General features: G+C 38.5%; 1 protein-coding gene and 2 non-coding genes across 3 annotated transcripts; 1 reads left to right on the top strand and 2 right to left on the bottom strand.

Annotated features, from left to right (window-relative positions):
* Window positions 1-1996: 1996 nt before the first annotated feature.
* Window positions 1997-3637, top strand: LOC115863441 (thioredoxin-dependent peroxide reductase, mitochondrial). The gene has a single exon (XM_030876299.3). The coding sequence runs from the start codon at window positions 2013-2015 to the stop codon at window positions 2784-2786; it is 774 nt and encodes a 257-aa protein (XP_030732159.1). The 5' UTR covers window positions 1997-2012; the 3' UTR covers window positions 2787-3637.
* A 22465-nt stretch (window positions 3638-26102) lies between these two features.
* Window positions 26103-26204, bottom strand: LOC115863540 (U6 spliceosomal RNA). Its single transcript, XR_004043577.2, has one exon. It is a non-coding gene; the product is annotated as a U6 spliceosomal RNA (small nuclear RNA).
* A 34434-nt stretch (window positions 26205-60638) lies between these two features.
* LOC115863534 (small nucleolar RNA SNORA43) lies at window positions 60639-60772 on the bottom strand. The gene has a single exon (XR_004043571.1). It is a non-coding gene; the product is annotated as a small nucleolar RNA SNORA43 (small nucleolar RNA).
* Between the last annotated feature and the right edge of the window lie 11317 nt (window positions 60773-72089).

Here is a 72089-nt window from a genome sequence, read left to right on the forward strand (position 1 = left end):
AATAATTAAGCCAATGTGTATTCAAGATGAAAATTCACAATTAATTGGTCTCATTTTATATATTTCACTAAGTACTAGCTTGAAATATTTCCAAGTAACTTTGCATTGAAAGTCATCTATAGAGTCTCTGTTTTGGGTTTTGGTTTTGGGTATTTTTTTTTCAAATTGATGTAGCATACTCTCCTTATAAAAATCTGGACAGTAAATCTAATCACTGTTAATGAAGACACGGGTATGGTACATGTGTACATTTGGAATTGCATTCATGAGGAATCAGATTCTTCTGAAACTAAGAGACTCAGCTTTCAAGTTTTGTCATATGTCTTTTGCATCAGCAACCTTTAGGACAGTGGTCTCCAAAGCTCAGTGCCTAAGGCGATCCACTGGGGAGGGTACAGAAAAAATATCAAAGTCTCCGTTTTGATTTTTAATGCACCACTCTATATTTTATTCCTGTAGACTTTATATACTATAGAATAATTGTACAATTATATAGGTATAGAATTTATAAATGAGCATACATATATTAGCTGTGTATCATCAAAAAATTTACTGATGGGATGACATGATTAAAAATATTTGCAAACCACTGATTTAGAGATTTCTCCCTACTGTTGTTGGTCAACTATTAATAGTCCATGCGAGTAATTGTTTTATCAACCAGATTTTTATGTAAGCCTTGTGGTAGTAAAAATCTAGAGTAGATTCAGGAAAACATTCAAAAATGGGGAATAGAATACCACAGATTTACAAAAGTAAGCAGAAACAAAGGGAAAAAGAATCAATGGGAATTCAAACAACCAGAAAGCAATCACTGAGATGGCAGTGGTCAGTCCTTACATTTCAATAACCACTCTCAGTGCTAATGGAGTAAATTCAAACAGAAGACACGGGTTTGCTGGGATGGATAAAAAGAAGACCCGACTCTATGCTGCCTGCAAGAGATGCACTTCAGCTCTAAAGACACACAAAAGCTCAAAGTGAAGGGGTGGAAAAATATATTCAACAGGAGTGAAAATGAAAAGACAGTGGGGGTAGTAGTACTTATATCAGCCAAAATACACTTTAAGCGAAAAACAGTAGCAAGAATCAAGGGAGGTCATTATGGCAAAGGGGTAATTACATCAGAAAGATACACCAATCGTAAGTCTGTATATACACACCCAACATCGGCACAGGTAAGCATTTTAAGCAAATATTAACAGATCTGACGGAGAAAATAGACAACATTACAAAAATGTAGGGGACGTCAACATCTATTATAGTAATGATCAGCAATGAATAGTAATATTATTATTAATTATTAATATCATATCAGTAATCATTAATAATATGGATGGTTGTTAATGATTATTAATAAAAGTAAGCAATGGACAGATCATCCAGGCAGAAAATCAATAAGGCAACGTTGTAATTGAACCATACTTTAGACCAAATTGAATTAAGAGACCCATACAGGACATTCCATCCAACAGAAGCAGAATACACATTCTTCTCAAGTGTACATGGAACATTCTCCATAGATAGATCATATGATAAGACACAAAACAAGTCTTAGCAAATTTAAGAAGATTGAAATCATACCCACTATATTTTCTGAACACAAGTGTATGGAACTAGTAATCAACAAGAGGAAAGCTAGAAAATTTACAAATATGTAGAAACTAAACAATACACTTTTGAACAACCAACATATCAAAAATAAATCAAAAGGGAAATTTAAAAAATATATTGAAACAAATGAAAATGGAAGTACAACATATCAAACCTATGGCATGCTGCAAAGGCAGTTCTGAGATGATGTTTTAGTGTTAGATGCATATGTTAAGATATTAAAATGGTCTCAAATAAAAAGACAAAATTTACACCTCAAGAACTTGAAAAAAAGTTAAGCCCAATGTTAGCAAAATGAATAATAAACATCAGAGTGGAAATAAATGAAACACACACCAGGAAAACAATAGAAAGGATCAACAAAACTAAAAGCTGGGTGGGTGCCGTGCACCCTGAAGATGGCGGCCGTGGCGGGAAGGTTGCTCCGGACTTCGCTTGTCCGACAAGTGAGTGCCATTCCTTGGGGCATTTCTGCCTCTGCAGCCCTTAGGCCTGCTGCTTCTCGAAGAACGTGCTTGACAAATGCACTGTGGTCTGGCTCTGCTCAAGCAAAGTTCGCCTTTAGCACCAGTTCCTCATGCCATGCCCCTGCCGTCACCCAGCATGCGCCCTATTTTAAGGGTACAGCTGTTGTCAATGGAGAGTTCAAAGAAATAAGCCTTGATGACTTTAAGGGGAAATATTTAGTGCTCTTCTTCTATCCTTTGGATTTCACCTTTGTGTGTCCTACAGAAATTATTGCTTTCAGTGACAAAGCCAATGAATTTCACGATGTGAACTGTGAAGTCGTTGCAGTGTCAGTGGATTCCCACTTCACCCACCTGGCCTGGATAAACACACCAAGGAAGAATGGCGGTTTGGGCCACATGCACATCACACTCTTGTCAGACTTGACTAAACAGATTTCCCGAGACTACGGTGTGCTGTTAGAAGGTCCCGGCCTTGCACTACGAGGTCTCTTCATAATTGACCCCAACGGAGTCATCAAGCATTTGAGCGTCAATGATCTCCCAGTGGGTCGAAGCGTGGAAGAGACCCTCCGCTTGGTGAAGGCATTCCAGTTTGTAGAAACCCATGGAGAAGTCTGCCCAGCCAACTGGACACCAGATTCTCCTACAATCAAGCCCCATCCGACTGCTTCCAAAGAATATTTTGAGAAGGTAAATCAGTAGACCATCCACGTGCACCTGCAGCTTCCCACACCAGAAAAGAACCACAGCTGGAACTCACTTTTAGCATTTCAAAGATTATTATTTATAGAAGGCAAAAAAACCAATTATGCTTGTATTCGTAAATATTACTCTAAATGTTTTGTTTTTGTAACATTGGCCAAGGCTTTTAAAATGTGGCTAGTTACTAATGTAAGGAGTCCTTTATTAGCAGTGTATGGATGGATGGCTAGTTGCTATAGAATGTGCAGTTCCCCTATTTCTTGGATCATGTCTTCAAAGGGAAAAGGAAACAACTCTTCTTTATCAGCCTTACTTGAACCTTTGTGTACACTAGCGTAGTGTGACAGGCATCAAAAGCTTCTGATCAAGGGTCCTGAAATTTTCTTCTTGAGTTTCTTTGTATTAAACTGAATTTTCTTTTAAGATCATAGTTTTAAGTTGTTAGCATCAATTGTCTAATTTAACACTTGCAGGACTTCCCTGGTGGTCCAGTGGTTAATACTCTGTGCTCGCAATGCAGGGGGCGTGGGTTCGATCCCTGGTCAGGGAACTAAGATCCCACATACCATGCAGTGTGGCCAGGAAAACAAAACAAAACAAAACACTTGCAATGAATGTGTATGTGATTGAAGCGGATGTGAATCATGTTTTTTAAAAAACCACCTACAGTGGCCAAGTGACTTAACTGACCATGCATGTTCCCCAGTCCTGAGATTTATACTTTATATAATTATTTTACTTATTTTGTTAGCTGACTTAGTGCCTACATACATTTCTAATATTTATTGGACATAATTGTAAAGGATATTTATTGAATCCAGGGATTGCATTTTGAATTTGAATCATTCATGCATTTGAATCATTGTAATTATTTTATTTCCTGAAGTGTTCAATGTAAAAAAATATAAAAATAAACATTTTAAAATACTAAAAAAACAAAAAAAACAAAAAAACCCTAAAAGCTGGTTCTTTGAGAACATAAGCAAAATTGACAAATTATTGTCTAGAATAACTAAAAGAGAGAAGAGAGAGAGAGGTTTCAAATAAATAAAATCAGAAACGAGACAGGAGACATTACAACTGATACTACAGAAGTGTATAGGATCATCAGAAGCTACTATGAACTATATGCCAACAAATTATATAATCTAAAAGAAATGGATACATTTCTAGAAACACACAACCTACTAAGGATGAATTATGAACAGAAAATCTGAACAAATAACAAATAAAGACATTAAGTCAGTAATCAAAAATCCTCCAAACACAGAAAACCACAGGACCAGATGGCTTCACTAGCAATTTCTACCAAACATTTAAAAAAGAATTAACACAAATCCTTCTCAAAGTCTTTCAAAAACTTGAAGAGGAGGGAACACATCCAAAATTATTCTACAAGGCCAGCATTACACTGATACCAAAGCCAGATAAGGACATTGCAAGGAGAGAAAATGATAGCCCAATATAGCTGATGAACATACATACAAAAATTCTCAACAAAATGCAAAACTTTAAAAAAAAAGCAGTGTCTCTCTGAAACAGGCAACTTTATATGTCTATTTAAAGTTGAACATAGAAATGGAACACACTTCTGTGTTTGCTGTGTGAAGGAAAACGTTATTCTTGTATGTTATCAAGTTGTAATTATTGGCAATATTTGTATGAAATACTTGGGAAATAGTTATACTGAAATAAGTATTCATTATTTATCTGAGTTCACATTTGACTGAGTGCCTTGTACTTTAGGTGTCAACCAAAATCTACAGGAAGTGTGGCTCAACTGTTCAGCCTCAGCAGCAATGACCTCTAGAATCTCACTGAAAAAGATGCCATTTGATAATCCAGCAGCTAATGCATTTTTCAGAATTATGTAATATTCATTTTTGAATCAGGGAGGGTAAGCTTTATATCTCATAGGGTAAGAGAAGACAATATTTAAATCCTTACCTGTTATTGTATCTATTTTATGATCTTTTTGGTAATGCTTTATAGTACATGCAGGATATTAATAAAAATTACATATATTATATATTTGTATATATATAAACACACACGTATGTATATTATATATGTAAATGTAAAACAGCATTGTGCATGGGCTACTATTATAGGTGTAATTACTTACATAGTAGTAGTCCATGTGCAGTGTTTCTTTACTGGTGCTTGGATGGTGATCCTTCATATGTGCAGATTAGTGTGTCTGTAAGTTTATATTTTCCTCTGGGTGCAACATGAAAGCAGAACCCAACATGCTGTGAGTAAAGATTTCTGTTGCTGGCGTGTTGTGTTGTTTGGTGTTGGCAGTTGAGATAAAAGTGTCCCTTTACTACCTTAAGCTTTTGAAGAAACAGAGACAACCATTTAATCAAATATGCAATTTATCTTTTATAAACTCATACATATCAGAGAGTTTTAGAGCAATGCTCTATCTCAGTCATGGATTTCTGAGTAAGAGTCAATAATACTAAATTATTTGCATCGCCTTACACATTTATATGAACTACTATAGTTAGAAGTGACCTTGAAAACATAATTTAACACTTCCAACTCAGAAGATTCTGAGTGGATATGGTGATTTTCCAATATTTTTTTTATTGTCACGTAAGTCCTAGGTTGAATCAAGTGTATAAAATAATTTTGCCTGTGTCAATGGCCCATAACACAAGACAGTAATTGCTAAATTATTCAGTGAAATTTTACGAAGGGTTCTGATATCTTGATTAAGACATGAGGGGAATTGTCTTCATTACTAGGGACTTAAGTGGTTTTTTTCTTTTTTCTTTTTAAGGCATGAGAGGATTTCCCTATGTTAAGCACAATCTCTAGAAAAAGATCACAATGTGATTACTTTGATGCAACTTCATGGACAAAATAAAGAAAAAAAATCTCTTGAAAATTGAGAGCTAGGTCTATTCCACTGTCAGTCCTCTTATGCTAATCAGTTCTGATCAATCCACATAAAATATATGACAGAATGCCATCATTTTTAATGTTAATTGTCTGAAAAATAGATTATTCTGTTATCAGTCAAATTATTTAAGATGCACAAGATTAGCGATCTGATTTAAGTAAGATGTATGGGATTACACTTTTGATATGTCCAAATACTTTTGAAACAGATGCTGTAGGGTTTTCCGTGTGCTTTTTTTAGTTCAATGCCCATGATGATCTAATATTCCCATATGTTTACAAGTTTCTTACTTTGATTTTTAGTTTCAAACCTTCATACAGGAAGGCTTTTCTTTCTTCTTGAATGTGGTCTTAAGAAGCTTCTGTTGGTAATCAAATCTCTTAGTGCTTTTTTTTTTCCTTATCCACTACAGATATTTTATCTAAGTATCCAATTCTGACAGTCTTAACCTGTATTTCTCTGTGTTTTGACTTCTAACACGTCTGTGGAGATTTTGTTCTCAACTTTGCAGTTTATCTCTATCAGTGCTTTTAAGTTTTTCCTTTCTTTTTGGTGTTGTGCAGCTTGGCTATAATTTCTAATGTATATTTCTTTATTTTTCTATTTTTGGAACAAGGCATATCTTAATTCAAGATTTGTGTCTGGTTTTTAAATGTAGAACTATTTACTATCTTGTGGCTCTTCATCCTGGAAGCATAGTTCCTTCTCTGTTCCATAATTTATAATGATTTAGTTCTTATATTTGGGAGCTCTCACATCTTGGATGTCTCAGATCAGTATATATGTTTATTCCAGTTGACTTGGGACAAGATGATCAGTCTTGCCTTGTGATCAGTCAGTGAGGGATCACTGGCTTCTCACTTTTATTGCTCCTCTGAATCTTTCTCTTGACTTGTTTCTGGTATTTTAATTTCAGCTCTATTGGCCCCTTTAAGGATACTTGTAAATTCTGAGGTTTTTACTTGTCTACATGAAAATAGTTATCAGAAAATATATTATTTTTCTCTAAAAACATAAACACCCATATTGTTTACAAGGGTAAATATTTCACCTAGATATTTTCTAGCAGACAACAGTGTCTCATGAGACATCCTTAGTTTCTTAATTTGAACACCACCTCCAATTTACCGTATATTAAAATTATTTATAGTGTCATTATTTTCTTAGTATTTGAAAGCATTTTTATGTTTTGAATGCATTTCTGATACTATTATCTTCTGCTTTAATGAATACAAATTGTCCATGGCCAGAATTGATGTTTTTCTGTAACATTAAGTTAATATTGGTAGAATTAGTTACGTGAAAGTCCTTTGACTCCTTCTCCTCGGCACTTCATTGACTCTATAAGATAACCTCAGTTTGATATTGATTTTTAATCCAATAGTGCTTTAAAATGATCTTAGGTACTTCCCTGGTGGTCCAGTGGTTAAAATTCTGCACTTCCACTGCAGCGGGCACAGGTTCAATCCCTGATCAGGGAATTAAGATCCGGCATGCCACATGGTGTGCCCCCCCAAAGAAAGATCTTAGATAAAATTTGTATATTGCTAGGTATTACTGCTTGGTTGCATTTTAATCAATATTTTCTATTTTCATTTCATAGTGCAAGAAAATATGACATGTAGAAGTTTTGTTTTCAAGAAGTTTATGACATTTTCAGGCCTAAAACTTTTCCATTTTAAGAATCTCTGATATTTGAAAATAATGTATATCCTGTACTTACTGGGCAAAAATAATTTCTATTTGACCATCTTCTTAACTAGTCAAACTAACCAAGTTATTTAACACTATGTTTATTTATCTGTTATATATCAACACAGTTGATTTCTACAATATTCTTAATGTCACTAAATATTCTTTTTTTTATGATAGGGGTGTGACGTAACTCAGTATAGGGAGAACACTGTTGTAGAAACAGCAAAGTTAGAGGGTACAAATTACGGTGTATTGTCAGTCCTGTTCAGGGTGAAGTGCATCGATTCTAATGACTGGTTCCAGGTGTCTAGACTGAAATACCACTGCAGGAAAGAAGAATAACACCTAAATATATGCTAATTTGATGTAAATCTCTTTTGTCACGCAGAATTTTCCTGTTAGGGCTCACTCGAGAGGATTTTGGTTTGTTATTTGGTCTCAGGAGTGCTCTGCCCTTCAACAAAGGAGTTGAGGCATAATTTACCTTCCATGATAAATTAAAAGCCATCATCTGATCTGCAAACCATTGTCCTATGTGCTTGGTTTGGGTAAATAATTTTCCACTCTCTAATTGTTGTAAAGTAATAAAACTGATGTCTGAGTCTGAGCCTAAAGAGAGTCCCTGCTAAAACTCAAATATTTAGGAAACCCCATGTAAGCATAATTTGTCAGTCAGTATGTGTCTTTTTATTCCATACCAGCTTGACCTAACCAAAGTTCAAGGATTCTTCTAGACATTATTGATGACAGTGTCATAAAAACTTACCTCTATGTGCAAAATCTTGTAAGCATTCTGAGCTATCTCATTTTACTGAGAACAAGGTTGACATCATTTGCATGCTCAGGCATACTATTCAACAAACACTGGACCAACTGACAGAAACAGAAGAAGCTTGGTCATTAAATTTTTTTTTTTTTACAATAAAAACTTTATTTTCAGAGAATTTTTAGGTTTTGCGAACAAAAAAAAAGAACAGTGTCACTCATCATTCAGATATACAAGGCTTAAGTAACAACCCACTGCAGTGGCCCAGCAACAGTGTGCCCTGAGGGGAATTCAGGATAAAATAAACAAGTTGAGGCATTCTCTGCTGTGGAGAGATGAGCCTCTAGATAGCCAAGATGCATATCTAAGAGAGAACATCAATGACCCCAGATTCTGTTTAGAAAAACACTAAAATTATTAACTTGAGATATCTGCTCTTTGTGATTAGCAGTAATCTCTCACCAAGATGTATACTTGACTACATGTATCTCCCAGACAAAAACTTCATGTATATATATGGCCCCTCCGCTACCTCTTCAGAGCAGTTTACTCAGAGCTCCTGAGTCACTGTCTCCTGGGCTATAGTCCTCAGTAAGACCCCGATAGAAAAAAATTAAAGCACAACTCTCATGGTGTGTGTTTTAAGGTTGACAGTTAACAAAGTAATTGGGAGAAAGGTACAGAGAGTTCCTGTGTACCCCCGTCCCCGCACATGCATGGAATCCCCTGTTATCAATATCCCCACCAAGTTGGTACATTTGATACAAGTGACACAACATTGAAACAACCCTAGTCCATAGTGTATATTAGGGTTCACTTTTGCTTCAAAAGTCCTCATTAAATGCTAGCAAACCAAATTCAACAACACATCACAAAAAGATTATAGGGCTTCCCTGGTGGCACAGTGGTTAATAATCCGCCTGCCAATGCAGGGGACACGGGTTCGAGCCCTGGTCCGGGAAGATCCCACATGCCGCAGGGCAACTAAGCCCGTGCACCACAGCTACTGAGCCTGTGCTCTAGAGCCCGCGAGCCACAACTACTGAAGCCTGGATGCCTAGAGCCCGTGCTCCGCAACAAGAGAAGCCACCGCAATGAGAAGCCACCGCAATGAGAAGCCTGCGCACCACAACGAAGAGTAGCCCCCGTTCGCCACAACTGGAGAAAGCCCGTACGCAGCAACGAAGACCCTATGCAGCCATAAATTAATTAATTAATTTTTAAAAAGATTATACACCATGATCAAGTGAGATTTTTACCTGGGATGCAAGATTTGTTTAACTTACACAAATCAATCAGTGTGATAAACCACATTAATAAAATGAAAGATTAAAAAATGATTGTCTCAGGGAATTCCCTGGCGGTCCCGTGGTTAGGACTTGGCGTTTTCATTGCCAAAGGCCCGGGTTCAATCCCTGGTCGGGAACTAAGATCCCACGAGCCACGTGGCATGGCCAAAAAAAAAACATTTCACAAAGTTCAAAATCCAGGCATGATAAAACTGAACAACAAAATAGGTGCAGGAGAAACTTCACAATATAATAAAGCACCTTTATGAAAAGCGCAACCTCATGTTATTAACAAGAAAGCGCAACCTCATGTTATTAACAAGGGGAAGCTGTGAGCTTTCCCTCTAAGTTCTCACTGAAGGCAAGGATGCCCACTCTCACTATTCCTATTCAATACAGTACTGCAAGTCCTAGCCTGAGGAATCAAGCACGCAAAAGAAATCAAACACCTGAATGTGTGCAAGGACCTAAAAGGCTGCAGGAAAGGGCTTGGAGCCGCAGTGAGAGCACGCTTGCCGAGTTTGCTCCCGCAGGCCACAAGGGATGGTCCTGGTCCAAGCGCTTTTCTGAAAGCTTTCCATTTCCCTGCCTGAGCTAACCCTCCTCTCCGGGCCTCCACTGCTTTTCTCTTGTTTCCTCACCTCTGTCTGTGCAGAACTTAAAACAGCTGGTGCGGGTGACACATCCCCTTTCTTAGCAGATGGCAGCCCAGCAACTCCTGCAAAAGGTCCAGCAGAGGCCCACACAAACCAGGCCCCTTACAGCTATGGCCCGTCACTCCCAACTGCCAGCCCAGCCTCGCAGCTGCTGACAGGGCCAGGAGCACAGCCTGAGGTGCCCCTGTAGGTGCTCCTACTGCCTGGAGGGGATATTTACAGACCTCCATCCAGGCACAGCTGGGAAGGGCTGGCCGGCCAGGTCAGGCTGCCCGGGTCAGCCAATCCACACCCATCAGGGGCTCACAGTGGCAGAAAATGGGTTTTGCTGTGCTGGCCCGGTACTAGGAACAGCTGTGGAGCTCTGAGTGTCAGGGTGAATATGGGGCTGCAGCTCTGGCTTGTTTTCTAATCATTTTATCTGGCCCATGAGTGGGAGAAAACTTCAAGAAGACCCTCTCCTAATGAGAGGAACCCAGGAGTCAGGGAGAGGAGGGGTGGTGGATGGAGACAGAGTCCTGGTGCCCCGGCTGCAGTGGAAGCCTCTGGAAGACCAGGCGGAGGGAGGCCGCACAGAGTGAAGCCCAGGGTCACAGACCTGTCGGAGCTGCTGTTTGTTAGTTCAAGTCTTGCTCTGAGGTGCTCTGTGTCAGCCCTGACAGACGGGTGAGCTGGGGGTGCTCTGCAATGAGGGCTATGTGCACGGTTCCTCTGTGCCCAGCCCTGCCGGGGTACCTGCCCAGGGGAGCTCCGTATCCAGGGAGGGGCCTGACCAAAAAAGTCCCGTGGGCTGCTGGGTACCTGCCCAGGTGAGTCCCATATCCTGGGAGGGGCCTGACCACGAGAGCCCCGTGGGCTGGGAGGGGCATATGAACAAGTGTCCTCTCTGTGCAGCTGGCACAGAGCTACTTAGTGACTCACCCATGGACAGCGGTGGGATGAAACGGGAACCAGAAGATGCTGCAGGCCTCTGAACACCACCCTGGCCCATCTAGAGCAACAAGGTCAGTAGGTGGGTGCTGGCTACTGTACTGGGTGAGGACGACCCCACGGGAGCTTCTCGTTTCTTCCATTTGAAAACATGGAGGCCTCCCCAGGACAGAGTGGACAGCCTACCCTGGAGTGGGTGGGAGCTCCTGGTGACCCTGCTGGGGACAGAGGAGGGAGGGACCAGGCAGGAGGGGAGTGGGAGCCCAGGCAGAGCCATGGGGCTCTGGGCGCGAGGGGCCTTTCTGGGTCTGAGCTGAGCAAGTATAGTGAGTGTGACCCAAGAAAGCTGCCCTGGTGACGTGGGCTGAACCCACTTCAGGATGACAAGCCTCCCGGGTGACCCCAAAAATAGGGTTGTAAGAAACCTTGTTTAAAGGCTTTGTAACATGAATCTCACTGAAGGGGAGGTTTTGCAACGCTAATCCCCACAAAGGGGTGACGTAGAGTCTGCCAGGAGCGGGCAGACACCCTGGGTGGGCAGTGGGTGCAGACCACACTCTGCAGCCCCGCGTCTCTGCTTCTGGGGACTTGGCTTCTCACAGCCTCAGCTTCCCAGTCTGCTCAAGGGGTGATGGCAACATGGATTGACTAGTAAGTTGCTCAGAACAAGGTATTCAGAAAGGGGTCTTGTGGAAATTTCACAGAACTTTGTCTTTAAGAGAATCCCAGATCCCATTTGCTGTGTGTCTGCCTATAGGATCAGGAGAGCGAATCCAAGCGGATTTGCAGCAGAGCCCAGGGATGGGCTTGGTTTGGTGGTCCTCCTGTTTCCTGAATCACATACGGGGAGGCTCCAGTGTTCATCCCACATCTGAAAGTGTCCGGACCTCAAGGCCCAGCAGCCCCCGAGCCCTGTGTCTGGGCCCCTGGGTGGTGGGCAGTACAGGCTCGCTTCCTCCCCAGCCTCTTTCTTTCCCAGCACATGCGAGGGCCAGGCTATTTTCAGGGAGAAGCAGGGATGGAGGGGCGTCCCATGTGGGAAGAGGACACAGGGCAGCTTGTGTACACGGATGTCCACACCAGGAATGTTGGGCAGTGGAGTGGAACTCGGACTTTGAGAGGTTTACGTGATGGGCCTGAGTAAGCAGATCGGGGCTGGAGGGGGTGTCCCGTGGAGGGGGTGGGTTGAGCTTCACCGATGCTGGGCCTCAGACTCTGCTGGCCTTTGCTCTCCTGGTCACTCAGGACCTGAGCGGTGTTCGTGGAGTGACCACTTTCATCCCAGGCCCTGCCAGCATTGGCCCCTCAGGTTATCGGGGAGCCCAGGGAGTGCGGGTCCAACCGTGCCCACCAGGGAGGCCTGGGTGGTCGGGCAGGAAGCACGGGTGTGGCCAGCACCTGTGCAGAGGCTTCTGAGCCCGTGTCCAGAGGGAGCTCTATCCCTGCGTGTGGGTTTCAAGTCCACACATGGAGATCAGCTTCTAGTGGGCTCGGTTTATTTTCTAGACACAACGTCCTGACACACTGTGTGTCCACATGCCCGGTGCTGCCTCTGGGTCCTCCTGACTGGGCCAGTGTCCCCGTGTCATGACTGTGCGTCAGGTGGTGTTGGGGCGGGGGAGATGAGAGCGAATGGTCCAGGCCCCCGAGGGGCGCACTCTCCCTGGAGCTGGTGCTGTGGCTGTAGGTGTGCCCCCCACTCGCCCCATGGGCAGAGACCACCATCCCTTTCCAGATGAGATGAGGCAGTCGGTCTGACACCTGCCTTGGGGCCTGTGGTCGCCATGTGGAGACAGTCCGCTGGGGACGTGAGGTCAGGGAACGCTTTCAGTGTGTCTGCAGGGCAGATGTGAAAATGGTGCAGATGCAGAGCTACCTGCAGAAGCTTCTGTGAACGCTCCTGAATTCTTTCCTGAGAATATCACGGGGGCATTCAGGCAGCAGGGAAAACAGCGTGTCTGGTGGCTCTTGTTGGGGAGTGGGGGGCATAGGCAGGGGCTCAGCCGGCAAAACCCCAGAACCGCTCCCAGGATGCGAGAAGTGATTCTTCCACCTACTAGACGTGGAGGGGAGGGGTGGGGTCTGCAGGGCCACCCTCACCTTCAGGGACCTGCCGGGAGGCTCATGGGGCTTAGCACACGCTCAGGTGCTCAAGGCTAAGATGGGTCACAATGCACAGTAGGGGTGCACGGTTGGGGGGATCCCTGGGCCGGCTTCCTCGTGCCCCCTCCTTCCCTCTAGGGTCTCCAGAACATCTCTTCCCACAGTGACAAAGGGTAAAACCATGACATTTCCCCCCCAGGGAAGTTCACTAGAGACTTGGCCCCTGGCTGGGGGCAGGTCATGTGGTGTTTTCTGCCCTCACCCTCCAAAATGCCAGTGCCCAGAAGGGGAGCCGGGGTTCAGCATGAACCACATGCTTTGTTCAAACAGTCTAGCTGCAGGGGGCGGCCCCTAATGGGAGGGGGGTTTAGATCAGGGCAGGGAGTTGTTCACCCGCTGTATCAGCTTCCTGGAGTTTACATGACAGATGACCACAGAGGCTCAGAACAGCAAAAACCCATCCTCCCTGTGCTGGAGACCAGAAGACTGAGATCAAGTGTCTCAGGGCTGAGCTCCCTCCAGAGGCTCCAAGAGAGGGTCTTATCTGCCTTTTCAAGTTTCTGGAGACTCCAGGCATCCCTGGGCTTGTGGCCGCACCCTTCCAGTATCTGTCTCCATCTTCAGGTGTCTTCTCCTCTGTCTGTCCTCTTCTGTCTCCTGTGAGGATACCTGTCACTGGGCCACCTTCATCTCTAGGTACTTAACTAATTATAACTGCCAAGACCTTATTTCCAAACAAGTTTCCATTCCCAGGTTCTAGGGGTCAGGACATGGACATAATTTTTAGGAGGGGGCATTCAACCCACTACAGCAGCCCAGTTCCCAGACACTGGCCTAGAGCCATCTGTGCTGACTTCCTTTTTTTAAAATTAATATTTATTGGAGTATAGTTGCTTTACAATGCTGTTAGTTTCTGCTGCACAGGAAAGTGAATCAGCTATATGTATACATACATCCTCTTTTTCAGATTTCCTTCCCATGTAGGTCACCACAGAGCATGAGTAGAGTTCCCTGTACTATACAGTCAGTTCTCATTAGTTATCTATTTTATACATAGTAGTGTGTATATGCTGACTGACTTCTTTAGGACATCAGCCTAGCGATGTTCTGTCTTTCTGCACAGAGGCATCTTTTGCTTCAGGCATTTGGGGGAGGAAGTGCTGTTGGCAGACCTTCCAGCCTTTCCAGGGACCATGCTGAGGTGTCATCTCTGGGAGTTGGGGAGCATGGCCAGGGCTCCAGGTACACACTCTACACTGATCTGACTGCTGGGTGGTCAGACACCTGCACAGGACTGGGCACCCTCAACAGGCTGCACTGTTCCCTGGACCACTGCACCTTCTACCACATAGACAGATGCACTGTGTGTGGACCTATGACCATGACGTGTGGACAGGCAGGTTGGGTGGGAGCCCTCCTGCCTGGAGTGTGGACTCCCACCCACCACAGAGTCTCCAGTCCTGCCATGGACACCACCATCCTGTCATGGACCCCGTTCCTGCTGTGGAGATCCCCAATCCATTAGCCCCCCAAAGAGGCCTTCTGGGAGGAGTGAGAACTCCACCTAAAAGAAGAGACAGGGTGGCCCTAACCACAGCAGTAGGGAATTACTGGGAGTACTTGGGTGCTTGTCTTCCAAAAAATCCAGGATGTCAGTGTCCAAGCCATGAGGGCTCCAACTTGAGTGGTCCAACTCAGCCTGCAGCTGGGGTCACCTGGGGCAGGGGTCGCTTCAGGGAAAGCATGTCCTTGGGTGATTTTCCAACTCTACCTCCCCTCCCCTGCCTTGGGCACCGCCCCCAACCCCTCATCCCCCAGGGCATTCCAAAGAGGCCAGAGACTGGGCCAAGGAGGGAGGGAGCTGGCCGCTTCCTGATCCACAGGGCTAGGATGCTCCTAACATAGGAGGGCCCTGGACTCAGCTTAAGTATAACTTGGGGTCTCCTATACCTTACCTGGTAGAGGGGTCCTGCAGATTCTAGGGCTCTGAGACCACCCCTACTTCTGACCCTGACTGCAGGGCTGGGGGTCCTGAGACTACCCTGGGTTCTTTTTTACTTGGAGGCTCCCAGAACTCACTGAAGCTTTATACTCAGGGTCAGTGCTGGTTATGGTGAAAGGACACAGATAAAAGTAGCTGAGGGCAGAGGTCAGGAGTAGAGTTGGAGGTCCGTCAAGTTTGGCCACCTAGGGAAGCTCACCTGAGTCCTGGGGTGCTGATTCACAACATACACAACCTCCTGGAGAAAATGGACCCAACTTTGCCATGTCCTGCCACTTAGCTGACCTGTAACTGAGTCACCAGAAGGTTTTGTTGTTTCCCTGATTCTTAATTCCTTTAGAATTCAATATTTTACTGTCATAAATGCTTAGTGTCCTTGTAATAAATCGTTAAAAAATAAATATGAACTAATGTACATTAATTACTCTATAAATAAGTGATGAATGGATTACACTTATATAATTTAATTATTTTTTAGAATTATTAAAGTAATACACATTATAGAAAATGGAAATATCACCTAAAGGAGAAGAGAAGAGGTTTGCAAATCCCACCCCCAGAGGTGACTGTCTTGAATGGTTTGGTACATCTCTCTCACACTCTGTCTCTCTTTCTATCCCTGTCTCTCTCTCACACACAAACGCACACACAAGCAGATTCATCTGCATCTATGTTGATTTCACATCCATGGGTTCTTAACAGATGGGATCCTGGATGCAGATAATTGGTCCTCCTGTGTCCCACATAGGGAACCCTGAGGTCTCCCCTGTCATCAGGTTGACACCCTGCCCCCACTTTCTCAGCTGCACAGCATTCATTCATTCAAGTGGACCAGAACTGTTGGATCCCATCCCCTCTCCATAAACATTCCTGTTGTTGCCAATTCCCTACTATTTCAACCAGTGCTGTGATGGATACTCTTGAAAAGACATCTTTAAAAAATTGTTGAAGAATTTTAGTGGGATCAGTTCTAAGGATCAGCACTTCTGGGAAAGGGATACCCCTGTGGGACTCTGAGGGATTCTGCACACTCTTCTCCCAGAGAGGAGTGTCGGTTCACTCTCCCCCCTAGGGGATCTGCTGGGGCCTCTGCTTCCTCACGTTGTCACCAGGGCTGGTGGTCACCAGAATGACAACCAGCCAGTGTAGTGGTGACCATAGTCTGTCTCCATAGTGTTTACATTTGCGTGTGTCCTCAGCTGAGAGGTCAAGCGTCTCTAACATTGACTGGCAGTATGCACTAGCTCTCCTTAGAAATGCCTGTGTTTGTTCTGTTTCTTGTTAAAACACTGGTTTTCAAAAAGTTTTTGGACCACAGCCATGTTAAATCTTTCTCTGGCCTTGGGTTATGAGGAATGCTTTTCCAGTTTATGGTTTGTCTTTCCAGTTGTCTCTGTTGGTTTTTTATTTGTTGTTTACTTGTGTTTGATTGTTTCTTTGTTGTTTTGTTTTTATCTTTGCCACTGAAGAGCTAAGCATTTCCATTCTGTATTCTAGCTCTGGTGTCACACTTAGAAAATCAGCATCTACTTCAAGATTATGTACACACTTACCAATAGGACTTCATTTTGTACATCTCTTTTTAAAATCCAGCTGGGTTTTCCTTTCAAATAATAAAACAAAAACAGAAATTTACAAGTCATCTCTTAAAATATGTGGACAGAAACAAAAAGCCACCTTTTGTATGGTTTTATTTACAGGAAACATCCAGAATAGGTACAGAAACAGAGAGAGAGAAATGGGATTAGGTACTGTCAGGGGCTGTGGGAGGGAAGAATGGGGACTGTATGATAATTGATAAGTGATGTTGACCATCCTTTCATGTGTCTGTTGGCCATAAGTATGTATTCTTTAAAAATATGTTCAGGGGCTTCCCTGGTGGTGCAGTGGTTGAGAGTCCGCCTGCCGATGCAGGGACACGGGTTCGTGCCCCGGTCCGGGAAGATCCCACATGCCGTGGAGCAGCTGGGCCCATGAGCCATGGCCACTGAGCCTGCGCATCCGGAGCCTGTGCTCCGCAACGGGAGAGGCCACAACAGTGAGAGGCCCGCGTACTGCAAAAAAAAAAAAAAAAAAATGTTCAGTCTTCTACCAATTTTTCTTACTTGGGTTTTTGTCTTTTGAAGGTTGACTTGGGTGAGTTCTTGGTCCATTTTGGGGATGAACCCCTTTTTAGATAAATAGTTTGCAAATATTTTCTCAGGCTCAGTAGGCTGCCTTTTTGTTTTGTGTATGATTTCCTTTGCCATTGGAAAGCTTTTCAGTGGGATGCGGTCCCATTGGTTTATTTGGCTTGGTTTCCCTTGCTTAAGGAGACAGGTCCAAAAAATATTGCTAAGAGCAAACTGCATACTCTGCAGTATGCTCTGCATTGTCAAAGAATATAGTGCCTATGTTTTCTCCTAGGAGTTCCGTGGCTTCAGGTCTTACATGGAAGTATTTGCTTCATCTTGACATTAGTTTTGTAGATGATATGAGAAAGTAGTCCAGTTTGATTCTTGGGCATGTAGCTGTCCAGTTTTCCCAACACCATTAATTGAAGAGGTTATCTTTTCCCTGTTGTATATTCTCACCTCCTTTGTCACAGATAAGTAGACCATAGAAGCCTGGGTTTATTTCTGGGCTCTCCGTTCTATTTCATGGATCTATGTGTATATTTTTGGTGTGTGCCAAAATCATACTGTCTTGATGATTCTAGATCTGTAGTATAGTTTGAAATCAGGGATGGTGATATATCCAGGTTTGTGCTTCTTTCTTAAGATTGTATTGACTATTCAGATTCTTCTGTGTTTCCATACACATTTTAGAATTCTTTGTTCTAGTTCTGCATATAATTTCATTGCTATCTTGATATAAAGAGCCTCAAATCTCTAGATTACCTTGGGGTGTGGAGAACCATTTGAGCAACACAAATTCTTCCAATCCACGAGCACAGCATATCTTGTTATTTATTCATGTGGTCTTCAACTTCTTTCATCAAGGTCTTCCAATTTTCTGAGTACAGGTCTTTTAACTCCTGGGTTAGGTGTATCCCTAGGTATTTTATTTTGGTTAATGTCATTTTCATTGGGCTTATTTTCTCTTTTTAATATTTATTTGGCTGCATCAGGTCTTAGTTGCAGCACGTGGGACTTTCATTTCAGCATGTGGGATTTTTTTTAGTTGTGCCATGTGGGGTCTTTAGTTGTGGCATATGGGATCTCATTCCCTGACCAGGAATTGAACCCGAGCCCCCTGCATTGGGAGCACAGAGTCTTAGCCACTGGACCACGAGGGAAGTCCCAGCATTTATTTTCTTAATTTCTCATTCTGATAATTTTTTGTGAGTGTATAGAAATGCAGCTGATCTCTAGAGATTAATTTTGTATACTTCAACTTATCTGAATTTTCTGATGAGGTCTATTTGATTTTGAGTGTCATTTTCAGGATTTTCTATGTACAGTATTGTGTCATTTACCGCCAGTGACAGTGTTACTTTTTCCTCTGCCATCAGATTTCTTTTAGTTCTTTTTTTCATTTAATTACTATGACTAGGGCTTCCTAGACCATGTCAAATGAAAGTGGCTAAAGTGGTCAAGGTTAGAGTTAAGTTTAAGCATAACTTTTCCTCTTCCCCTTTTTCAATCAAAATAAGCAATAAATAATCAATACTAAAAATAGAATAAAGTTTTCTTTGAGACAAACTGAAGACTAACCCAGAAGACTGCTTCCCAGATTACTCTAAGAAACTGCTCTAGAGAAGCACATTTTCAGCAATTTCATTTTGTCAGAACAAAGAACACTAAACAAGTCAGGGATACATTTCTATATGGTTTCAAAAAACAGACCAGCACATAGAAGTACACCACATACAGTATGGGCTTGGCATCTGGGAAGGGAGTCTTATCCTCAAAGGGGTACAGTCATTGGTGTCCCAGGAAGAGGGGCATTTAATCATGATTTTTAACATACACATTATTTGTTTCTGGTCAGTGTGCCCTTTTCTTTAAGAATTAAAGCAGATGTACACTGTATGTTTGATAGGCCAAAAGCAGGCTATTTTTATTAGCATAAAATTCAAGTTAACTCACGTATAAGCCAGAATGACTTCCCTATATTTCAGTACGTGAAAATTTCTTTTATCAATTCCCCCCATTTGATCATATATCTTTCAGTAGATAGCATTAATTATCAAAAATTGTCCCTAGAGGCTGGGATGGTCATTGTTCCTGCCCTGAGTCCATCTCATCCCTCGGTGCTAGGCCTGCCTCTTTCCTCTTTTTTTCCCTTGGGAATAAAGTTGCTTAGTTATTCTCCTTGGGGGGCAGGTAATTAATTGAATGTAATGGATAAGCATGGAGATATATTGGCAGGGAAGCATTTTCATAGTCTATACATTTTATCAACCATATCAAATTGTCACACAAACATTGTGTGCTTTTATTAGCAGTAGACTGGAAGCACACAATGATACATGTTATGAGAAGCTTGATAGCTAAGAAAAGAATAATATGTATTATGAAAATGATAATTATATGTAAAGCAGAGCGGAAAAAAATGTCTATTCCTAAAGGGAGCCAACTAAACAGGTCATTTCAAGTGTCAGTTTTGCTTACATCTGGCCTTTTGAGAAATCCTTTCTAGGTGTGTCTCAACTTCTCCAGAGGTATTAATATAAGTGCAACAAGTAGTATAAGCAATAGCACAAATACCTCCTTGTTTAGCCAGTAGAGGATCTAGTATTAACTGAGCTAAGAAATTTAGGGATGTCTGCTGTGCTACACTGTTGTTTGCAATCTTTTCAGTTATTTGACCAATGATGGCTGATAGATTTCTGAGCATAACTTTGTTGATACAAATCTTGCATTAGGAGCCAAGATTCCCAAAAGATTTTTGCCACCAGATAACTTGGTATTTTGCTAATATGGATCTCTTGTCTCTTGAAGAGAGAAAGGAGGTTCATCTACTTCCTGATGTATAGACAATGGGGTAACATAATATCCTAATAAACATAAACCTGCTATCTGTCAGTTATTAAGACATTTATGTGCCCACCCTTGGGAAGGTGAGTCAATTCCAATACTACGTATAAAGACAAAACTGGGGGTGGGGCACAAGTGATCCCTCCAAGAATGCTCTCATTGATAGCCTCATTAATTGGGGGTTTTGTTCAGATGATATTAAACCATGGGTCATTTCTCTTGCAGGCTTTCCAAAAAAATATTTCTATGTAATTTGGTATAAGGGAGTTGCTGGCATAATTTTCTTGCGTTTTTAAAGACATTTTTCAATTAAGTAAGAGACAGAGCAAAGGAGTCCTAGGGTGAGTTGTGCTCAGTCTCTAAGAACTGAGGATAGTACGAAACGATAGACATATTAATATGTTAAATAATTTGAACCTGAAAGGTTATGCCAGAGGGAGGTTTGTCTAGGTAAGTGGTTACATTGGTGACATCTGAAAAGTTGATTACAGGAATTATGAGGGGCTTCTATTGGTCTTATATTGACTGAGGAATTTGATGACAGATCTGACAATTGGTTTGATGGCCTCCACTCACTATACTCTGTGACAACTTTACTAAAGAATTTTTACCCTGTACATTGTGGCAAAGTATAGTCAGAAGTAAAACAGTAACTTTAAATTTTGATAAAGAGACAGGCATTTGGTAAATAGTACAGTTAGGTTAGTAGGGTGAATTTTACAGGCCTGGTCCAGACTCTTGGGTTAGCTGTTTACTATTGCTGTCATCCTCTTCTCATCCTGGCTTGGTGGCATTGATCTTAGTCAAAACCAGGTGTCAGACGTAGGGGATGAAGTCCATTCAGGTGGAGGGGTCTTTTTTAAAATAGAGATGTGAATCCATGAGTCTATGCCTTCTAATTTGGCAGCCCACGGATTAGTGAATAAAACTTGGTAAGGTCCTTTCCAACATGCCTGCAAAGAATCTTCTATTTTAGGTCTTTTCCAAAAAAAACCAAAATTTCTAGGTTGTAATCATGATCCTTAAGGTCTTCATCTCCCAGGAGCTCACTGTGAAAGGAGTTAGCTACTAATTTTTCATTTTCTTTAAGTGTTTTACTAAGGCCCTGACAATAATGTAATATATCTCCTTGGAGTGAGGTTGGTTCATAGACTTCTTCATCTAATCGCATAGGCCATCCTGTTATGATTTCAAAAGGAGACAGCTGATGTTTACCAAAAGGCATAGATCTAAGGTTGAGAAGCGATAGCAGAAGAGCTTTTGGCCATGAGAGATTAAATGGTTCTGGGAGTTTTGCTAATTGCATTTTGATAGTGCCATTAGTCCTTTCTACCAATCCGGAAGATTAGGGATGATGAGTGCAGTGAAAATGCGGCACTATTGGCCAAATGTCACAAATAGATTTAATTATTCAGTTAAATTAGTTCCCCAGTCACTGTGTAATTCAGAAGGACTTCCCCAAATAGGAATTATATTTTCTAATAACAGTTTACTTACTGTTAAAACTTCAACCCAGTGTGAAAACATGCAGATCATTTCCAAGATATACTGACTTCCTTGACATGGTCGAATCTGTACGAAGTCCAATTGCCATACCCCAGAAGGTCCCTTAGGAAGGGGGAGGTTGGCCTTGTGACCCCTGAAGTGACTTTCCAGGATTATATTTAGGACATATATTACAACAAGCATATACTTTATGAGCCACCATGGGAGAAAGTTTCCAAAGTACTGTTTGCCCATAGAATCATTTTCTCAGGTGCCCAATTAGTTAAGGAATGTACAATATATGCTGGAGCAAGAACAACTGGGCTCCAACAGGTACTATAGGTTTAATATCAGGTCCAAACCATATCTGTGTGATAAGGTTAAAAATTCCCCCTTTTTGTTGTCACATCTGTTTCTCTTCTTTCGGTGGCAATTTCTTGAGCCTGTAGAAGGAAATCCTTCACTGAGTCAGCAGGGCTAACAGAGAGCAATGGACATTCTTGAGACTGGACAGAATGATTATTTAAAGTTGCTTGCTCAGTGGCAGCAGCAGCAAGCTGAATTCCTTTAGCTTCCATAGTCTCATATTTGGAATGTCCTGGGGTTTTAATAATTGCTAACTCTTTGGGCAATTGTATAGCATTTAATAACTCTGCAACTGGTTTTCTATATTTTCAAAGGTTGTCCTGAAGCAGTTTAAAAACAAACAAACAAAACCTCGTTGCCATAACATTCCAAAGTCATGTGTCACTCCAAAGGCATAAGGACTGCCAGCATAAACATTTGCTATCTGGTCTTTAGCTATTTGACAAGCTTGAGTTAAAGCAATTAATTCACCTTGTTGTGCTGACTTAATTTCTGGTAAATAACGCTTTCAATTATATCCACTGCAGATGTTACTGAATATCTAGCTCAGAAATGTCCTTGTTCATCTTTTAAGTAGGACCCATCTGTAAACCAACTTAGATTTGCATTGTCAAAGGGAGTTTCTTGCATGTTACCCTTAGGAGAAAGAATATAATCCATTAATAAAATGCAGTCATGGTGGTTTGAGGTCAGCACTCTTTCCTATAGACCAGTCTAGCACAGAGGCCATTCTTAAGTGGAAAATATAATTTCAAGAGTTAATTCCCTTCAGTTTTATTGTGTATGTGTTACTTCGGAGCACCTGAGAAGGGTCCTTCCATCTAAGTTGGAGAGGGAGTCCTTTAAATGATGTCTTTTCCAGCATTCATAATCTCCTGGGTGCAGGTCATGGGGCATCTGATCCTCATCCAAAGATAGATCACTGTGATCAGCTTCAGAAACACGCTTAGGATATACTTTTAATAATTCAGTTAAATTGTACAATGATGCTACATACCACAAAGAGACATCTTGGGTGTAGGTAGTAAATACAAAATCTCTGATGTATATATAAAAAACATCAATATTCACAGAGGTATATCATTGAAACAAAATTTTTCTCTCTAAATTACCCTCATTTTTACCAAATAGAGTCAAATTAAGACTGATTTGTCTGCAAAACAAGTCTGGTTTCAGTACACTTTGCCTGATTATCTACATAAGTGGCATTGATTATATGGGCTCTTTTAAATTTGGTTTTGTGAAACTTTTCCTAAGGGATCTCAAACAATTTTTTTTTTTTTTTTTTTTTTTTTTTGCGGTACGCGGGCCTCTCACTGTTGTGGCCTCTCCCGTTGCGGAGCACAGGCTCCGGACGCGCAGGCTCAGCGGCCATGGCTCACGGGCCCAGCCGCTCCGCGGCATGTGGGATCTTCCTGGACCGGGGCACGAACCCGTGTCCCCTGCATCGGCAGGCGGACTCTCAACCACTGCGCCACCAGGGAAGCCCTCAAACAAATTTTTAAAGGCCTCTCAAAGCTAGGAAAGCCATGCCATTAGCCATGAACGGAAATACCTGCAGATTTAGATGGATTTCTCTCTTCTCGAGTTCCAACATGTCTTGAGATTCTTCATCTGTTGGGAAACAGCCTTCCTTATTCACCTGGAAAGGCTGCTAGGAATCTAAGAGTTTCCAAATTCTGGAGGGATTGGGTGGAGAGAAAACATAAATGCTTCAATTCTGTTTATGAAGGGTATAATTTTCCAAATTGCTGCAAGTCATAATTAGGTTAAGGGGGTAATCTTTAAAAACAAAGATTAAAAGTCAGCAATATGGGCAATATGGGAAAATCAAGAGGCAAGTAATTGATTCTCTTTGTCATACCAGTATTTCCTGATTAGCAAATTTAAGAACATACTCCATAACCTCTAAAAACATACGTTTCTCTCATAGCATAATTTCTTTTTAATGTGGTACAAGGTGTGTGTCTAGTAAGCTCAAACATCTTTAGTTTCTCTCTAAAGAAGACAAAGCAGACAAATTGAGACATGCTTAGCAATGAATGTTTCAGTATTTTTATCTAAATTGGAAATTATCTGGATATTCAATGAATTTGCATCATTTAATTTAATTTAGCAAACCTCTAAAGTTTCAAGTTACCAAATATCTGGAGAAACTATTTTTAGTTAGACATACCATAAAGCATAATCATTTTGAAAGAGTTCACCTAAAAACTTTTATCCCATTGATCTCTGTTTCATCACTTATGAGAATATCATAGTACTAAGTTAATGTTTTGCTGACTAATTTTGAAGCAGAGATAATGTGAACTTATTAACTTTTAGTAAACCTGGGAACAATAAAAGTACTATACTTAGTGTTGATGACCCTAAAGACATTTCTGAATTAATCAAGCTAAAAACTTAAGATTGTTTTCATTTATTGAAGATTAATTCTAGATCACATGATCCTTTAAAAATTTGGATTAGTTTTTTGTTACATTTAGAAATATTTAATTTGTAAGCACTTGCTTTTAAGTCAATTACATAGCGCTCTTTTACAAATTCATATTAATAATGTCACCTGCAGGTAGAAACTGATCACATTTATAACATATACACGAGCATACATACATCTGTGTAGACATAGTGCAGAGAGAGATCTCATAGCTTTCCTGCTTGCATTTAAAAGTTTTTTTTTTGTTTGTTTGTTTTTTAGATTCTACTAATTGAGCCAAGGCTGTAGTCTCAAGCAGTGTGGGCTGTCTTTGCATTTCAGGAGTGTGATAAGAGTTATAACTTCAAGTGTTCTCCTAGGAGTACTTTTTTCTCTCAGGATCAAAATTTTGAAAAGGTATTTTATCAAGCCAGCTGTATTTAATTGTGCATGCAAAAATCAGTTTTGGAATGTCAAAAATTTTTCATCCTAGCCATTTTAGGGTTAGATAAGTACTTGTAAGTATTGGCTCCACACCAGTTGTAGAAGCCAGCCAGAGTTCCAGTGGGTGGCTCCCTGTCCAGGAGCTGGGAGGCTTTAGAAGCACAACCTTCCGCTTTCTCTTAGTTTCATTTTATTATAAAGTGTGAGTCAAAAATTAAATTTAAATGTTCAATTTTATGCCACATTCTAAAAAGTTAGCCAGTTCGCTTCACTCTAAAATTCATTCCAAGCCTTCCTGCCTGGAAATTCCCTCTAGGTCTCCTGCCTAGGAACATCCCCCTATGGTCTCTGGATAGGAAATTTACCAATACACACTTAAGACTTCAAGTCTTAAGATAACAGCTCAAATAAAAGTCATGTGCCATCACTTAATACAAGGAGATTCAGATATCAGGAAAAACTCACTGAATCACCTGAAAGGTGCTGTGAAGCTGGAGGAGCTCAAGGGGCCGGCCCAGGTTTGATACCAAGCGCCACTCCAAAGTAGACCCCAGGTGACCTCAAATGGGTTTTTCTGATATCCTACCGACCATGTCAAATAATATCTATGAAAATAATCAATAACCAATCAATAATAAGAATAGAAAAGAGTTTTATTTGAGCTAAACTGAGGACTAGCCCAGATGCCTTCTTCTCAGATGACTCTGAGAAACTGCTCTGGAAAAATCAGTGTTTCCAGCACAGTTTTACCTTGTCAGAACAAAGAACATTAAACAAGTCAGGGATACATTTCTTCAAGGTTTCAAAAAACAGACCAGCACGTACACATCCAGCACATCCAGACTGGCCTTGGCACCTGGGAAGGGAGTCTTATCATAAAAGGAGGACCAGAATTGGTGTCCCAGGAAGAGAAGAATTTAATCTTTATTTTTAACATGAACATGCTATACTTCTGGTCAACATGCCCTTTCCTTTAATAATTAAAGCAGATGTACAACATATGTGTGATAGGCCACAAACAGGCTATTTTAGTTAGCATAAAATTCATATTAACTCATGTATAAGCCAGAATGACTTCCCTATATTTCAATATGTGAAAGTTTCTTTCATCACCTTCCCCCTCTCTATCTCTCTGAGGCCTCCAGGAAAGACAAAACTAGTTCACTGTCACACATGATGCAGGGAGTCTAGCTGGGCTATTGTTTTTCTACCCTCAGTCCTGGGCATAATTTTGTATACTATCTGTGCATGTTTGCTGACCAGGTGTCCGTTCAGATCTTTCCCAATTTTTAAAAATTATGGAACGTTTCATGAATTTGCATATCATTTTTACTCAGGGTTCATGGTAATTGTATTGTTCCGACTTTTGGTATATGTGCTGCCGAAGCAAACACTTTTCCAAGTTTTAATGGGGTCGTCTGCGTTAGAGTTGTGTACATGTGTCTATAGTTTTATTGACGTATAGTTGATTTACAATGTTGTGTTCATTTCTGCTGTACAGCAAAGTGATTCAGTTTACATATACATATTCTTTTCCATATTCTTTTCCATTATGGTTTATCCCAGGATATTGACTATCGTTCCCTGGGCTATACAGTAAGACCTTGTTGTTTATCCATCCTTCATATAATACTTTTCATCTGCTGAACTCAAACTCCCAATCATTCCTTCCCCCACCCCCATATGCCCTTGTCAACCACAGGTCTGTTTTCTATATCTTTGTGTATGTTTCTCTTTCACTGATATGTTCATTTGTGTCGTATTTTAGGTTCCACATATAAATGATATCGTATGGTATTTGTCTTTCTCTTTCTGACTTAACTTAGTATGATCTCTAGATCCATCCATGTTGCTGCAAATGGCATTATTTCATTCTTTTTTATAACATATGTAAAGTGATTCATTATATATATGTCACATCTTCTTTATCCATTCATCTGTCGATGGACATTTAGGTTTCCATGTCTTGGTTGTTGTAAATAGTGCTGCTATGAACATAGGGGGGCACGCATCTTTTTAAAGTATAGTTTTCTTTGGATATATGCCCAGAAGTGGGATTGCTGGATCACATGGAAACTCTCTTTTTAGTTTTTTGAGGAACCTCCATACTGTTTTCCATAGTGGCTGCACCTAGTTACATTCCCACCAACAATACAGAAGGGTTCCCTTTTCTCCACACACTCTCCAGCATTAGTTATTTGTAGACTTTTTGATGATGGCCATTCTGACTGGTATGAGGTGGTACTCATGATAGTTTTGATTTGCATTTCTGTAATAATCAATGATGATGAGCATCTTTTCATGTGCCTATTGGCCATCTGTATGTATGGAGATATGTCTATTTAGATCTTCTGCCCATTTTTCTATTGGGTTGTTTGTTTGTTTGCTGTTAATGAATTGTATGAGCTGTTTGTATATTTTGAAAATTAAGCCCTTATCGATCACATCATTTGCAAATATTTTCTCTCAGTTTGTAGGATGTCCTTTCATTTTGTTTATGGTTTCCTTTGATGTCCAAAACCTTATTAATTTGATTATTTCCCATTTGTTTATTTTTGCTTTTATTTCTATTGCCTTGGGAGACTGACCTAAGAAAACATGGGTAAAATTTATGTCAGAGAATGTCTTGTCTATGTCCTCTTCTAGGAGCTTTATGGCATCATGTCATATATTTAAGTCTTTAAGCCATTTTGAGTTTATTTTTGTGTATGGTGTGAGGGTGTGTTCTAACTGCATTGATTTGCATGCAGCTGTCTAACTTTCCCAGCATCACTTGCTGAAGAGACTTTTTCCCATTTTATATTCTTGCCTCCTTTGTCGAAGATTAATTGACCATAGGTGTGTGGGTTTATTTCTGGGCTCTCTGTTCTGCTCCATTGATCTGTATGTCTTTTGTTGTGCTGATACCACACTGTTTCAATTACTGTAGCTTTGTGGTATAGTCTGGAGTCTGGGAAGGTTATGCCTCCTGCTTTGTTCTTTTTCCTCAGAATTACTTTGGCAATTCTGGGTCTTTTATGGTTCCATATAAATTTTAGAATTATTTGTTTTAGTTCTGTGAAAAATGTTGTGTAATCTGATAGGGATTGCATTAAATCTATAGATTGCTTTGGATAGTATAGCCATATTAACAATATTAATTCTTCCAATACAAGAGCATGAGATATCTTCCATTTCTTTGAATTATCTTTAATTTTCTTTATTAATGTGTTATAGTTCTCAGCATATATGTTTCACCTCCTTGGTCATGTTAATTCCTATTTATTTATTTGTTTGTTTGTTTGATTTTCAAAGGGATTGTTTGTTTACATTCCCTTTCTGATATTTCATTGTTAGTGTAAAGAAATGCAACCGATTTCTGTATGTTAATCTTGTATCCTGCTACCTTGCTGAATTCGTTTATCAGTTCTAATATTTTTTTGTGTGGAGTCTTTAGGGTTTTCTACATATAGTATCATGTCATCTGTATATACTGAAAATTTTACCTCTTTCCTACCAGTTTGAATACCTTTTATTTATATTTTTCTTGTCTGATTACTCTGGATAGAACTTCCAGTACAATGTTGAATAGAAGTGGTGAGAGTGGGTATACTTTTCTTCTTCCAGATATTACTTGGTAGGCTTTCAGCTTGTCACTGTTGAGTATTATATTGGCTGTGAGTTTGTCATAAACACCATTTATTATGTTGAGAAATGTTCCCTCTCTACCCACTTCGGTAAGAGTTTTTTTTAAAATCATGAATGGATGTTGAATTTTATCAGATGCCTTTATTCTGCATCTATTGAGATGATCATTGGTTTTGTCTTTTCTTTTGTTGTTGTGGTGTAACACATTGATTTCCATATGTTGAACCATCCTTGTGACCCTGGGATGAATCCAACTTGGTCATGGTGTACAATCTTTTTTATGTGTTGTTGGATTCAGTTTGCTAATATTTTGTTGAGAATTTTTGCATCTATATTCATTAAAGATATTGGCCTGTAATTTCTTTTCTTGATACTGTCTTTGGTTTTGGTATCAGGTTGATGATAGCTTCAAAGAATGTCTTTAGGAGTGTTCCTTCCTGTTCAATCTTTTGGGAGAGTTTGACAACAATCAGTATAAGTTCTTCTTTGTATGTTTGGTAGAACTCACCTGTGAAGCCATCTGGTCCTAGACTTTTTTTGTAGGGTTTTTTTTTGTTTTCAGATTCTATTTCATTTCTAGTGATTGGTCTATTGAAGTTATCTATTTCTTCTTGATTCAATTTTGGTGGGTTGTGTGTTTCTAGAAACTTGTCCATTTCTCTAGGTTGCAAATTTTTTGGCATACCATTGTTGATAGTATTCTCTTATGTTTTGTATTTCTGGGGTATCAGTTGTGATTTATACTCTTTCATTTCTTATTTTGTTTATTTGGGTCTTCCCTCTTGTCTTCTTGGTGAGCCTGGCCAGAGGTTTGTCAATACTTTTTACCCTTTCAAAGAAAGCTCTTGATTTTATTGATTTTTTTCTGTTGTTTCTTTTTGATCTCTATTTAATTTCCTCTCTGATCTTTATTTTTTTACTTCCATCTGCTGACTTTAGGCTTTGTTTGTTCTTCTTTTTCTAACTATTTTAGGTGGTGGATTTGGCTTTTTATTTGATATATTTCTTGTTTCTTGAAGAGAGCCTGTGTTGCTATGAGCCTCCCTCTAAGAACTACTTTTGCTGCATCCCATAGATTTTTTATGGTTGTGTTTTCACTGTCATTTCTCTCAAGCTTATTTTTAAGTTTCTTCTTGATTTCATCATTGATCCATTGTTTTTTTAATAGCATGTTTAGTCTCCATGTAATCATTTTTTTACTTGTTTCTTTTTTCATGGTTGTTTTCTAGTTTCATGACATTGCAGTCAGAAAAGATGTCTGAAGAAGTTTCTATCCTCTTAAATTTGTTGAGGCTTGTTTTGTGCCCTAGTATGTGGTCAATTCTAGAGAATGTTCCCTGTACACTCAAAAAGGATGTGTATTCTGTTTTTTGGGGATGTAATGTCCTGAAAATACCAATTAAGTATAACTGTTCTATTGTATTATTTAGGATCTCCGTTGCCTTATTGATCTTCCATCTTGAAGATCTGTCCATTGATGAGGGTGGGGAGTTAAATTCTCCTACTATTATTGTATTATTGTCAGTTTCTCCCTTTATGTCTGTTAGTACTTTTTTATGTATTTGGGTGCTCCTATATTGGGTGCATATATATTGACAGATGTAATATCCTCTTCTTGCATGCTTTTATCATTCTATAATGACCTTCTTTATCTTTCTTTTTAGCCTTTGTTTTAAAGTCTAAATTGTCTCATATGAGTATTGTGACTTCTACTTTCTTCTCATTTCCATTTGTATGAAATATCTTTTTCCATCTCCTCACTTTCAATCTATGTGTATCCTTTGTGCTGAAGTGGGTCTCTTGAAGGCAGCATGTTGTATGCTCTTGTTTCTCTATCCAATCTGCCACTCTATGTCTTTTGATAGGAACACCTAATCCTTTGACATTTAAGGTAATTATTGATAGTGTTTTCCCATTTATTTTGTATTTCTTCTTTGTTCCTTTTGTTTTTCTTTTTTTCCTTTTATGGTTTGATGACTTTCATTTGTATTAGCCTTGTGTTCTCTTCTTTGGGGTTTTTGTGAATCTATTGTATGATTTTGATTTGATGTTATCCTGTTTTTCAAGTATGTTAACTCCTATATCTACATTCCTTAGACTGGTAGTCGTGTAGTATCAAACACATTCTGGAGGAAAAAACCCCCCTATATTTTCATAGTATCTTCCACCACGTTTTATGATTTTCATGTTCTCTTTTACATCATCATGTTCATCTTTTTGCTATTCATTGTGGTTATCATCACTTCATATAAATTTTTTCTTTTCTTTCTTTTTTTTTTAAATCTGTGTACTGGCTTCTTTAAGTGATTTACTTTCCAATCATGATTTTCTCTTTTCTACAGATTCTTCATTCTTTTCCTTTTTCTTTTATTGGAGCATAGTTGATTTACAATGTTGTGTTAGTTTCAAGTGTACAGCAATGTGATTCATTTATACACATACATATATTCATTATTTTTTAGATTATTTTCTCATATAGGTTATCACAGAATATTGAGTTGAATTCCCTGTGCTATACAGTAAATCTTTGTCAGTTATCTATCTTACATATAGCAGTGTGTCTACATTCATCCCAAGTTCCTGATTTATCCCTCCCCTCCACATTTCCCCTTTGGTAACCATAAGTTTGTTTTTGATATCTGTGAATCTGTTTCTCTTTTGTAAATAAGTTCATTTGTATTATTTTTAATTACATTACACATATGAGTGATATCATATGATATTTGTCTTTCTCTGTCTGACTTGCTTCACTTAGTATGATCATCTCTAAGTCCATCCATGTTGCTGCAAATGGCATTATTTTGATATTTTTCATGGCTGAGTAATATTCTATTGTATATATGTACTACGTGTTCTTTATGCATTCCTTTGTCAGTGGACTTTTAGGTTGCTTCCATGTCTTGGCTATTGCAAATAGTGCTAGAATGAACATTGGGGTGAATGTATCTTTTTGAAGTGTGGTTTTCTCCAGATATATGCACAGGACTGGGATTGCTGGATCATATGGTAGTTCTATTTTTAGTTTTTAAAGGAACTTCCATACAGTTCTCTAGAGTGTTTGTACCAATTTAAATTCCCACCAACAGTGTAGGAGGGTTCCTTTTTCTCCACACCATCTCCAGCATTTATTGTTTGCAGACTTTTTGGTGATGGCCCTTCTGATCAGTGTGAGGTGATAACTCACTGTAGTTTTGATTTGCATTTCTTTGAAAATTAGTGACATTGAGCATATTTTCTTGTGCTTTTTTGCTATCTGTACGTCTTCTTTGGAGAAGTGTCTCTTTAGGGATTCTACTCATTTTTTGATTGGGTTGTTTGGGTTTTTTGTTTTTTGTTTTTTTTTTTTTTTTACATAGAGATGCATGAGCTGTTTGTGTATCTTGGAGATTAAACCCTTGTCAGTAGCTTCATTTGAAAACATTTTCTCCCATTCTGAGGGTTGTATTTTCATTTTGTTTATGATTTCTTTTGCTGTGCAAAAGCTTTTGAGTTAAATTAGGTCCCATTTTTTTATTTTTGCTTTTATTTTCATTACTCTAGGAGTTTCATCAAAAAAGATATTGCTGCAGTTTATGTCAAAGAATGTTTCTGGTAACATCTTTCGGATTTTCTATGTATAGTATCACATCATCTGCAAATAATGACAGGTTTACTTTTTCTTTTCCAAAATCCCTTTTATGTTTTTTTCTTCTCTGATTGCTGTATCTAGGACTTCCCAAACTATGTTGAATACAAGTGGTGAGACTGGACATCCTTGTCTTGTCCCTTGTCTTAGAGGAAATGTTTTCAGCTTTTCACCATTGAGTATGATGTTAGCTGTAGTTTTATCATATATGGCCTTTATTTTGTTGAGGTTGGTTCCCTCTATTTCCACTTTCTGGAGAGTTTTTATCATAAATGGATATGAATTTTGTCAAAGCTTTTCCTGTATCTATTGAGATGATCGTATGGTTTTTATTCTTCAATTAGTTGACGTGGTGTATCACACTGATTGATTTGCAGATATTGAAAAATCTCTGTCTCCCTGGGATAAATTCCACTTGATCATGCTGTATGATCCTTTTCATGTATTGTTGGATTCAGTTTGCTAGTATTTTGTTGAGGATTTTTATGTCTATGTTCATCAGTGATATTGGCCTCTAATTTTCCTTTTTTTCTGATATCTTTGTCTGGTTTTGGTATCAGGATGATGGTGGCCTCATAGAATGAGTTTGGTAGTGTTCCACCCTCAGCAGTGTTTTTTTTTTTTTTTGGAATAGTTTCAGAAGGATAGGTGTTAATTCTTCTCTAAATGTTTGACAGAATTACCCAGTGAAGCCATCTGGCCCTGGACTTTCATTTATTGGGCTTATTATTATTATTATTATTATTACTGTTTTTTGGCTATGTCACACAACATGCAGGATCTTAGTTTCCCAACAAGGGATCAAACCTGTGCCGCCTGCAGGGAAGTGTGGAGTCTTAACCACTGGAACACCAGGGAAGTCCCTGTTGGGATTTATTTAATCACACTTTCAATTTCAGTACTTGTGATTGGTCTGTTCATATTTTCTACTTCTTGGTTCAGTCCTGGGAGATTGTACCTCTCTAGGAATTTATCTTTTTCTTCAAGTTGTCCATTTTATTGGCATATAGTTTCTTGTAGTAGTCTTTTATGATCCTTTGTATTTGTTGATGCCCATTGTAACATCTTTTTCGTTTCTAATTTTATTGATTTGAGCCCTCTCCCTCTTTTTTTTGATGAGTCTGGCTGAAGGTTTATAATTTTTGTTTATCTTTTTAAAGAACGAGATTTTAGTTTCATTGACCTTTTCTATTGTTTTCTTTGTCTCTATTTCATTTATTCCTCCTCTGATATTTATTATTTCTTTTCTCCTACTAACTTAGATTTTGTTTGTTCCTATTTCTCTAGTTGCTTTAGGTTTAAGGTTAGATTGTTTATTTGAGATTTTTCTTGTTTCCTGAGGTAAAGTTTATACTGCTATAAACTTCCCTCTTAGAGCATTTGCTGCATCCAATAGGTTTTGGATCATTGTACTTTTGTTTTCATGTCTCTAGGTATTTTTTCATTTCCTCTTTGATTTTTTCAGTGATACATTGGTTGTTTAGTAGCATATTGTTTAGCTTCCATATGTTTGTGTTTTTTATATTTTTTTCTTGTAGTTGATTTCTAATCGCATAACATTGTGGTTGGAAAATATGCTTGATATGATATGAATTTTCTTAAATTTACTGAGGTTCAGTTTGTGGCCCAGCATGTGATCAGTCCTGGATAATGTTCCATGTGCACTGGAAAAGAATATGTATTCTGCTGCTTTTGCATGAAATGCTCTATAAATATCAATTAAGTCCATCTGGTCTAATGTGTCATTTAAGGCCTGTATTTCATTGTTGATATTCTTTCTTGATGGTCTGTTTATTGATGGAAGTGGGGTGCTAAAATTCCCCACTATTATTGTGCTACTGTCTATTTCTCCTTTTATGGCTGTTAGCTTTTGCTTTATATATTGAGGTGCACCTATGTTGGGTTCATATATATTTACAATTGTTATAACTTCCTTTAGAATTGATCCCTTGATCATTATGTTGTGTCCTTCTTTGTCTCTTGTAACATTCTTTATTTTAAAGTCAATTTTGTCTCCAGGTTTCTTTTGATTTACAGTTACATGGAATACCTTTTTCCATCTGCTCACTATCAGTCTCTGCGTATACCTATATCTGAAGTGGTTCTCTTATAGACAGCCTATATATGGGTCTTCTTTTGTATCCATTCAGCCAGTGTATGCCTTTTGGTTGGAGCATTTAATTCATTTACATTTAAGATAATTATTGATATGTATATTCCTGTTGCTGTTTTCTTAATTGTTTGGGGTTTGTTTTTGGAGGTCTTTTTTCTTCCTTCCTCTTTTGTTCTCTTGTGATTTGATGACTAACTTTAGTGTTGTGTTTGGGATTCCTTTTTCTTTTTTGGGTGTGTATCTATTATAGATTTTCTTTTTGCAGTTACCATGAGTTTTTGATATAGCAGTCTATGTATAAAGAAGATTGTTTTAAGTTGCTGTTTTTTTTTTAAATTTCAAATGTATTTCCAGTATCCTGCATCTGTGCTCCCCTCTTCTGACAAGAGCTCGTTTTGATATCATATTTGTGTTTGGATGATTTCCTACCTTTATTGTATGTTTGCCCCTACCAGTGGGTTTTTTTGTTCATAATTTTCTTGTTTCTAGTTGTGGCCTTTTCTTTTCCACCTAGAGAATTTCCTTTAGCATTTGTTCCAGAGCTGGTCAGGTGGTGCTCAATTCTCTTAGCTTTTGCTTGTATGTAAAGCTTTTGATTTCTCTATTGAATCTGAATGAGAGCCTTGCTGGATTGAGTATTCCTGGTTGTAGATTCTTCCCTTTCATCATTTAAAATATATCCTGCCACTCCCTTCTGTCCTGCAGGGTTTTTGTTGAGAAATGAGCTGATCACCTTATGGGAATTCAGTGTATATTATTTGTTGCTTTTCCCTTGTTGCTTTTAATATTTTTTTCTTTGTCTTTAATGTTTGTCAGTTTGATTACTCTGTGTCTCAGAGTGTTTCTCCTTGGATTTATCCTGCCTGGGACTCTCTGCACTTCCTGGACTTGGGTGACTGTGTCTTTTCCCACATTAGAGAATTTTTCAGTTATTATCTCTTCAAATATTTTCTTAGGTCCTTCTCTCTCCCTTCTCCTTATGGGACCCCTATAATGTGAATGTTGGCACATTTAATGTTTTCCCAGCTATCTCTTAGACTGTCCTTATTTTTTTAATTCATTTTTCTTTATTCTGTTCCATGGCAATGATTTCCACCATTCTGTCTTCCAGCTCCCTTATCTGTTCTTCTGCCTCAGTTTTTCTGATATTGATTCCTTCTAGTGTATTTTTCATTTCAATTAGTGTATTGTTCATTTCTGTTTGCTTGTTTTTTATTTCATCTAGGTCTTTGCTAAACATTTCTTGTATCTTCTTGGTCTGTGCCTCCATTTTTTCAAGATTTTGGATCATCTTTACTATTATTACTCTGAATTCTTTTTCATTTAGATTGCCTGTCTCCACTTCACTTAGTTGTTCTTTTGGGGTTTTATCTTGTTGCTTCATCTGGGACATATTTCTCTGCCCTCTTATTTTGTCTAACTTTCTGTGTTTGTGATCTCTGTTCCACAGGCTGCAGGGTTCTAGTTATTCTTGCTTCTTCTGTCTGCTCCTGGTAGATGAGGCTAAGAGGCTTGTGCAGGCTTCCTGGTTGGTGGGACTGGTTCCTGCTCACTGTTGTGTAGAGCTGGGTCTTGTACTTCTGGTGAGCAGGGCCATGTCAGGAGGTGTGTTTATCAGGCAGCTGTGTGCTCAGGAAGACTTTAAGCAGCCTGTCTGCTGATGAGTGTGGCTGTGTTCTCACCCTGTTGGTGTTTTGGCCTGAGACATCCCGGCACTGGAGCCTACAAGTTATTTGATGGGGCCAGGTCTTGGTGGGAAAATGGCAGCCTCCAGGAGGGCTCACCCCAGTGAATAGTCCCCAGAATTATTGCTGGCTGTGTCTTTGTCCTGGCAGTGAGACTTAATCACCTCTGTCTCTGTAGGAGATCCTCCAATACTAGCAGGTAGGTCTGGCTCAGTCTCTTATGAGGTCACTGCTTTTTTTTCCTGGGTTCTGGTGCACACAATTCCTTGTGTACACCCTCCAGTACTGGAGTCTCTTTTACCCCCAGTCCACTGGAATCCCTGCATTTTAACCCCACTGGCCTTCAAAGCCAGATTCTCTGGGGCCTCTTCCTCCCATTGCCAGAACCCCAAGCTGGGGAGCCTGACGTGGGGCTCAGAACTTTCACTCTTGTGGGAGAACTTCTGTTGTATATTTATTTCCCAGTTTGTTAGTCACCTTCCCAGTGGGTATGGGATTTGATTTTATCACAGTTGTGCCCCTCCTACTATCTCGTTGTAGCTTCTTCTTTGTCTTTTGATGTAGGGTATCTTTTGTTGTAGGTTCCAGCATTTTTGTGTTTACAGTTGTAACTTTGTTGTTTTTGTAAGAAGAGGTGAGCTCACGTCCTACTCTGACATCTTGTTTCCATCAAGAATCAAAGCTCATGATTTAAGTGATGAAACCAAAGCTCATGTTTATTTTTTTGTCTATGTTTTCTTCTATAATTTTGAACAGTTTTGTATTTAAGATTGGCCTATGAATAATTGTCAGGGAATTTGGCATAAGTTGTAAAGTTTATGTCTGTGTTCATTTTAGGCCAAACTGTTTCCAATGGAATATTCCTTAACTATTGTTAGAAATGTTATGGGATATAGTCTCCATTTTAGTTTGAAAATCCTAAGTGAAATTGATTCAGCAGTTTTGCCAGAAGGGAGTGCTGTCTACAGGGATCTGTTAGATAGGCAGGGCCTACACTTCCAACTCTGCCCACAAAGAGGCCAAGTCCACCTCTCTGACTCACAGGGCATGCACGTTCCACCCACGGACTTGGCTCCTCAGCAGCTGAAATGGGTTCTGTCTCCTCAGACACCACTACAGCTTCCATTCAGATGGTGCAAGTAAGCATCTATGCTGACAGGAGCTCAGTCTCCTTAGGACTTTCTGGGTTTTTGGCTTCAACACAACACAGGTCTGTATCCATGCTGACAGGAGTCTGGTTCTTCAAGACCAAATGGGGCTTCGGCTTCATGACAAGGTGTGACTGTGTCCACACTGACAGGAATTTGGTTTCCTGAAAACCCAGGGGACACCTAGAGAAAAGATGAGGAAAAAGTAGTAGTGAGGTAAAGTGGGGAGAAGCTTATAAGTGGAGCTGTAGAACAATATGTTAATTGTATGTTAGTATTGTAAATATATGTTGCATCCTTTTCCATTTCCACAAGTAATGTTTAAAATTTCCAATTTCTTTGCATAGTTGCCAACATTTGTCATTTTTAATTTTCTTGAATATAACCATTTTAGCCTGTGTGAAATAGTTATGGTATAGTGGTTGTAATTTGCATTTTCATCCTATCTTTTAATCTGCTTGTTGACCATTTGTATGTCTTGTGTGGAGAAGTGTCTACATCAGTCATTTGTTCATATTTAAAATGGATTGTTTTTCTTGGTTAACAAGTTGTAAAAGTTCTTGAGATATACTTGATAAAGACTCATCAGATATATACTTTGGAAGTATTTTCTTCCATTCTGTGGGCTGTTTTTCACTTTCTGAATTGCATCTTTTGATGCACAAAGTCTTTTCATTTTGAGGAAATCCAATTTATTTTTCTTGTTGCTTGTGCTTTGCTGTCAGATCAAAGAAAACATTGCTAAATCCACGGTTACGAAGGTTTATTCTCATGTTTTATTGGAGAGTTTACACAGTTGTCTCTTGATATTCGTGGGGAATTGGTTCCAGAGCATCCTGCAGACACCAAAATTTGCAGAGTATCAAGTCCCTTATATAAAATGGCATAGTATTTGCACATAACCTGGGCACATCTTCCTGTATACTTTAAGATATCTCTGGGTTACTTAAAAGAAATAATACAATACAAAAGATATGTAAATGTTGTATATACAATGTAAATGCTATGTAAATATTTGCTGGCAAGTGGAAAATTCAAGTTTTTCCTTCTGAAAATTTTGGAAAATTTTTGTTAATATTTGTGATCTGGAGTTTGTTGAATCCATGGATGTGGTCACGTGGATACAAAGGACTGAGTGAAATTTTACTTTTTACATTTAAACCTTTTATGTATTTTGAAATACTTTTTGTATGTGGTATAAAGTAATGGTCCAATGTCATTCCTCTGCATGAGGATAGCTAATTGCCTAACATCATTTGCTAAAAACACCACTTTCTCCCAATTTAGTGCTGTTGACTGTTTTCTAAAATCTGTTCATCATAGATGCATGGGTTTACTTCTGGGATCTCTTTTCACTACCATTCACTTATTTGTAAATCTTCATGTTTGTATCACAGTGTTTTGTTTACTGCTGTTATATACTAACATATGAAATTGGAAATGTAAGCCTCCAATTTTGATTTCTTTTTGAAAATTATTTTAACTCCTTGGTGTCTCTTGAAGTTCCATATTCTGGGGTGTCCTATTCATCTCCCTTTCACATGGATGTACCCCTATTTGCTTATGCATTCATCTCATGAAGACCTCCTGATTCCTGTAATTTTTTGACATTATGACTAGAGCTTCCATGCATAATGGCATCCTTGTTTTCATTTGGATAGAGTTTTTCAAAGCAGTTGTGTGAATACTGAAGTTGTGATGGATGGACCTCAAGATGCAAGACTTCTTTGACTTTGGAAAATACTGCCAAACTCTATCTCAAGAAGGTGTATTTGAGTTCCATCATCAATGAGAGTAGCTCTGGTTCCCCATCCTCCAGTAATTGATATTGTCATTTTTGGAGGAGGTTAACAGTTCTAATAGGGGTGTAGTGCTGTCTTGTTTTTTCAATTTATAAGTCCCTAATGATATGTGATATTGATCATATTTTTGTCCACTTATTTATTATCTTTATATCTTCTTTGGACAGGTGTCTTTTAAAATCTTTGTCAATTTTAATGTACCTGTTATATACTTCTGTATGTAATGTGAGTAAAAATTCTTTATATTTTGCAAAGATTTTTTCCCCTCTGTTGCTTGCCTTTTTCTGAATAAGATATTTCATGGAGCAGAAATATTTTATTGGATAAAGTACATGTTATTAATTTTTTTTCCTTTTGTGTGTGGGATTTTCATGTTGTGTGTTAAAAGTCAAAGCTCATGATCTATGTCACCAGACCCATGGCCATATAGATTTTCTTCTACAATTTTCTTCTACAATTTTTAGGGTTTCATATTTTAAATTTGTTTATGGACAGTTTGGAGTGATTTTTGTTGTAAGCTATAAAGTTTGTGTCTACATTTATTTCATTGCATATGTTTTTTAATTGTTCTATAACTGTTTTTTTGAGAAGTCATGGGATATTTTCTTCCATCCATTTGAATTTCTAAAATGTAGTGAATTCAGCAGGAGTGCCAGCAGGAAAATAGGCCTCCACTGAATTATGATTGGGTGTGGCCAGCATTTCCCACATTGCCTGCAGAGAGCAATAAGCCTGCATCTCTTACCAGTGCAGTGCCTGACTGTTCTGTCCACAGACTTGGCTCTCTACACAGATGACAGGAGCTATGTCTCCTCAGGACTTGTCAGGGATTTGGCTTCCAGACAACTTGGGAATGCATGCACATTGAGAGGAGCTCGGTTTCCTCACAACAAGCTGGGAGATTCCACTGCGGGAGGAAAACTTTAAAAAGAATTTGGGAGAAGTCTTCTGTGCAAGGCTGACTGACAGGAGTCCATCTTCAGAAGACCGAGCAAATGAAGGGCTTGGAAAGCTGTGAGTTTTAGTTAGTTTTGTGTGTGGTGCAGATGGTGTCCAGTGTCCTTTTATGGCTTGTGAGGTTCCGTTTTCCAGGAAATTTATTGAGGAGAGTGTTCTTTCCCTGGTGTATGTCCTTGGCAGCTTTGTTATAAATTAACTGAGCACAGATATGTGGGTTTATTCCTGGGCTCTCTTCCATTCCTCTGGCCTGTGTGCCTCTTTTTGTGCCATTTTTATGCTGTACCCTGTTTGTTTACTGTAGCTTCATAATATTGTTTAAGTTAGGGAGGGAGTTTCCTACCACTGCTGCTCTCCTTTCTCAGGGTTCTTTAAGATTCCATAGAAAAGTCAATCCTTTCTCAGGGTCCCCGTGGCTCTTCAGGGTTCTTTAAGTTTCCATAGAGAAGTCAAGATTGTTCAGTTTTTGTGATAAATGCCATTTTCACAGGAATTGCATTGAATGTGTATAATATTTTGGGTAGAATGGACATTTTACCACTACTAATTTTTTTTTTTTTTTGCGGTACACGGGCCTCTCACTGTTGTGGTCTCTCCCATTGTGGAGCACAGGCTCCGGACATGCAGGCTCAGTGGCCATGACTTACAGGCCCAGCTGCTCCGCGGCATGTGGGATCTTCCCGGACCGGGGCACGAACCCGTGTCCCCTGCATCGGCAGGTGGACTCTCAACCACTGCACCACCAGGGAAGCCCACCACTACTAATTTTTTATATCCATGAGCACAGGATATCTTTCCATTTATTTTCACCTTCAATTTCTTCATGAATGTCAACATTTTCAGTGTGTGGGTCTTCCACAACTTGAGTGAAATGTATTCCTAGGTATTTGGTTCTTTTGATGTTATTGTAAATGGGGTTGTTTTCTTAATTTCTCTTTCTGACGTTTCATTATTAGTGTATAGGAACATATTAGTGTATGGTTTTTGTCTCTTGATTTTGTATTTTGCAACTTTACTAGATTCATTTATTAGTTGTAACAGTTTTTTGGTGGCTTGATGTGGAAAACTGGAATTAGAAATCCCATTGTTCCTACCACATCCAGGTGATCCACATCAGTGAAGACATAGTGGCTACTAATATCTCTCCAGAGTGCCCCATAAAAACCTGTGATTTCATACAACAGGGAACTGCATCATCACTTTGAGTCAACAGGATAAGCATAGGGCTCGGCCTCTGTAACAAAACTTGATATCGTTTCTATTTTTCTGTCCTTATATTGACATTATTGTTATAAAAGTAATTTATTTTCCGGTCATTTCAAATGTATAGAAAAATTTCAACAGCAGTACAAAGTACTCACATTTGCAACTTCACAAAAAAAAAACTCCAGTAGGTTTTACACAAAATAGAAACACTCTTCCAGGGAACAAGCACATAACCTCTAAATGAGGAAATTATAGTTTCCACATTACAATCCTATCCACAGGACCACTTCAGGTTTCACCAGCTGCCCCAACTCTAGGGAAGTGACTTTTTTCATTCTGATCCAGTTATTTTTTCTGGAACCGTGACTGATACTTTCCCTCATGTTTACAACCGTGATGGATTGAAAGTACACAGGATATGTAGGATCTTGCTGGCCTTTTATGTATGGTAGCAGTGCTTCATTCATTTTTTAAAATCTTGATGAAATGTACATAACATTTATAATTTAAACCATTGCAAGTGCACAGTTCTGTGGCATTAACTATACTCACATTTGTGCACCAATATCTTCATCATCTGTGTTCAGAAACCTTCCATTTTCACCAGTGAAGCTCTGTGGCCATTAGCCACTAATTTCCCTCAGCTCCTGGCAACCACATTCTAAATTCTGCCTTAGAAATTGACTTCATTGGGGCTTCCCTGGTGGCTGAGTGGTTAAGAATCTGCCTGCCAATGCAGGGAACACGGGTTCGAGCCCTGGTCCAGAAAGACCCCACATGCTGCGGAGCAGCTGGGCCTATGTGCCACAACTACTGAGTCTGAGCTCTAGAGCCCGTGAGCCACAACTACTGAGCCCATACGCCACAACTGCTGAAGCCCACGTGCCTGGAGCCCATGCTCTGTGATGAGAAGTCACGGCAGTGAGAAGCCTGTGCACCACAATGAAGAGTAGCCCCCACTTGCTGCAACCAGAAAAAGCCCGCAGGCATCAATAAAGACCAAACACAGCCAAAAATAAACTAATTAATTAATTAAAAAAAAGAAATTGACTTCTCTGGTTATGTTGTATAAGTGCAATCATATCATTGTGTGTGTGTGTGACAGAGTTATTTTACTTCACATAATGGCTTCAAGGTTTATACATGTTGTAGCATATGTCAGAGTTTCCTGAGAGTTTAAGGCTGAATGACACTCCTTTGTGTGTATACCACATTTATTTTAGCCATTCTTCCATTGATAGACAATTGGGGCACTTCCGACTTTTGTGATTGTAGTTAATGCTGCTATAACTATGGGTATACCCATATCTCTTCCAGTTCTTGAATTCAATTTTTTGGGTAAATACCCTGTTGTGGAATTGGTAGATCATACATTAATTCTATGTTGAATTTTTTTTGAGAACTGTCATACTGTTTTCCACAGAGACTGCATTATTTTACTTGATTCTTTTCATGGCAGAATAATATGGTGGGTTATGAATCAACCACCATATTATTTATCTCTTTAAGCATTGGTGGACGTTTGCATTGTTTCTAACATTTGACTATTGTGAAGAGTGCTGGCATCAATAGATTTGAACACTTGTTTTCCATTCGGTTTGGTATTTATCTAGGTGTGAATTCTTTGAACCATATGGTCGTTGTATGTTTGTAGGGTAAATATAGGTTTCATGTTTTTCCATGTCCACCAGTAATGATTAAAGGTTCCAATGTCTCCTCATTGTTTCCAGTATTTGCTATTGTTAATTTTCTTTATTAAAACCATCATAGAGTGTATAAAGGACTTATTGCATTGTGGTTTTAATGTGCATTTCCATTGTATCTTTTTACATCCTTCTTGACCATTTTTCATATATTGTGTGGAGAAGGGTCAATTTAATTCCTTCGTCCATATTTAAAATGAGTTGTTTGTTTTGTTGATGAGTTTGTAAAAGTTCTTGATATACAATGGATAAAGTCTCACCAGATAACATAGTGTGGAATTATTGTCTTCCATTCTGTGAGCCCTCTTTCACTTTCTGAATTGCCTCTTTTGAAGCACACAGGCTTATTTTGAGGAAATTCAAACTATTTTTCATGTGTTGCTTGCGCTTAGATGTCAGATCTAAGAAACACCATTGCTAATTACAAGGTTATGAAGGTTTACCCTAATGTTTTCTTGGAGATTTTACACTGCCATCCCTTGGAATCCATCAGGGATTTGTTCCAGGGCAGCCAGCGATTATCAAAACCTGAAGATGTTCAAGTCTTTTATATAAAATGGTATAGAATTTGCAAATAACCTAGCACTTCTTCCTGTATGCATTTAATTATCTGTAGATTACTTTTAAGAACTAATACAATATAAATGCTATATAAATATTATAAACACAATGTGTATGCTATGTAAATAGTTCCTAGACTGTGGCAAATTCAAGTTTTCTTTTTTTTTTTTTTTTGAAACTTTTTGAATTTTCTAGTATTTCTGATTTGGAGTTGGTTTAATCCATGGTTGTGCAACCCATGGATACAAGGGGCTGAGTGAGTGAAATTTTACTTTTTACTTAAAGTCTTTTATGTATTTTGAGATCCTCATTGTATTTTGTATGAGGTAAGGGTCTAATTTCATTCCTCTGCATGTGGATGCCAATTGACTAGCACCATTTGTTGAAAACATCATTTTCTCCCAATTTCATGCTGTTGACTGTTGCCTAAAATTATTTCATGTTAGACAGATGGGTTTATTTCTGGGATCTCCATTCAATTTTATTCATCTCTATGTATAACTTCATGCCAGCATGCGTGTATTTTATTTCCTGATGCTGTGTACTAATATTTGAAATCGGGAAGTGTAAGCCTCACTCTTTGATTTTCTTTGTCAAAATTCTTTTAGATCTTAGGGGTCTCTAGAAATTCTATGATTTGGGGTGTCCTCTTCTACAACCTTTCACATGGATGTACCCCAATTTGCTTTGCATTCATCTTCTGAAGTTATCCTGATTCTTGTAAGGTTTAGGCATTATGAGAATAGCTTCCGTGCCTAGTACCATCCTTGGTTTTGTTTAGATATAATTTTTCAAAAGAACTCTGTGAATACTGGAGGTGTGATGGATGGATCTCAGGGTGTGAGACTTGTTTGGCTTTGGACAATCCTGCCAAAGTATCTCAAGAGGCCCTGTATGTGTTCTGTCAGCAAGGAGAGTTGCTTTTGTTCCCCATACTCCAGTAATCAGTATTGTCATTTCAGGAGGAGGTTAACAGTTCTCATAGGTGTGTAGTGCTGTCTTATTGTGTTAATTTGTAATTCCCTAATGGTATTTGATGTTGATTGTATTTCTGTCTACTTATTTATTATCTGTATATCTTCTTTGGCCAGGTGTCTGTTCAGATCCTTACCCATTTTTAATGCAGCTGTTTGTTTTATAGTTCTTTGTATAATGTGTGTACAAATTCTTTATCTGATATGCTTTGCAAATATTTTTCCCATGTTGTTGCTTGTCTTTTGGTTTTTAGAATAAGGTATTTCACTGAATACAAATTTTTAATTTTATAAAACACACGTTATTAATTTTTTACCCTTTTGTGTGAGGGCTCTTTGTGTTGTGTTTAATGTCAAAGCTCATGATCTACATGACCAATTCCATGGCCATGAAGATTTCCTTTTATGTTTTCTTCTACAATGTTTATAGTTTTATATTTTAAATGTGTCTGTGGACAACTTGAGGGGACTTTGTTGTAAGCTGTGAAGTTTGTGTCTACATTCAGTTCAGTGCATATGGTTTCTAACTGTTCTATAACTTTTTCGAGAAGTCATAGGGTATTTGCCTCCATCCGTCTGTATTTCCAAATTTTATTGGATTCAGCAGGACGGCCAGCAGGGGACTTGGCTTTCGCCAAACTTGAGTGGGTACAGCCTGAATTTCCCAGTTTTCCAGCAGAGGGTGACAAGCCCCTCTTTTACCAGTGCAGGCCCTGCCTCCTCTGCCCACAGTCCTGGGTCTGTGCACAGCGGCCAGGAGCTGCGTCTCCTCAATACCCTCCAGGGATTTGGTTTCAGACAAAGTGGGGCTTCATCCACATTGAGAGGCACTCAGTTTCCTCAGGACCGGCTGGGAGGTGCCATAGTGGAGGAAATGCTAAGGAAAACATGGGGAGAATCTTCCTGTGTGTGGCTGACTGTTGGTGGGTCCATCTCCCCCTTCAAAGGACCCAGCAAAGGAAGAGCTTGATGTGGAAAATTGGGGGTTTTAGTTAGTTTTGTGTGTGGTGCAGATGATGTCCAGCATCCTTTTTTTGGACTGTGATATTCTGTTTTCCAGGCAATTTATTGAGGGGACTGTGCTTTTTTCTGTTGTATGTCCTTGGCAGCTTTGTCATAATTTAACTGATCATGTATTTGTGGGTTTCTTCCCAGGCTCTCAATTCTATTCCTCTGGCCCATGTGCCTCTTTTTGTGCCATTTCTACAGTGTTTGGATTCTGTAGCTTTGCAATGTGATTTAAAGTCATGGAGTGTGTTTTCTCCATGTTCTGTTCTTCTTTCTTAAGATCCTCTTGGCTGTTTAGGATCCTTTGGGATTCCACACAAATATCAGGATGGATTGTTTAGTTTCATCAACAATGTCTTTGAAATTTTGGTAGGAACTGCATTGAATGTTGTAATAATACATGGCTTTAGACTAATGCATAGTGACAGGCATCTAACACTAAAGTATCATATGGAATATTTCAACCCCCCCTGCCATAACCTGTTTACCATCTGTTTTACCTTTTCCAGAATGCCATATAAATCAAGTCATACAGTGTGCGGCCTCCATAGACTGAATTTTTTCACTTAGCAATATACATGTAAGATTCATCCATGCTTTTTGCCCAGGTTGACAGTTTATTTCTATTTCTGAATGGTATTCTGTTGCATGTGTGTAGAAGGAAAAATAATTTTCCTTCTACTCTCCTACTTTTTTTTGTTTTTGTGGTACACGGGCATCTCACTGTTGTGGCCTCTCCCGTTGCAGAGCACAGGCTCCAGATGCACAGGATCAGCGGCCATGGCTCACGGGCCCAGCCGCTCTGCGGCATGTGGGATCCCCCTGGACCGGGGCACGAACCCGTGTCCCCTGCATCGGCAGGCAGACTCTCAACCACTGCACCACCAGGGAAGCCCTCTCCTACGTTCTTGATTGAGGACTCCACACCCCCCTAATAAAAGACAAACATAATTATACATTCAAATTCAAATAGACATATCATCTTTTTTTCCAAAATTTTAGTCATGGTTCAGTAAAAGTGAGTAATACAAAATCATCCATTTATATAAAATAGTAGGCTCTGAATTGTGTTTCTGTCAGATGGAACAAAAATCACTACTTAGTGGAAGCTGAAGATTTTTACTGACATTTGTGGAGAAGACTTCAGATTTAGATTTGCCCTGATAGGTAATCTTATGGAGAATATGGACTCAATTCTGGACAAAGACACTTTTGTAAATATGTTGTGGGCTTTTTGGTGTTATTTAAAGCGGATCTGAGTGGATGAACTATCCAGTTTGTCTACAATTAGCATTTTCCTTCCCAATCTCAGGTAGTCATTTTAATGTTCTAAGTTACTTTCAATGGCTGGGCAAGGAAAGGAAGAAAATACCTACGAGGTGTTTTATTTTGGGGAGGAGGGGTGTAGGTGAAGGAGGTTTTAATTGCGCTTAATATGAGAAATAAATGTCTCCTACTTTATGACTGTAGGCAAGATTCACAATTAAAAGCAAGGCAAGCTCAAGTTAGTTATTTCCCTGGATGTTCATATTTAAAGAGTTGGTTTTTAATTCTTCAAAGAATTACATATCCTACTCTATGATAACTTCAAGAGGCTGACCTGTCCATCCAACTTCACTATCTTAAATTTGCTTCTTTATATCAAGGAGAAGATTGCCAACTATGATTTAAATCTTAAGATGACTATGCCCAGACTTAGAACATTTTGCTTTCAGATATTTTCATATATCTTTCTACAAAGAACAGGTTGGGGACATAAGCTACCGAGGTGGGAATCAGCATGTTGGCCTGGCCTGTGTTGACCTGCCCTGAGCCTTCCTGTTTTACCTTTGCATTCCTCTTGGCAAACAGCCAAAGTCGTCTTGGGTGAAAACTGACCCAACTTCTCCAGAGTTGGTACAGTCTCTCACTGCAGCCTATCCTGAAGCAATGGGTTCCAAATATTAGGACACAGCAGAACACATCCATCTGAGAGTCTCTAACCAAGGGATCTGGGTAGGGGGCTTCTCTAGAATGCAGGTTCCTGGTTACCCAAGTTTCAAGTTCTGTTGGGCTTTCTTGCCAGGGAAGTGAGGTAACTTCCTGAGGTCCACTTACCTGGGCTTCCTTCTTACACAAAGCTCCCCAGGGCCACCTCTGGGATATAGACTGATCACCCTCTACCCCATGTCAATTCCAAGCACAGTGACACAACACAGCCCACCTTACAGCCAGGGGGAGGCCTAGGTTCAGCCAGGACCCCAGTTCTGTGGGCACAGCTGGGTTCAGACCCAGCTCCTCCCCCTCACCAGTGATGTGGCCTGGGATAAGTCACATACCTCTTGGTCTCCCTAGTCTCCCATGTGCAATGTGAGGGGTCATTCTGCCATCAACTTCCTAGGTAAGCCATTCGGTGTATAGACCTGTAAACACCTAGAGTGCCTGTAAAGCCCTTGGGCTGGTATCACATGGAGCTCATGCACAGACATAGCAAAGGAAAGATAATATCAAGGGCTGGCATAGCACAGAATATAACTGAAACAGGCCTGGTTCTGCTCTGGGATCTAGGGGAAGTCACTCCCCTTTCTGCCTGTTTCCAAGTTCCCCCCATGGGATTGTTGAAATTATATAAAATTAAGACATTGTCCCCTCTGGCATACAACATTCCAGGTCCTCCTCTTATGTTTAGACTCAGGTCCAAGTGTTTCATCTTGGCCCTGGTGGTGGGCTGCCCTCACGATGGCTCCAGGCATTCTTGCTTCCTGGTCAAACATCCTTGTGTAATCCCCACTAATGGACTGGATTCTAACATGTAGACTGATTGATGAGAATTTGGTGACTTCTACTCATTCCCTTTCTCCTGTGTTCATTCTTTCTCTGTTTCTCAGTGCCTCTCTCTGTCTCTCTCTCCTTCTTCCTTTCTGTGTTTCTGTCTTGTCTCTCCCTTTCTCTGTCCCTACTTTATCTGTCTCTCTGTTTTTTATGTATGTATGTGTGTATGTATGTATTGTTAGGGCACAGGGCATGTCACTTCAAAATATGTCTTACTGACATATTCCTTTAATTAATGTTACTTAAGGAAAGACCCACGCAAGAGAGACACTTTCCATCTCTTGTCTACCTCCCTGAAATCAGGAAATAAATCTCTCTTATGAAAGGTATACCACGTGGGGGATGAGGCCTGAGGGCTGAGGGCTGAAGGCATGCTGGCTCCTGCAAATCACTTCATTCTGGGAACCTACTGTTGGGACTACTGTGGTGCTGGTTAGCTTTTCAAAGACCAAAGGCAACTCCACGCTCTGCTTATTTCGGAGAATAGCGTGTGTGAGTGTGTGTGTGTGTGTGTTCTTTATTCACCAGTGAATGGACACTTTGGCGGCTTCCACATCTTGTCTATAAAGCTGCCATGACCTTAGGGGTGCATATATCTTTTTGAATTTGTGGCTTTGTTTCCTTCAGAAAGATACCCCCAAGTGTAATTCCTGCATCATATAGTTCTATTTTTAATTTCTTGAGGACCCTCCATACCGTTTTCCATAATCATAGTGGATGTACCAAGAAACATTCCCAATGAAAGTACATGAGGGCTTCCTTTTCTCCACATCCTCGCCAATACTTGTTACTTTTTGTCTTTTTGATTATAGCCATTCTTTCAGGTGTGAGGTGGTCATCTCATTGTGGTTTAGATGTGCATTTCCCTGATGATAAGTTATGTTGACCGTTCTTTCATGTGTCTGTTGGACATCTGTATGTCTTCTTTGGGAAAATATTTGGTCTTCTGCCAATTTTTTACTTGGGTTTTTGTCTTTTGGAGGTTGAGTTGAGTGGTTCTTGGTCCATTTTGGATATGAACCCCTTTTCAGATATATGGTTTGGAAATACTTTCTCACATTCAGTAGGCTGCCTTTTTGTTTTGTGGATGGTTTCCTTTGTCGTTGAAAAGCTTTTCAGTTGGAAGTCCCATTGGTATATTTTGCTTTTGTTTCCCTCACTTGAGGAGACAGATCCAAAAACATGTTGCTAAGGCTGTCAAAGAGCATACTGTGTATGTTTTCTTCTATGAGTTTTTTGGCTTCAGGTCATATGTTGAAGTATTTGATTCATTTTGAGGTTATTTTTGTAGATGATATGAAAAAGGATTACAGTCTGATTCTTGTGCATGTAGCTGTCCAGTTTTACCAACACCATTTATTGAAGTGGCTGTCTTTTCCCCACTGTCTATTTTCACCTCCTTTGTCATAGATGAGTTGACCATAGAAGCATGGTTTGATTTCTGGGCTCTCAGTTCTGTTCCATGGATCTATGTGTATTTCTTTGGTGCCAATACCATGTTATTTGATGATTCTAGGTTTGTAGTACAGTTTGAAGTCAGGCAGCATGATTTGTTCAGGTTTGTGCTTCTTTTTTTTTTTTTTTTGTGGTACGTGGGCCTCTCATTGTTGTGCCCTCTCCCATTGTGGAGCACAGGCTCCGGACGTGCAGGCTCAGTGGCCATGGCTCACGGGCCCAGCTGCTCCGCGGCATGTGGGATCTTCCCGGACCAGGGCACGAACCCTCGTCCCCTGCATTGGCAGATGGACTCTCAACCACTGTGCCACCAGGGAAGCCTGTGCTTCTTTCTTAAGATTGCATTGACTCTTCAGGTTTTTATTTGTGTTTCCATATACATTGTAGAATGCTTTGTTGTAGTTCTCCAAATAATCCCATTGGTATTTTGGTAGGAATGGCTTTGAAGCTCTAGATTGCCTTGGGTGAGGAATCATTTTAACAGTATGAATTTTTCTAATCCATGAGCACAGCATATGTTTCCATTTGTTCATGTCATCTTCAATTTCTTTCATCAGTGTCTTCCAGTTTTTGGAGTACAGGTCTTTTATCTCCTGGGTTAGATGTATCCCTAGGTCTTTTATGTTTGATAATGTCATTGTCCATGGAGTTATTTTCTGAATTTCCCATTCTGATAGTTTGTTGTGAGTGTATAGAAATGCAACCGATTTCTGTAGATTAATTTTGTATCCTGCAACTTAACTGAATTTCCCAATGAGTTCTATTTGTTTTTGGGTGTCATCTTCAGGATTCTCTATATAGAGTACCATGTTATCTACAATCTATGTTTTAATAGATGTACCTCTATTTTTAATGTGGTTGTTTGTGTTAGAGTTCTTTTTATATTTCAAGAAAAATCCTTTACTAGATATGTGTTCACAACCATTTTTCTACCAGTTGGTGACTTGTCTTTTGATTTTCTGAATAAGGTCTTTCACACAGTCCAAATATTTATAAAGTCCACAGTAGTCCTTGTTTTTCATTTCTGGATTGCTTTTTTTGTGTTGTGTGTTAAAGCTCAAAGCTCATGACCTACATGACCAAACCCAGGGTCCTGTCGATTTTCTACTATCTTTTCTCCTATAATTTTTAATTGTTTTGCATTTAAAATTTGTCTATGAATAACTTTGAGTGAATTTGGCATAAGTTGTAAACTTTGCATCTGCATTCATTTCATGCCAAATGATTTCCAATTAATTGTTCCTTAATTATTCTTACAAAAGTTATGGGGTATAGTCTCCATTTCAGTGTGACTGACCAAAGTTGAATGGATTCAGCAGTTCTGCCAGCAGGGATTGCTGAGACCAGTGACCTGTGAGGGAGGTGGGACAAACACTTCCCTCACTGCCTGCAGAAGTTGAGCCTGCTTCTCTGACCCACAAGGCATGCATGTTCCGCCCTTGGACTTGGCTCCTCAGGGAGCTGCAAGGAGTTTTGTCTCCTTAGGCACCATCAGGGCTTGGGCTTGGGAAGCATCTCTGCTGACAGGAGCTCAGTCACCTTAGGACTCACCAGGGTTTTGGCTTCAGGACAACACAGGACTGTGTCCACACTGATGGGAGCAGGGTTTCCTAAGGATGCAGGTGACGCTGGCAGAAAAAGGGAAGAAAAGTGTGGAGAAGCTTTCTGTGTGCCATTGACTTGGGGAGCTGGGGTGGGGATCCATCTTCACATGACCCAGGAAGGGCTTGATATGGAAAACTGTGTTTTTAGTCGGTTTCGTGTGTGGTGTAGACAGCATGTGGCATGTGCTGTCCAGTTTTCACAGCACTGTTTATTGTGAGGACTGTCCTTTCCCCTTGGTGTGTCCTTGGCTCCTTTGTCATAAATTAACTGACCCCATCCATGTGGGTTGACTTTCGGGCTCTCTGTCCTGTTCCTCTTGTGTGTGTGCCTGCTTTGTTGCCAACTCTACACTGTTTTGGTGACTGTAGCTTTGCAATATCATTTGAAGTCACAGCCTGAGATGCTTCCAACCTGTTCTCCTTTCTGAGGATCACTTTGGCTATTTAGAGTCCTTTGCATTTCCACAGGAATATTAGGAGAATCTTCTCAATTTCTGTGAAAAATGCCATTGGAAATTAGGCAGGGATTGCATTCACAGTGTACATATCTTTGGGAAGAAGGGACATTTTAACAATATGAATTCTTCCATTCCATGAACATGAGATATCTTTCCATTTATTTGTGTCTTCTTCAGTTTCTTCATCAATGTCTTAAAGTGTTCAGTGTGCAGGTCTTTCAAGTTGTTGGTTAAATTTATTCCTTGGTATTTTGTTCTTTTTGATGCAGTTGTCAACTGGATTGTTTTCTTTCTCTTTCTGATGGTTCATTATTCATGTTTAGAAGTGCAATTGATTTTTGTATATTGATTTTGTAACTTTGCTAAATTCGTGGATTAGTTCATTTTTTTTGATGGAATGATGTAGAAAATTGGAAATCGAAAATTCCACTGTTTCTATAACATCCAAGTCATCCACAACATGGAAGACATAGTGGCTCCTACAATAACCTTCCCACAGTGCCTGTAAATTACATGTGGACTCCTACAGGGGCGATTAGGTTCATGACTTTGTGTGAAGTGGAGTTGGGTAATAGGGCTTGGCATCTATAAAGAAATATAATGTTTTCTCTGCTTTTCTGGTGTAGTATTGACATGGTGTTTTGGAAAGTTATTGACTTTCTAGTAATTCCAAACCTACAGAAAACTTGCAATAGCAGAAGAAAGTACTGTGTATCTGCACACTTAGATTCCCCAGCCATCCTTACTTCACTGCACTTGCCACTTCACACAAAATATTCCAGTGCATTTTACCCAAAACAAGGACGCTGTTCCAGGGAACCAGCATATAACCTCCAAATGAGGAAATTTAAGATGGTGTCCACATTACAGTCCAATCCACAGGCCCCCTTCAACTTTCACCAGCTACTCCAACTCTAGGGAAATGTCTTTTCCCATTCTGATCCAGTTTTCTTTTCCTTGAACGATTACAGATACTTTCTCATTTTTACAACCTTGATGGATTTAAAGCACACAAGATGAGTATGATCTGGGTGGCTTTTCTGTATTTTAACAGGTATCAGTACTTCTTTCATTGTGTGTGTGTGTGTGTGTGTGTGTGTGTCTGTGTGATTAAATGTACAGATCATTTAAACCATTTTAAGTACACATTTCTATGTCATTAAACACACTCACATTGTTGTACAAATATCTTCACCATCCATGTTCAGAACCTTTCAATTTTCACCAGTGAAACTCTGTTGTCATTAAACACAAATTCCCCTCAGCTCCTGCCAATGGCATTCTGCTTTCTGCCTTTGAATTTGACTTCTCTGGGTACCTCATATAAGTGGAATCATGTCATTTTGTTCTGTTTGTGACAGGGTTATTTCACTTATCATAATGGTTCCAGGGTTCATGAATGTTGTAACACATGTCAGAATTTCCTTAGCTTTCCAGGTTGAATTCCATTCCTTGTGTGTATACCACCACATTTAGTTCATCCACTTATCCATTGATGGACAGTTAGGTCACTTCCAACTTTTGCTATTGTGATGAATACTGCTCTTAATATGGGTGTACCCATATCTCTTCCAGTCCCTGCTTTCAGTATTTTCGGTCTGTATCCTGATGTGGAATTGATGGATTATATGTTAATTCTATGGTGAAGTGTTTGAAGAACTGCCATACTGTCTTTGACATGGGCAGCACCATTTCTCTTGATTCCTTTTATGGCAGAATAACACGGCAGTGTATGGATCAATTGGTTTTCTTTATCAACTTACATATTGGTGGACGTTTGCATTGTTTCTTCCTTTTGGCTGTGGTGAACAGTGCTGCTAGCAATATACGTGTACATCTGTTTTCAGTTCTTTGAGGTATATATCTAGGAGTAGGTTTGTTGAACCGTATGGTAATTGTACATTCATATTGTAAACATAGGTTGTGCCTTTTTTCATTTCCAGAGGTGATTAAAGATTCCAACTGCTCTGCATTGTTGCCAACAATTGATATTTTTAATTTTCTTGATTATAACCATTTTAGTGTTGTGAAGGAGTTATTGCATTGTAGATTTAATTTGCATTTCCATCTTATCTTTTCATCTGCTTTTGACCACTTGTATGTCTTGTGTGGAGGAGGGTCAATTGAAGTTCATTGTCCATATTTAAAATTGTAAAAGTTCTTGGCATACACTGGATACATCTCATCAGGTACATAGTGTGAAAATATTTTCTTGCATTCTGTGGGCTGTTTCCACTTGTTGGATTGCCTCTTTGGGCACACAAATGTTTTTAATTTTGAGGAAGTGCATTTTTTTCTCTTCATTGCTTGCACCTTGTTGTCAGATCTAAGAAATCATTGCTAAATCCAAGGTTATGAAGATTTATCCCCACATTTTATTGGAGAGTTTATAGTCATCCCTTGGTATCCATGGGGGATTGGTTCAAGGACACAGCATAGATACCAAAATCCATGTATGCTAAAGTCTCACATAAAATGGTATGGTATTTGCAAATAGCCGAGGCACATTTTCCTGTATGCTTTATACCATCTCTAGATTACTTATAATAACTAATACAGTATAAATGCTATATGCGTTTATATTGTGATTACCATGTAAATACTATGTAAATAGTTGCTGGTACATGGAAAATTCAAGTTTTTTTTCTTTTGAAACTTTGGAATTATATTTTTCAATATTTATTTATTTAGGCTGTGCTGGGTCTTCGTTGCAGCATGCGGACTCTTAGTTGAGGCATGAATGTGGGATCTAGTTCCCTGACCAGGTATTGAACCTGGGCCCCCTGCATTGGGAATGCAGAGTCTTACCCACTGGACCGCCAGGGAAGTCCCGAAAATTTTTGGAATTTACTTTTTCTAATATTATTGATCTGGAGTTGGTTGAATCCATGGCTTTGGAACCCGTGGATACAATGTGCTGACTGTAATTTTACTTTCTACATTTAAGCTTTGTATATATTTTGAGATACCTTTTTGTATGTGGTATGAGGTAAGGGTCCAATTTCATTTCTCTGCCTTTGGATAGCAAATTGCCTAGCATCATTTGTTGAAAATACCATTTCATCCCAATTTAATGATGTTATCTAAATCAGTTCTTCCTAGATGGATGGGTTTATTTGTGGGATCCCCATTCAAATCCATTCAACTCTATGTATATCTTTATGCTGTTATCACAGTGTTTTATCTACTGATGCTTTGTACTAACATTTGAAATTGGAAAGTATGAGCCTCCAACTTTGAATTTCTTTTTTTAAAATTGTCTTAGTTCTTTGGAGTCTCTTGAAATCCCATAATTCAGGGAGTCATATTCTCCCTTTCACATGGATGTCCCCCAATTTGCTTATGCATTCATCTACTAAAGACATCCTGATACCTTTAAGGTTGAGATATCATGAGTAGAGTTTGTGTGCAGAGCAGCATCCTCATTTTTGTTTGGATATAGTTTTTTAAAGCAGTTGTGTAAATACTGCAGATGGATGGATATCAAGGTGTGAGACTTGTTTAGCTTTGGAAAATCCTCCCAAACTGTACCTCAAGAGGCCTTTTATGCATTGCATCAGCAATTAAATAGAGTTTCTGTTGTTCCCCATCCTACAGTAATTGGTATTGTTATTGTGGGAAGAACTTAGCAGTTCTCATAGGTGTGTAGTGCTGTATTGTTGTTTTACTTTGTGTCCCTAATGATAAAAGATGTTGCTCATATTTTTGTCCACTTATTATCTGTTTATCTTCTTTGACCAGATGTCTGTTCAGATCTTTACCCATTTTTAATGTAGTTATTTGTGGTATAGTTCTTTGTATGATTTGAGTACAAATTCTTTATCAGATACGTGTTTTGCAAATATTTTTCTTCCAGTTTTTTGCTTGTCTTTTGGCTTTCTCAAGAAGGTATTTCATGGAGTAGAAATTTTTAATTTTATATGTTATTAACTTTTTTCCTTTTGTGTGTTGGCTTTTTGTGTTGTCTGTGAAAAGTCAAAGCTCATCATCTATGTGACCAAACCCATGGTCATATAGATTTCTTCTATAATTTTTTTTATAGTGTTCTATGTTAAATGTGTCTGTGGGCAATTTTGCATGACTGTTGGTGTAAGCTGTGAAGTTTGTGTCTACAGTCTGTTCATTGCATATGGTTTCTAACTGTTTTTTGAGAAGTTACGTGATATTTGCCTCCGTCCATTTGAATTCCCAAAGGTGAGTGGATTCAGCAGGACGGCCAGCCTCCTGGGAACTTGGCCTCCACTGAACTGTGGGAGGTGCGGCCTGCATTTCCCAGTCTTCGCCAGCAGAGGGCGACAAGCCCGCCCCTCTTACCAGTGCAGCACCTGCCTGTTCTGTCCACAGTCTTGGCCTCCTCAGGACCCGCCTGGGATTTGGCTTCAGGACAGTGCAGGGCTCTGTCCACACTGAGAGGCACTCAGTTTCCATGGAAAGAAAAGGTGAGGAAAGTGGGGAGAAGCTTCCTGTGCATGGCTGACTGCCTGGGGAAGGGGATCCATCTGCAGAGGATCCAGCAGATGAAGGGCTTGATGTAGAAAATAGTGGTTTTATTTAATTTTGTGTGTGGTGCAGACATTTTGACATGGTGTGCTTATGTAGTTCTGTAATATGGCTTGAAGTCAGGCAGTGAGTTTCCTCCAGCTGCTGTTCTCCTTTCTCAGGATCTCCTTGGCTGTTTGGCATCCTTTGTGATTCCACATAAATGTTAGGATTGTTTGTTCAGTTTCTGTGAAAAATGCTATTGGAATTTTAGCAGGAATTGCTTTGAATGTGTATATTTGGGTAGAATGGACACTTCAGGATGATCATTTCTTTCCATCCATGAACACAGGATCTCTTTCCATTTATTTGCATCTTCAATTTCTTCATCAATATCTTAACATTTTCATTGTGCAGGTCTTTCACATCTTTGGTTAAATTTATTCTTAAGCATTTTGTTCTTTTGATGTTATTGTAAATGAGTTTTCTTAATTTCCCTCTTTGATGGTTCACTACTAGCTGTCTAGGAAGATAAATGTTTTTGTCTATTTTGTATCCTGCAGCTTTCCAGAATTCATTTATTAGCTCTCACTCCCGTGGGAGAACTTCTGTGGTATAATTTATTCTCCAGTTTTGTGGTTTGCCCACTGGGTGGTATGGGGTTTGATTATATCACGAGTGTGCCCCTCCTACCATCTCATGGTTTCTTCTTTAAGTCTTTGGTTGTAGGTATCCTTTATTGGTAAATTACACTCCTTTTGTATCAGTGGTTGTTGAGTGGTTAGTTGTGAGTTTGGTGTGCTTGTGAGAGGAGGTGAGTGCAAGGTCCTTCTACTCTGCCATCTTGTCCCAAATGAAATCAGTTTTTAAAAATACTTCTTTCTTCTGTCCCAGAGCCTTTCCCCCATTGTCCTCATCCAGGCTCCCAATAGAGCATGGAGAATTATCTCCATGAATTAATAACTTTCAGGTATTGAAAATACTCCCTTTGTGAGAGATGAAGACGGGAAGGCATGGATATCCAAGATTCCCAGTGCTATGGGGTTCACTGTTGGGCTCTTCAGAAAGTAGGGGGAAATGTGTGATTAGTTTACAACTGGATGCTACATCAGCTATTTGAAACAGGAATAAGAAAATATTCATATATACAGATGACCTTAATGGTCTTGAATTCTTCAGAAAGTTCTAAAAATAAATAGTATGAGAGACCATTCTCTATATTGGTAAGAAAGACTATTTAAATGGGCTATTAGGGATACAGAATATGGGAGGTATATTTGGGTTGAAATTTGCTTAAACCTAACATTTTTCATGATAGATTCAGATTATGATTTTCCTTATTGTGGCAAAAATACCCAAGTAGATATAGTGTGTCTTTCATTCTGCTTCAGTCACCTGCTATTTATTTCTCCCATTACACCTGATATTTGCTGGTTCAAGGTGCTTTCTGTGACCTTCCAGGACTAAGAAATTCATTCTTTTTTCCTATTTATCTTTAACAAGAGTCTTGAAATATTTAGTGAGGTATGTGTATATACCATCTCAGTCATTGTAGAAACATCATTTCTTTCTAGTTTCTCTTTGCTTGTCATTGGCTTTGAAATATGAACTCTCAACTGCGTTGAGTAGAGATACTGCACTTTGTAAGTGGAGGTTTTCACTAGTCAAACTTATGATCTGACAGTATTCAGTATACTCAACACTCATATCTCAGATTTAATATTCTTTGTCACTTCTTTGCATTTTCCAAAAAGTTTACAAGAATCATATTACTTAACTATGTTCAACAGTGTTAAGTTTCTGAAATATAGCTCAGCACACATGATAAAGTTTTTCAAAGAAATAAAAGATTCAAAAACAAGAGCACTAATTTATTTTATATCATTGTGTATGTTCTCATCCTAGTGTATTTTAAAAACAAAGAATATAATCCACAAATAGATTTATAAGACTAAATTAAAAATGATTTTGATTTCACCGACATGAATATTTTCCTCAGTATGACTTTTAATATGTACAAAGTGCCCATTTAAATGTATGTCTGTATGTATGAAATGTCAACAATATTTAATCCACTTTTTCTTGTTTCTCTTATTCTTCCTAGTTAAAGAAACTTCTGTAGAAATTAATTAGGGTTGTCTTTGTCTATTTCTGTGTTTTTAAACAAATTCTACTTCAGGTAAACTGGAGTAAAACCGAAGCTCTAATATTTACTGAGGGTTTGACAAAATATCTCAAAAAAGAGGAATTGTAATATTATTTTTCTTAAACTATAAAAACTATTCATGTGGTGCATTCAGTACTTTTCAAAAATTGTTATAAAGATATATAGTACATAGTAAATATTTAAAAAGGATTGTTGCTGTTATGCTTACTATTCTATTAAACATGTAAATCCATAGAACTCTTTCAGTTTCAAGTTAACTATGAATTCTTACTTTTCATTCCTACCTCTGCTATTCAAAATTGTGGCTAATGAATCAGAACCTGTGGCATCACTAGCTAAAATTGAGCTTGTTAAAAAAGTGGAATTCAGGCCTGATCCCAGAATTACTGAATTGGAATCTGCATTTTTACAATATCCCCAGTGTACATGTATATCCATTAAAAACTGAAAGGTATCTTTCTAACTCACAATGTTCTTACCATATGAGAAATACACAAATTTTATCCAATATGATATAAACAAAACCGTCAAAAATGCATATGCCTGTGTTGGGACCATCACTTTATAAGTTTTCTTCCAGATAACTACAGTCTCTACAGTGGTTTTGTGGATCACATGTCATCCCCTTTTCTTGTAGTTAGAAACACAGTAGAGAATATTACTTTGTAAACAATTATATTATTGGATAATACATGACACTCTCATAATTAAAACCAGTTCTCTTAACTTGCTGTTTTCATCTTGGGTCCAATTATGAATTCTTCCTATGACCCACATGGCATATGTACTTTCTTTTATTAAGTTTTATTGGAGTATATTTGCTTTACAATGTTGTGTTAGTTTCTGCTGTATAGCAAAGTGAATCAGCTATACATATACATATATCCCCACTTTTTTGGATTTCCTTCCCATTTAGGTCAGCACAGAGCACTGAGTAGAGTTCCCTTTGCTATACAGTAGGTTCTCATTAGTTATCTATTCTAAATTTGGTAGTGTATATATGTCAATCCCAATCTCCCAATTCATCCCACCTTACCCCCAGGTATCCATCTGTTTTTTCTCTATGTCTGTGTCTCTCTTTCTGCTTTGCAAATAAGTTCATCTGTATGATTTTTCCAGGTTCTACATATAAGCAATACTATACAATATTTGTTTTTCTCTTTCTGACTTACTTCACTCTGTATGACAGTCTCTAGGTCCATCCATGTCTCTGCACATGGCACAATTGTGTTCCTTTTGATGTCTGAGTAATATTCCATTGTATATATGTACCACATCTTCTTTATCCATTCCTATGTTGATGGACATTTAGGTTGCTTCCATGTCCTGGCTATCGTAAATAGTGCTGCAATGAATATAGGGATGCATGTATTTTTTGAATTATGTTTTCCTCTGGGTATGTTCCCAGGAGTAGGATTGCTGGATCATATGGTAGTTCTATTTTTAGTTTTTTAAGGAACCTCCACACTGTTCTCCATAGTGGCTGTAATAATTTACATTCCCACCAACAGTGTAAGAGGGTTCCCTTTTCCGTAAATACTTTTTATTTCAGGGACTACTGACATCCAGGATGTGGCTATAGATTTCTCTAAAGAGGAGTAGGAATGACTGGGCATTGATGAATGGGAATTGCACAGGGATGTGATGTTTGATATTTATAGGAACCTAGTCTCCTTGGGTGAGGATACCTTCCTTTCAGAATTCATTATCCACCCACAGAGTCAAGGTTCCTTCATTTGTAGAATGTCTCTTGGAATCTTCTGCTTCCTACAATAGAGTTTCAGATCCAAACTTTTTGGGAAAATTTGGGAGTCTGTGGGTATAGATAGAAGGGCTTGGTGATAATTCATCATAATTCTAATGTTCCTCTTACTTGAGGTAATCTGCAGCCTTCACTTTAGATTAGTGTCAATTCTATAGGATCATTTGTATAAAATAGTGTTGCCTCCATTTTAAAATCATGTTTCCACCCATAATTTTGACTCAGCATTACTTGAATATAGATCCCAGGATCTGATTTTTTGCTGTTGCCTACTATAATAAAGGTTCTTTTAAAAATCAGTATTTGGGATTCCCTGGTGGTGCAGTGGTTGAGAGTCTGCCTGCCGATGCAGGGGACACGGGTTCGTGCCCCAGTCTGGGAAGATCCCACATGCCGCAGAGCAGCTGGGCCCATGAGCCATGGCCATGGAGCCTGTGCATCCGGAGCCTGTGCTCCACAATGGGAGAGGCCACAACAGTGAGAGACCTGTGTACGACAAAAAAACAAAAAACAAGTATTTGGGGAAATCATATTCTAGACTATTTTACTCTTCCTTCTCTTATCACCTGATCATAATACTAGACTGGAAATAGAAAAACCTCCACCAAAACGTATGTTGCTTTTTCTGTTGAAGAAGTCTTGTTGTTACTAAGTCACAACTGGTCACTTTTTTTCTTTTTTTGCTGTGTCCAGCTACAAACCATTCTTAGTACCCACTGTTCTGAGCACTGAGCATAGAAATAGCCACTTCCTCTCTGACCCAATGTCACAGGTGCAGCAGAGCAGCTGCACTGCTAGGGCCAGAAGGTCTGGCATCTGCAGGGTACTATCCCCTCATTTCACCCACTGGAACTGATCACCTTCATGGAGCAAAAGAAGGATCCTTAGATTTGAAGGGAAATAAGACAATAGCTATATACCCAGGTATGTGTGAATGGATAAAGTGTATTTGTTCCAAATTCACACTGCTAAAATAATGTGTATCTATTTAATCTTACAATGATTTCTTTGCAGATATATGGAATATATTTATTATTGATATTGAATGAAATATTTTAAAATTCCATATTGCTTTACAATAGTAGAGGATTTTTAACACCACATTTACACTAGTGGATAGATCATCCAGACAGAAAATTAATAAGAAAACACAAGCCTTATATGACACATTAGACCAGATAGACTTAATTGATATTTATAGGACATTCCATCAAAAAGCAACAGAATAAACTTTCTTCTCAAGTGTACATGAAATATTCTCCAGGATAGATCACATCTTGGGTCATAAATCAAGCCTTGGTAAATTTTTTAAAATTGAAATCATATCAAGCACCTTTTCTGGTCACAATGCTATGAGATTAGAAATCAATTACAGGACAAAAAACTGTAAAAGACACACATATGGAAGCTAAACAATATGTTACTAAATAATCAATGGATCACTGAAGAAATCAAAGTGGATTTTAAAAAATACCTAGAGACAAGTGACAACAAAAACACGAAAATCCAAAACACATGGGATGCAGCAAAAGCAGTTCTAAGAGGGAAGTTTATAGCAATACAATCTTACCTCACGAAACAAGAAAAATCTCAAATAAATACATCCTTAAATCTAAAGCAACTAGAGAAAGAACAAACAAAACCTAAAGTTAGTAGAAGGAAAGAAATCATAAAGATAGGATCAGAAGTAAATGAAATAGAGATGAAGAAAACAATAGCAAAGATCAATGAAACTAAAAGCTCATTCTTTGAGAAGATAAACAAAATTGATAAACCTTTAGCCAGACTCATCAAGGAAAATGTAGAGAAAACTCATATCAATCAAATTAGAAATGAAAAAGAAGTTACAGCCAACACCACAGAAATACAAAAGATCATAACAGACTACTACAAGCAGCTATATCCCAATAAAATGGACAACCTGGAAGAAATGGACAAATTCTTAGAAAGGTACACCCTTCCAAGACTGAACTGGGAAGAAATAGAAAATATAAACAGACCTATCACAAGTAATGAAATTAAAACTGTGATTAAAAATCTGCTAACAAACAAAAGTCCAGGACCATATGGCTTCACAGGCACTATCAAACATTCAGAGAAGAGTTAACACCTATCCTTCTCAAACTATTACAAAAAATTGCAGAGGGAGGAACACTCCCAAGCTGATCCTAAGAGGCCACCATCACCCTGATACCAAAATCAGACAAAGATACCACAACAAAAAGAAAATTACAGGTCAATACCTCTGATGAACGTAGACGCAAAAATCCTCAACAAAATACTAGAAAACAGAATCTAACACCTCATTAAAAGGATCATACACCATGATCAAGTGGGATTTATCCCAGGGATGTAAGGTTTTTTCAATATATGCAAATCAATCAATGTGATACACCATATTAACAAACTGAAGAATAAAAACCATATGATCATCTCAATAGATGCAGAAATAGCTTTTGACAAAGTTCAACACCTATTCATGATAGAAACTCTTCATGGGGCTTCCCTGGTGGCGCAGTGGTTGAGAGTCTGCCTGCTGATGCAGGGGACGTGGGTTCGTGCCCCAGTCTGGGAGGATCTCCCATGCCATGGAGTGGCTGGGCCCATGAGCCATGGCTGCTGGGCCTGTGCGTCCGGAGCCTGTGCTCTGCAATGGGAGAGGCCACAACAGTGAGAGGCCCGCATACTGCAAAAAAACCCAAAAAACAAACAAACAACAAAAAAACAACTCTGCAGAAAGTGAGGATATAGGGAACCTACCTCAACATAATAAAGGCCATATATGACAAACCCACAGCAAAAATTGTTCTCAATGGTGAAAAACTGAAAGCATTTCCTTTAAGATCAGGAACAAGACAAGGATGTCCACTCTCGCCACTATTATTCAACATAGTTTTGAAACTCCTAGCCATGGCAATCAGCAAAGAAAAAAAAGAAATCCAAGTCAGAAAAGAAGTAAAACTGTCACTGTTTGCATATAACATGGCACTATACATAGAAAATCCTAAAAATGCTACCAGAAAACTACTACAGCTCATCAATGAATTTGGTAAAATTGCAGGATACAGAATTAATACACAGAAATCTGTTGCATTCCTATACACTAACAATGAAAGACCAGAAAGAGAAGTTAAAGAAACAATCCCATTTACCATCACAACAAAAAGAATAAAATACCTAGGAATAAACTTACCTAAGGAGGCAAAAGACATGTACTCAGAAAACTATATAAGATACTGATGAAAGAAATCAAAGATGATACAAACAGATGGAGAGATATATCATATTCATGGAGTGGAAGAATCAATATTGTGAAAATGACTATACTACACAGAGCAAGCTACACAGATTCAATGCAATCTCTATCAAACTACCAATGACATTTTTCACAGAATTAGAACAAAAATGTTTACAATTTATATGGAAACACAAAAGACCCTGAATAGCTGAAACAATCTTGAGAAATAAAAATGGAACTAGAGGAATCAGGCTCCCTGACTTCAGAATATACTACAAAGCTACAGTCATCAAAAGAGTATCCTACTAGCACAAAAGCAGAAATATATATCAATGGAACATGATAGAAAGCCCAAAGATAAACCCACATACATATGGTCACCTAATCTATGACAATGGAGGCAAGAATATACAATGGAGAAAAGATAGTCGCTTTGATAAGAGGTGCTGAGAAAACTGGACAGCTACATGTAGAAGAATGAAATTAGAACACTTCCTAACACCATACACAAAAATAAACTCAAAATGGATTAAAGACCTAAATGTAAGGCCAGACACTATAAAATTCTTAGAGGAAAACATAGGCAGAACACTCTGATATAAATCGCAGCAAGATATTTTTTGATCCACCTCCTAGAGTAATGAAAGTAAAAACAAAAGTAAGCAGATGGGGGTCTTCCCTGGTGGCGCAGTGGTTGGGGGTCTGCTGCCAATGTGGGGGCTGCGGGTTCGTGCCCCGGTCCGGGAGGATCCCACGTGCCGTGGAGTGGCTGGGCCCGTGGGCCATGGCTGCTGGGCCTGCGCATCCGGAGCCTGTGCTCTGCAACGGGAAAAACCACAGCAGTGAGAGGCCCGCGTACCACAAAAAAAAAAAAAAAAAAAAAAAAAAAAAAGTAAGCAGATGGGATCTTATGAAATGTAAAAGCTTTTGCACAGAAAAGCAAACCATAAACAAGATGAAAAGACAACCTTCAGAATAGGAGGAAATATTTGCAAATTAAGCAACTGACAAAGGATTTATCTCCAAAATATACAAACAGATCATGCAGCTCAATATCAAAAAATATTACCCAATCAAAAACTTGGCAGAATGTCTAAATAGACATTCCTCTGAAGAAGACATACAGATGGCCAAAAAGCACATGAAAATATGCTCAACATCACTAATTATTAGAGAAACGAAATCAAAACTAAAATATGGTATCACCTCACATCGGTCAGAATGGTCATCATCAAAAAATCTACAAACAGTAAATGCTGGAGAGGGAGTGGAGAAAAGGGAACACTCCTACACTGTTTGTGGGACTATATATTGGCACAGCAACTATGGAGAACATTATGGAGGCTCCTTTCAAAACTAAAATAGAACTACCATATGACTCAGCAATCCCACTCCTGGGCATATACCCAGAGAAAACCATAATTGGAAAAGATACATGCACCCCAGTGTTCATTGCAGCACTATTTACAATAGCCAGGACATGGAAGTAAACTAAATGTCAATCAACAGAGGAATGGAAGAAGATGTGGTACATATATACAATGGAATATTACTCAGCCATATAAAAACAAGACAATGTCATGTGCAGCAACATGGATGGACCTAGAGATTGTCATACTGAGTGAAGTAAGTCAGACACAGGAAGACAAATATCATATGATATTGTTTATATGTGGAATCTGAAGAAAAGGGTACAAATTAACTTATTTACAAAACAAGGTAGAGTCACAGATGTAGGAAACAAACATGGTTACCAGGGGATAAGTGGGAGGAGGGGTGAATTGAGAGATTTGGACTGACATGTACACACTACTATATATATAATAGATAATTAATAAGGACCTACTGTATAGCACAGGGAACTCTACTGAATACTCTGTAATGCCCTATATGGGAAAAGAATCTTAAACAAAAGAAAGAGTGGATATATGGAAAAAAAACATGGTATCTTGAGTACAATTGCAAGGAGTATGAGATCTGTAAAAAAGCATTTCTTTTCTGTATTGCTTGGATGCTAATTGGGCATTTTTGCAAGAGAGATTTCAGGATGCAAATCTCATATCTCTATTGTAGAAAGTTATTCATGGTGGAACAGTCTATTAATCTTGCAAGGGTGGAGAAATATTTCTTTGGAGGGAAGAAGTCATGTATCTGTTTTTTATGAAGTTAGTGGTATATACTTTATCAAATGAGCAAAATGGCTATTTCCGAACTTTAGGAAAAAAAGTTTTCTGCATTTATATTATGAAGCTGATGCAAAATATCAAAAATTCTTTATTTTGAAAAACAATGTAATGTAACAAAATTGGTATATATTGAACCTTTCGTACACATGCATTTTTTTGCATTTAAAATTTTTTTGCATTATAGTTGACTTACAATGTTGCATTAATTTTGGCTGTACAGCAAAATGATTGAAATACATATATATATATATAAAGCATATATATATAACTAAATATACGTATTTTTCATGTTCTTTTCCATTATGATTTATCACAGAATATTAACTATATTTCTCTCTACTATACAGTAGGACCTTGTTGTTTATCTATCCTATATATAATAGTTTGCATCTGCTATTCCCAAACTCCCAATCCTTTTCTCACCTCTCCTTAGCAAACACAAGTCAGTTTTCTATATCTGTGAGGCTGTTTCTGCTTCATAGATATGTTCATTTGTGTCATGTTTTAGATTCCACATATAAGTGATATTATATGGTATTTGTCTTTCTCTTTCTGACATAATTCACTTAGTATGTTAAGCTCTGGGTTGTTTCCATGTCTTGGCTATTATAAATATTGCATATATGAACATAAGGGTGAGTGTGTATTTTTGAATTATAGTTCTGTCTGGATATATGCCCAGGAGTGAGATTGCTGGGTTGTAGTTTTAGTTTTTGAAAAACCTCTGTACTCTTTTCCATAGTGGCTGTAGTAATTTATATTGCCACCAACAGTGTAAGAGAGTTCCCTTTTCTCCACACTCCCTCCTGCATTTGTCATTTGTAGAGTTTTTAATGAAACTAGTATGACTAGTATGAAGTGGTAACTCATTGTAGTTTTGATTTACATTTCTCTAATAATCAGTGATAATGAACATCTTTTTATGTACCTTTTGGCCATTTGTATGTCTTCTTTGGAGAAATGTCTGTTTAGGTCTTCCGCCCATTTTTCGATTGAGTTATTTTTTATTTTGTTGAGTTGTATGAGCTGTTTGTATATTTTGGAAATTAAGCCCTTGTCAGTGTCATCATTTGCAATCCAAGACATGGAACACCTTTCCATTTCTTTGAATCATCTTCAATTTTTTTATTAATGTTTTTCTCAGCGTATAAGTCTTTCACCATTTTCGTGAGGTTTATTCCTAAGTATTTTATCTTTTGATGTGATTTGAAAGGGACCGTTTGTTTACATTCACTTTCTGTTATTTCATTGTTAGTTTAAAGAAATGCAACCCATTTCTGATTGTTAATCTTGTATCTGCTACCTTGCTGAATTCATATATTAGTTCTAGTAGTTCTGTGTGGAGTCTTTAGGGTTTTCTATATATAGTATCATGTCATCTGCATATAATGAACATTTTTCCTCTTCCCTTCCAATTTGGATATCATTCATTTCTTTTTCTTGTCAGATTGCTGCGGCTAGGACAGCCAATACTATGTTGAATAGAAGTGGTGAGAGTGGGCATCCTTGTCTTGTTCCAGATTTTAGTGGGAAGGCTTTTTAGCTTTTTACTGATGAGTATTGTATTGGCTATTTTGTCATAAATAGCTTTTATTATGCTGAGATGTGTTCCCTCTATATACAATTTTATAAGAGTTTTTTTTATCATTAATGGATGTTGAATCTTATCTAATGCTTTTTCTGTATCTATTGAGGTGATCATTTGGTTTTTATTTTTCTTTTGTGATGTGGTGTATCACATTGATTGATTTGCATATGTTGAATAATCCTTTTGTTTTTCAATGTGTTGTGGTGTATCACGTTGATTGATTTGCATATGTTGAACAATCCTTGTGACCCTAGGATGAATCTAACTTGGTCATGGTGTATAATCTCTTTTATGTGTTGTTGGATTTGGTTTTCTAATATTCTGTTGAGAATTTCTGCATCTATATTTATCAAAGATATTGGCCTGCATTTTTTTTTCTTTTTTTGGTAGTGTCTTCACTGGATTTTGGTATCAGCGTGATGGTGGCTTCATAAAATACCACTGGGGGTGTTCCTTCCCTTCAAACTTTTGGAAGAGTTTGAGAAGGATCATATAAGTTCTTCTTTGTATATTTGGTAGAATTCACCTGTGAAGCCATCTGTCCCTGGACTTTTGTTTATAGCGAGGTTTTTTCTTCTTATTATTACAGATTCTATTTCAGCTCTAGTGATCAGTCTGTTCAAGTTATTTATTTCTTCTTGATTCAATTTTGGTGGGCTGTAAAAAAAAACATTTTTATATTGGTTAGTACCTAAGTATTTACTATGTATTAGACCACAAAAATGCAAAGAAAAAACTTGAAATATTTTTTCAAATAAAAAAGTATTGAAATATTGTTCAAGAAATTGGGATAATAATGCTAGTTACAATAATGGCAAATTGTTTAAGCTTTAAAACTACCTTATCTAAGATGTATATTATATGCTAACAGTTTTATTGGTTTTATTTACAAGGAATGTATTTTCCTTTCCACTTTAATTATTTATTTTACCTGTATCTTCTGAAAAAAGTTTAATTACACATAATATTAAAAATACACTTTGATATTAGTCTATTTACATTTACTCTACTACTGTACACATTTAGGTTTAGATTTACCATGTTATTGTGTGCTCTTTTTTAAACCTAGTCTATTCTCATTATTTTCTATCTTAACTATTCTGTATTAATTTTTAAAAATCAATTCTCCTTTCTAACCTTCCTCTTTGAGGATTAGATATGAAGTATATCCTTTTTATTAATCTCAAAATTTCAGCTTACTTTTAAAAAGTAATCACAGTGTCAAGTACTTAATACCTCTCACTTCCACTGCCACAAACCATGGATATTTAAATGCTAATATAATTACCTTCCCTTGCCTATATTATTTATTAGTGATATGTATAAAAATAACTAAAGACATGAAAGGTTTATAAGGAAATGACAAATTTCAGAAAATCTAGAATCTAAATACACTCTATACATAGCCTCCAAGATAAAGACACAGAGAATTGTTAGACATGCAGTGGCCCTCTGGTTCCCATTCTAGTCACTACCCTTAAGGTTTACTATTGTTCTGGTATCTAACAAAAAAAATCAGTTTTCCTGTGTTTTATATTTTATATAAATGAAGTGACACAGCATTAACTCTTTTGTATTTGGCTTTTTTTTATTATTTATGTTGTTTGTAAATATACCTATATGGTTGCCTGTTGTTGCAATAATGCATTGCTGTTGCTGTATATGATTCCATAGTGTAAATATCTAACTATTAATTTATTCCAATGTGTATTACAATATGAGTGATTTTCAGTATATGTCTACTGAGAATAGCACTGGTATTTAAATTCTAGAACTTGTGCTTTGGTGATATGTGTATAAATTATTGTTCATTATATATGTAGTAGTAAAATTTTCAAGTCATAAGTTTCATGTGTTTATCTGTTTTAGATACTTTTAAATATTTTCCAAACATTTGTATGAATTTCCATACTCACCAGCAGGGAATGAGATTCATGGATTTATACACATTTTTGCCAAAATGTGATAATTCTTGTCGTTTTCACTTCAGTTTTCTGGCTGATGAGTGATAATTACAGATATTGGTTTCATTGCATTTCATTGATTACAAAAGAGTCAAGCATATTTTGATATGTTTACTTAACATTTTGTATTCTCATTTTTGAAATAAATTTTGGTATGTTTTCCACATTTTTCCTATTGCATTAACTTCTTATTGAAGGACTTCTTATTTAGGAGTTCTTTATATATGTTTGGTATGTGTTCTCTCTTTCTGTCTCTCCTTTTCTATCTTCAGATGATTGTCAGTTTTTAATTTTAATAAATTCTAATTTGTTATTTTCCCCTTTATAGTTAGTCTTTTTATCTGTAGCAAAACTAATTTTTTAATTTTAAACCACAGATGTTTCCTTTTCTTCAATAAATTTAATTATTAAGCTTTAAATTTAATTTAGCTATCTAAACAAAATCAAATTGTTGTATCACAGTGAGAATTTTTTTCAATTCTGGCTAGAAAATTACCTTTATTCAGAAAATGTTGTATTCAGCTTTCTTTTCATTTGCTTCTATCTCTATTGATTCACAGAGGTAAACATCACTTATTCCATGGCCCTGACTTTTCCCTGAAGTCTCATGGTCATTCTCACCAACTCTTTTTTTGCCTTCTGAAATCTTTAGCAACCCCATTGTATCATAAAAGCAAAAGCTTTCCTTGGGCTTTTTCCTCAGAGGATTCATTATTCCCACACTTTATTTTATTTTATTTTAATATCATCCTTGATCTTTTTTTTTAAAAATTTATTTTTGGCTGTGTTGGGTCTTGGTTGCTGCACATGCGCTTTCTCTAGTTGTGGCAAGCGGGGGCTACTCCTCATTGCAGTGTGTGGGCTTCTCATTGTGGTGGCTTCTCCCATTGTGGAGCACAGGCAGTAGGTGTGCGGGCTTCAGTAGTTGTGGCTCTCAGGCTCCATAGTTGTGGCTTGTGGGCTCTACAGCACAGGCTCACCAGCTGTGGCACATGGACTTAGTTGCTCTGTGGCATGTGGGATCTTCCTGGACCAGGGCTTGAATCCATATCCCCTGCATTGCCAGGCGGACTCTTAACCACTGCCCCACCAGGGAAGCCCTATTCCCACATTTTAAATGGGAGATTGCAACATGTTAAGAGAAGATTCCACAAAGGTCTCACATTTTTTCACATCTTGTATCAGCCTCTGCTTGCACACTGTGGTCAAGGATTTTTGTACAACACACTGATGGAAGACGCCAATTGTTTCTCTCATTGGAGCAAAGGACAGATTAATTACCTGACAAATAAAATAAAGTCAGTGTCTTGCTCTGTTCAAATACTGGACAGAATTACTTGCATCCTAATTTAAAAGCTTCGGGTGACTGAAGCTTAAGATTTCTAAGATTTAATCCTACCTACTCCATGCACAGCATCCAACTGGACTATTTTACATCACCCTGTGGGATTGTGTGTACAGAGGAATAGATAAAAACATAAAACTATTGTTGTCAGTTTGTGTCATAAAAATAATTTTTGTCTCATACTAAGACATCTAAAATATTTTTTCTAAAATCTATAAAACTGTCAGGCTAAAATAGTGGAATTTCAAATGTGGAAAAATCTAAGATCCTTCAAATTTCTTCCCAGTTTTGGTGATTGACAGGGTGCTGTTGAGAGATATGACTTTTTTAAACAAAATAGATAACGCTTCTTCATAAACTGGACTGGGAAATATGAAAATTTTCCCTGGAAAAAGGTAGAAATTCTCTAGGCCAAGTAATGGGTAACATGGGGGTAAGGGTCCTCTGTTGTTGTACATGTTAATGCAGATGATGTCAGAGGTGAGGATAAAACAGCCTAAATATACTTATTTTTTTTGTTGTTGTACTACTAGTAAAAAGAGTAAGAGTCAAATAGTCACCATGGTCGATATAGCAAATAGGCTGCTTGAAACTACACAGAAGTGTACTTGCTTATATTTTCTGTGCAGTTACTCTCTTTCTTAGTGTGCCCTGGTATCTCCATCAACTTATACATCAACTCCAGCAGCATTAAGCAGAAATCCAAGTCTGTTCTTTGGAATTATGAGGAAGGGAAGAATTGAACTATTTATAGCACGTTTTATACAGGTATACATGTCAGCATCCTCTTCTATGTCATGCCATGCGTGGAGGGTCAGTAGGTTCAGAGGAGTCTGGAAGCACCAAAGTCTGTGGGGTTAATCATGGCTGCATTCGTGGGCATAAAAAAGAAGTCCCTTATCCTTGTCACTATCTAGATGCCTGTAGCTCCAAAGAGAAGAAGGCAGTGGAGATCTCAGAAGAGCCAACATTAAATGAAATGTCCTCATTACTCTAGGCAACCTCTCATGATAGCCTCCCATAGCTCCTTGAATCCCCACATACTTGCACAGGGGATAGTGTAATATCACTAGAGCATGTTACTCCTTCAGATTAACATTATTATTGTTGAAAAAATAAAACAGGTTCAAGTTATTGATAGGGTTTGAAAAGGGTTCATAGTGGGTGGGAAAATACTTTAACAATGTAGACAGAAATCTTTGGATAGATTCATCATCTTGTGATTTTGTTTTTGTTTTGTTTTTTGCTGCTTCAGAATCTATAGTAGATTGGTGTGTTACACGATGTACTCCCCCATCTTAAAAGTTTAGATGGAGCACTTAGGAAGAAGTTTGTTAGTGAGGCAAACTTCCTGGTCCTTGGTCAGCAGTGAGTGCAAAAGGATTTAGCCCAAGTGCTTTCATCCTTTGATGTACAAAGTTTTCACTATATGAATGATGCTTTGTTTGTTGGCAGTTGAGGAGCCTTGGTCTCAATATCCCTGTTTAAAAAGTGTTATCACTGTCTGCCAGAAAGAATATCTGACAAAATAGGAAAAATCTGAGAGTTATTCTTAACAATTAAGGGTTTTGGGGATTTTATAATAAATATAAATTTGCAAAACCTTTAACATGAAAGGAAAAATCAATTAACTGTGGTCCCTGCTACGCTGTAAATATTTGGTCCCTCTAATTTTCAGAATTTGAAACCCAGCTCCCATGTTGATGGTATTAATGGGTGTGGATTTGGGGAAGTGATTAGGTCATGAGGCCAGAGACCTCAAACATGGGATTAGTGACATCATAAATGTAGCCCAAAGGAGCTCTATTTCCCA

The sequence above is a fragment of the Globicephala melas genome, chromosome 4, assembly GCF_963455315.2.
Source record: "Globicephala melas chromosome 4, mGloMel1.2, whole genome shotgun sequence".
NCBI lineage: Eukaryota > Metazoa > Chordata > Mammalia > Artiodactyla > Delphinidae > Globicephala > Globicephala melas.

Coding starts and splice junctions, on each gene's coding strand:
- LOC115863441 (XM_030876299.3), top strand. CDS start 2,013: ATGGCGGCCGTGGCGGGAAGGTTGCTCCGGACTTCGCTTGTCCGACAA.